The sequence below is a fragment of the Ammospiza caudacuta genome, chromosome 4, assembly GCF_027887145.1.
Source record: "Ammospiza caudacuta isolate bAmmCau1 chromosome 4, bAmmCau1.pri, whole genome shotgun sequence".
Lineage (NCBI taxonomy): Eukaryota > Metazoa > Chordata > Aves > Passeriformes > Passerellidae > Ammospiza > Ammospiza caudacuta.
In genome coordinates, this window is record NC_080596.1 from 54,840,197 (window position 1) to 54,894,805 (window position 54,609).

Below are 54,609 nucleotides of genomic sequence, written 5' to 3' on the forward strand. Positions count from 1 at the left end.
TGTCCCTCAGCCCAGCAGCACCGGGTATGGACATCCCCAACCCTTCGCAAGGCTGTTCAAGATCCAGATCAACAGCAGCCCCATTATATGGACCCCATTACAGTGATCATTGTTGCACCATGTGGCAGGTCTCAGCAGCTAATCTGACTAGCTGGAGCAGCTGTGGTGTAGATTTTCTCCTCAAATATGTACATTAAAATACATACTGTTTAGGCTGGAGATCCAAATGAGATGAAATTAATTGCTCTTCCCCAGGATTGAAAACCAGGATTGAAATCCCGTGACAGACAAGGCAACATCACAAAACCAGAACTATACAACGTAGCCTAAATTTTCCCATTGTTCCTCCATGAGCGAACATCTGTGTACCAGGTCCAGAAAATGTCTCCCATGCTGGGAGCAGCCACTCCATGTTGAGTCCCAGCCTCTGGGTGCTTCCCAAGTTCAGCAGCTGCCCTTTCCTCCTCAGGGAGCAGCAGTGTCACCTTATCAGCACTGTGCTCTGTTGCCAGCCCATTTCTTCTGCCCTCTGCTTGCAATTGTTAACTTCCTGAGAACAGGAAACTTCTGTTTAGCACAGGTGGAGCTTTAACTCTGAGGCACTCCTGAAAAGCCAAGGCACGGGAGTAGAGCGAGGTGTTGCAGATTGCTTTGGCCATTTCTTCCCCCTGTCTTTGTGTTTAAGCTCCCTTTACATTATTTTGTCAAGCAGTTTTAGTCTTTTTGTTATCATTTTGGAGTTTTAGCTGTCATTTGTCTGAGTGCTGTCTTATGCAAAAGATTTACTCGGAAATTTATGTACTCCCACAAATTAAGCATTCACTCAGCCCTCAGCAAGGCACGCCTAGGCTTGCCTGCAACCTCAGAACAATACAGAGAAAGGTTATCATGACTTACCTGCCACAAATTATCTATTAATAGCACCATTTATGTACCTTTTTTTTTTTTACCCTCCACGACACGCTTTCCCTAGATCACCCTCTTAGCAAGTTTTCGTTTTCTGGAGTGCTTTGTTTTCCCTGCGGAGAGCAGGGCAGGTAGAAGAGGAGCGACCTTTCCAGCCCGGCTCTGCCCCGTGGCCCCGGCGCTGCCTTGTGGCCCAGATGTTTGCCAGGAGGGTGGGACACACACGGGCTGCTCCCAGCCTGGTAAAACATTGACCAGGCGGGCGAGGCCCCGGGAGCGCAGCGCTGCCCGGGCAGGCAGCGAGAGCCCACGGCAGCCGTGCCCGCGGGAGCTCCGCAGCTTCTCCACAGGTACCTTTCCACTTTCATTTTCCCAGCCTTGAAAGGCAGCAGGGCAGTGGTGCTGGGTTATGGGGTTTGCCAAAGCTTGGAAGGAGTAAGAGGAGTTAGCCTCGCTATTTTGCGGTTTGCTTTTTTCAGCTGTAGTTGGCTGAACGGGGTCGCCTAGATAATGGGTTGATTAACTCACGCTTGATTAGTTTGGATTTTGTTGTGTCTTCAAATAAACAAAATCAGTGCATAATTGCATTTGAAAATGTCATTGCCTTCTAATAAAACCCAAACCTGACTTCTGCTCATCTTCTAACTGAAGAGTAGGAATAATAGTCAGAGATTTTAATGAAAATGTGTAATCCAATTATTGCAACGGGGATGTGGGCAGTGACTCATGCTGAAAAACACTTGCTGATTTTTGACTGAGCTTTGCAGAAATAGTCAAAGTGACTAATTTTTTAAAGATTATTTCCATGTTTGGAGCATGGAACGTGGACACTAGGCACAGAAAAAATGCCAGGATTTAAGTTCCTAGTATGCATATGCCACTCAGACAGGTTTAGATGAATGGATTCGAATAATTGTTTTAATTTTGCTCAGTGACTCAAAGTTTCTGCCAGGCAGTGGAAACTGACTCATTCATGCAGGAGCCATCCTCCATGGGTGCTTTGCTGATCTGGATGTACTTTTATAAAAGTACATATCGTGACTCCTCAGAAATTACTTTTTACACCCCAGGCAACTGTCAAATAATCCTGAAGACAGCTCAATGTGAAGTGAATGATGTGTTGACTGTATTCATGATTTATCATCAGTATGTTTTGTGTGCTAAACAAAATACAAGAGATTTAAAACAAAAATAACCTGTTGCTTCCAGTTTATCCATGTCTGGCCCTGGCTGTGCTTGCTTCATGTTTAGATCCTTCCTGATGTGACAGAGATTTTCTTGATGTGTTTGCTACCTGCGCTTGCACACTACATGATATTTATGCTCAGTACATGCTCTGTGGTGCAAAGTTGTAGTAGAGTGTGGTAATACATTTACTTTATTAAAAGTAGTCTAAGTATGGCTCCAACTCTTAGCAGTACTAAAACTCCTAGAGAAAAGTGCAAGGAAAGGTTGCTGGAGAACAAAGCAACTGGATTCCCACAAAAGGCTGCTTTAAAGGACTGAAATATGATTCAATAAAATTTTAGTAAAGGCTGCATCATAGTTTCAGTCTGCTGGTGAATTTGTAGACATAAAGCATGACTTTGATTAAAACCTGTGATTTTCATCTGTTTCACAGTGTTGTGGGATTCTTGCCCTCTCCTCCCAGGAACAATGTTTGACAGTAAATTTGGACTGTTGTAAAAGTTTCTTTTGCAGTAACAAAAAAAAAAAAAAACCAAAAATAAAAAAACAAAAAAAAACAAAAAAAAAAAAAAAAAAAAAAACAAAAAAAAAAAACAAAACAAAAAAAAAGTGGTAAAATCGTATCTGACAGTTCACAGACAAAACCTGCTCAGTGTTTAGGTCCTGTTTGAGACAACTTTCCAGATAAGGGAGCCATGACAATCTGTAAATTGTGAACAATTTAAATTGTTTCGGTAAATAGTAACATATCAATGAAGCAAACCGGTTTCATCCCCTGTGCTTGATTTTCAGCTGAGCTGTTTACAAAGTTTCAGTTGGCTGAACCTGTGTACATAGACTGAAAGGAGCAGGGCTGCACAGGGATCACGAGGACAATCTGCTCTGCAAAACCTTTTTCTGGACATACAAGGCAAAACAGACTGAGGCTAGAGTTTAGACTGGGCTAGTTATACAGTTGCTGCTTAAAAACAACTCTCTCTTCAGCCTTGAAGGCAGTTCCTGTGACACAGGCATTAATGCTAAACCTATATGAAATAAAATGTTCTGGATCTCACAAAGTTCACATAATGCTGCTATTTTAAATTTCTAATTTATATTTGAACCAGAAATTACCATGTTAAATGGGCATATTAAGTGGAAATGATCTCTTCAGATACTTTGGGAATGATGCTCCCAATGTCAGGGCCAGATATTCGAATGGCAAAAAAAGAAAACCTGCCTAAGAAAAACCTTCATGCAGCCAGGATTGCAGCATGGGCATTGCAAAACTCTGCTGTCTCCTCCCCGGAAAGTGTCAGCATTTCCCAGCTTGCCCATGCTTGCCAGGGCCCCACAGGGTGAGCAGTGCCCCTCTGGAGGCTGGGATAGCCTCAGTCCCTGCTCTCTGTGGGTGAGTGACAGGGCTGGCACTGGGAGGGTGCCAAGAGGAGCATCCAGGCCCTGTTTCCAGAGACCTCCTGCACCGGAGGCTCGTTCTGGTGGCTTGCATTTCCTTACTGCACTTGTTTGTGTAGCAGCTATCACACCTCTGGTGAGATTCCCCCTTACAAAGATGTTGATAACAAATCCCCTGGGTCAGATGGGTTACTTGTGTCTTGCTGTGTTGGACCTCTTTGTCTAAGAGCCTACCCCAAATGACAACTTTGTAGTTACCTTTTTTCCCCCTGACAGCTGTGTGGCAGCTGATTATGGCCACTGCAGATGCTTGGGGCGGGAGAGCAAGTGCTCTGCAGCCTCTGGCAGAAGACTCATTCCTTCTATAAAAAAAAAGCTTTTGGCTTTTCTTTCTAAATATTGGACAATCTTTTCTATAGAAGTCTACTTGTACATGACCCACACGACCAGAAAAAGCTCTGTGTGTCACTCTGGGAGCAATTTAAAACACTGACATTTCAGTAGTTTATTTCCTTAAGGCAGAAGTGTAAATCTTACTTGGGGACACTTTCTTTTATAGGAGTAAGAGTTTTCTGGGGGAAGCTATTTATTTTTTCAGAGCCAATTGAAGAAGCATATTTTGAGACAATAAGCTGACTCTCCTCTTTCTGTTGCAGTGAATGAAATTATCAGGTAAAATGAAAACATTAAAAGACAGTGATTAGAGACAAGCAAACTTACCTTTGCACATTTCTAGCTGAGCATAAGTACTAGTGATGCATTAAAACCTCAGCTTTTCAATTTTGCTAAAATAACACAAAGTTAACCCATGAATTACAGCTGAATGTGAAATACAAATTCCATAAAATGAAGTAACTTTAATTATTTTAATTACAAAAATTATTTTGTGCTGCATGCATGTATATGTGGTTCCCAATGGTGCCAAAGAGGAATGAGTGCTTAGATCTTGATTTAGTTTTTCCTTCTTTGCAATGTGTGCTTTCAGTGATATTTCTTTATGCAATTTTTGCTTCCTGCAATAACTTTCAGACCTTTTATTTCCTCCGAAGTCAGGAGTTGCGCAGATCAGAGTGCAGTACAGAGTTGATGATCAAGCATATCTGTCCAGATGAATGGCAGTTCTGCCTTCCCCTCCCTGGTGCTGGGCCACAATGTTTCCCTTTAATTCCAGCATTAAACAGCTGTCAGTATCAAACACCATTTGCTTGCACATTGGAAGGCAGAAGTAGAAGCAATAACAAATAATTGTGCATAGATGTTTTTTAATGGCTGAACTAAAGCAAGGCTTACCTCTCATAGCACAGTATTCTGACTCCCTGCAACTCCCAGGCTGTAAGGGTGAAAAGTAAAAAGACACTGAGCAAAAGTGCCATAGTGCCATTGAACCTTTGTATTTTGAAAGAAGCAGCTTTGAGAGGTCATCAGATTGTATCTCTTGCATCTAATGAGTATTTGGATTAAAAATTTAATGCATTGTTCAAACCAAATCTTTTTTGGTTTTGCGTGAAGAGTCAGCCCCTACAAGCTTCTCATCCCTCTTGAAGAACTACAGAAAACAGTCATTATTCCAGTCTTTCCTACCTCCTGTGAAGACACTATCAGACAAAATGCTGCTGTACTTTAGCAGCACTGTAGTTTTTAATGGTCTCCAGAAAAATTGCACATCTTGCTCTTCTTTCCTCTGGGAAGTCTCTGTTACCTCAACTGGAAACAGCCCCCACAACAGCCCTGAAACAAACTGTTAGCTGGGATCATGATAAGCTTTACCGAACAGAATACTTTCACATGAAAAATTTGGGATGCTTTAAAAGGAACATTGTTCAGTAAATATTCTGTAATGCACAGAAACAGCTTTTGCTACCCTCATTTATGGCACTCTTGTTCATGCTTCTCCAAGTCACAGCCACTCTATCATGAAGCTCTTCCTTGAATGATTCCCAGAAATGATCAAACCACACCTGTAATCAGCTCTGTATGGGCAGACAATTTTATAAACCTGAAACTAAGGACTTAACAATAGAAAATGTGAGGATAGGCTTCTTCAGGATGAATTTTGCAAGATTATTTGCTCCACTGATGTTAATCAACTGGAATAATAAATAAAATCTTGATTCTGCAAACCCTCCTCTATCTGGTGGCAGGTTTATACCTGTTAACTTTATCCTGGGGACCTACATTGCAATTACATCCCACATACTGAAGGGACTGTTCTCATGAGTAAGTCTGAAAGGGCAATGCATGCCTGGGTCATTATATGGACATAACCTCAGGGATAGCTCTGAATGGATTGCCAGGGACAAACAGGCTGCAGTACCAAAAAATTCGTAGGATGTGCCTATGGACCCCATTCTATAAATTCCTATATTTTCATCTACTCAACATTTTTATTACAATTTCTTGTCAATCAGTATAGAAGTGCAAAGCTTAGCTCTGCATCAGCAGTCAGGTGGGAATCTCTCAGCAGAGGGGACACTGTTTGAAATTGAGTAATGCTGACATTATCATACTACAGTGCCTGCAAAACCAATATCGTAGGGGAGAGTGGGAGATGATCGAGTACATCTATCCAAATGAGCACCACTGATCCAGAGATCTCTGTGGAAAGGACTTGATATGGTGGTGGGCCTGGGAACCCTGCTGCCCTTGGTTGAGAGAAGGCTGAAAGGCAGGAAAAGGGCTCTGGACACCTGTCCTGTATCAGGACAACATTGAGAAAAATTCCATGGAAGGGAGCAACGTCACAGAAACAAGCAGGGAGATGGTGGGAGAAGGGAGTGGGGGAGCAGTAAGATGGGCTGATGACCAGCTGCCTGTTTCAGGAATGTATCACACCCCATAGCAGAAAGGTGTCATTTGGCTGGAGATCCAGGACTAGAGTGCTGAGGAGCAATATAAAGGGCCTAAACAAGCCTGTCTTCTTGACAACAGGCAACAGGCTCCTCCTTTTCACAATCCAGAGATGAGGGGAATGGCCAGTACATCCACTGCAAATCTATTTTGACAGGCTCAACAGGCTACAGTCCTCTTCCTCAAAGCCCTAATGGGGTTTCACCCTGAACAAAAGTCAGACTCTCTTGATCCATTTTGTGTTGTGCAGTTGCTCCAATGAGGCTGAAGAAAATTTCTTTCTCATCAGCCACAGTGAAAACCACCACTATGATTCTGTACTACCACCATAATAAGAGATAGTCCACATTAAAGCTAGAGTCATGCACAGCTGTTGAATATGGTACTGTTCTATATGCTAAGTTTTTCACTCTAAGAGTACTGCATTTTGTGCTGCAGAATATTTTGATGTAAATGGGAAGTTAGTGTTGATGTTGGAAACAAATGCTATGACTTTCACTAACTGGAATATGTACATGTCTGCAACTGAGCATTTTTCAAAGTGACTGCTTTCTGCACAGGTGTAAAGGACATGTTTCAATGAAGAATGTGTTTCTTTTTAGTTCATCTTAAAAGTGGGAAATGGAAAGGTGAGCAGCCCTCTGTAAATAGAAAGAGGATATATAGAGAGATTTCTTTTAAACTTTGTGATGACACATCTTCCTAACAGAAGAGGGAAGGCATGGAAATTAAATCCGGTTAAGGCATTTAAATTTATGTTCATTCAACACTGTAGGCTCAGCTCTGCTCTTCATTTGCATTTAAAGAAGGAAGTTTCAATAAAGGAATTGTTGAATTACTTGGGAGTGTCTTTAGGGCAGTGTGAAAAGACAGTGAAACTCTTCTGTTCATTAACCACAGTGGTAGGAAGTTTACTGACTTATGGCTACACCTTGGGAGATGCAGAGAGGATCCACCCCCAACAGCACATATGTAGTTTTAGACACAGCATAATTGTGTTAATGTGATGAAACTGCTTGCACTTGCTTAGATATTTTACTGCATCAGGAGTCTAATTAGAGCTTTGTTTTGTGGAAAACTAAAGAACTAGGTTAAAAACAGGTCAAGAAGGAATTATTTCAAAAACACACATAATAATCATTCTTAGTCAAATTTTATAATTTCTGATGGACAATAGCAAAACTGATAAACTCATCCTTTCAAGAATTCTTCCCTCTCTTTCCTTATGGTGATGAGCAGCCTTCTTAAACTCCTACCGGATGAAGTGAAGGGACTCTGTGCTAGCACCACGTAACAGAACTTCATGGTGCAGATCTCCATTAGCCCTGGCTATGTAGGACACTCCAGTGACCTCCCTAGACTTTGTGTCCAGAGTCCAGGACTGCTCTCCTTGGCAAGTTATTAACTGGCACTTAATTTGATAACGGTGCTGAACTTTGAGGCATGATTGTTTTGTTCTTGAATATGCCATAAAGGTACATTAAACAGAAAGGTGGGGGCAGGGAGGAAGGGGGCAGGAAGGTTATTCTCAAGAGGACAGATTTTTACAGGTTTTATAGGAAGTAAATTTTTTGGAATAGAGTTGTGCTAAAATGCCAGGCTATGGAAGATAGGATCTGTGTCTCCTCTTTTTTTTTTTTTCCTGCTTGTCCAATCCAGTTCCAGGGATTTTGCTGTTTTGTTTAAACTCAGGTTTTCCAGAGTTGAAATTATGTAAATTATTTAATGTTAATATTATGTTTCTGTGAGTGAACTGCTAGCAATTTTAAAAAGAGTTATTCTATCTTGTGGATTAGTTTCTGTGTCAAGACAGCAGGCACTGGAAACCTCTCTGCTTTTTGTCCTTCAGGCTGTTAGCAAGCAAGATCTGTGAGTTTGTGTGAGGGGAGCACATGCAAGGACCTGACAAACAGATGTGCAAGCAATCCCTCTGCTTCTCCTCTTTAATCCCTCTGATCACCTTGACCCTGGAAGGCAGTTAATAATCAATATTCCTATATCTGCAGGTGGAGTTTTGGTATTAGAGATTACGGCAATTCCTGACAGAAAAGCGATTGCATATAGTTCAGCAATTGGCATTTGACCATTCCAGATCTAACTTTCTCCTGATCAAAAAAAAAAACAAAACCACACTGTTTTTTTCTAATTAAGCAACTTTACAAGTGTTAAATATTTTTAGCTGTGAGAGCAGCTTTTTGACATCTCAGATTAACATATTACATTGGTGGTTTTCTTACATGAAATAGATTTTCCTGTTTGCTTATAAAAATATCTGGGACTGGCAGTTTTTAGTCATATGGTTAATTCATAGTGTCTATAATTCTCCTGTCAGTTCTATCAGTAACAGATCAAAAGGGTCAAATATTTGGGTTTTGCTGGGGGCTTTTTGGAAAATTAATGTGGGACTGAGTAAAGAGGCTGGAAGGTGGTTTTTTATGGAAACCATCACCAGAACAAATGTACCCATCTGAATCATCTCTTCTGCTTTCAAATATGATTTATTTCTGATTCCTGAACATGCTCTATTTCTCATTTATTCTTCTTGGTGCTCATGTGAAAAAGAACAGACACAAACACCAGGAGGATGGGACCCTTTCCCCAGCCATAAAAACAAGGAAAGTTCAGAGGAAAGGACAGGAGAGCTGCAGCCCAGGCCACAGTCCCAGCTGTCTGGAGGGCATGGGCAGGGTGACTCCATGCCCTGGCCCATGACCAGATGGGTCCAGTGGAGAGGGAGCAGTTTTGCCTTGCTGAGGAGGACACAATGCACAACCATGATGGACATTGACTGGGCAGGTACTGAAGGGGGAAGCATTCAACCCTTTGCAGCTTCTCAGATTATTACACAGCAATTAAAATAGCTCCCCCCATGTAAAAGCATGCCATCAGATAACAGGACACTCTGACTCATTAAATGAACCCTTGCCAAGATTGTTTCTGGAGTGTTCCAGTTTCTTGCTTGGGTCATGATGTTGAATCATTGCTTGCACTCAAGTTCTATGAGCCAGCTGTCTGGTTGAATAGACCCATAAACACAGCTGTGCTGGCGGCTACCTTTTAACAGGTTTTCTCCAAGCTTTGGGCTTCACTTTTAAAAATAGCCTGTTTCTTTTGCACAGCCTCTCATCTTCAAAGCATGACCTCCTTGCTGAAATCTGGTTGTGAAATATGACTTTCCCATTCACCTGCTAGCAGTGAGATGCTTTCTGTGCAAGTTGGGTGTAATGGCACAGTATTTCATTCCTGTTTGGTGATTTAAGGCTGTCAGCACAGGCTGTGCCATGATGTGCCTCTCTATCCTCTGCTTGCCTGTCTCCTCCCAGGGGAAGATGCCATTTCCATTTGTGTGGGGTTTTTTTCACCACTTGCAGTGCAAATGCCTATGAGAGGGGGGCAGACATAGGAGTGTTTACAGCATCCTCTAATTGGTCCAATGCTAGATGCAAGTTTCTGCACATTTATAAATGAAATAACCTTTTAATTATAGGCCCACATTTCATACAACAACTCCACTTCTGAGAAACCAGAAGGAAAATAAATTTTGCCTCACCTGACCCCAGGGTAGGTTTTTCCTGGCAGGTTTCAGTAGAATCACAGAAAGTCATTTGGAGGTATGACACTAAACATGTGCAGCTTGCACCTCAGACTTCCAAATTTATTTTGCCTCCTAGATATTGTTTTTGTTTAGAGTAACTTTTGTAACCAACAGTTTTCACTTACATTTACTAACTATGCTGTGTTGTTCAAGGAAAATAAAAGTAGGTAGCAGACAGTTTATTAATTTAAATTTCTATCAATGTATTATTTGTGCCAGAAGCTGGGGGTGGCTTGCTAACCTCTCTGGAGCAGGCTGGCTCATCCATATAACAGGTATCCCACGTCTTCTCTAGTACATGTGATGGCCCTCCTAGTTCTAAGCATAGTTAGAATTTCTCATATGCTTTTTGTTTGCTGTCAGCTCCTGAAGTATAGCAGAGAGGTGTCATGAAACTGAAGATGTGCATTTGACCAGAGCTCAGGGTCACACAGGGTCACCTGGGAGTGCAACAATGCTCTTGGAAGATTCTGCTGCATGAGCCCAGGCAGCTATTCCTGGCACTAGCTGATCCATTGTCTGTCCCTGGAGCCACATTTAGGCTTTGGTCAGGAAGAATTGGCTGATTCTCTCTAAAAGAGGATCTAAGAGAGAGCAGAGGGGTCCATTGGCTGGGAAAGGACAGCACACATGTACCATGCCCTGCTGTCTCACAGGTCAAATGGAGGTGCAGCACAGGCAGTGGGCAAGTCCTTCCTTCACCAGGAATCTCCTCCTAGGAGTATAAGTGATCCTTGTTCAGAAGGGAGTTTCTGCAGCTCCTCCTCAAGATATGAAAGCTAAAGTCCAGGTGATGTGCTTATGTTATGGCCTGTTGAGACTGTACACAGTTTTGGTGCAGAGCATACATGATTAGAACCAAAAAATGTCCTTTTAAGAACTAAGTTTCTATTGAACTTTCATGTCCAGAACGTAATTTATGGGCCAAACCAAGAGAAAGAACTGCTGCAAAACAGGGCAGAGAACCTATCTGAGTTGTGAGATGCCAGCAGTAACTTCTCTCCCAGCTACAAAAGTTGGGGCGCTTGTGTGCCACTCTGCACTGAAATGCAATGTATTTCTTTTCCCCATGCCACATCTGCATCTGTTGGTTCCTTTTTCTGAGCTAAGAACTGACACTGAGTTTTTATAAAACATTGTGCTCGTAGCTTGACAGGCACTTAGAGAAACTCCTAACAGGTTTTGCTGCTATCATAAATTTGCCCTGCTTTCACACTGTTCCTTTTTTTCTTTGATAATCCCAGTCTAAACATATAATTATATTCACTCTGTCTGTGCAGCTGAGGAAGCACTGACTTCCCTGTTCTGATGAGAAACAAGAGCACTGTTGATATTGAACAGTGTGTTGTTTTGGTGCTTTTACTGCTTTTGAGTGTAAGGACATCAGAAACAAAGCCCTATAATGGGATAATAAATAAAATGTGTTTTCCCTCTGCTGAAATAAAGGCACAGAAGCATGCAGTACCTTAGCTGTCAGAGGTTTCCAAACCAACAGGCAGACAAGCAATGGGATTGTTCCCTTATACATCCTTATCAGAAGATATCCTCTGCTCTTCAGATTTCTACCTGTCCTCAGTGTTTCTTCCTTGTTTCATTATAAGCTCTTCTGGAATATGTTTCTTTAAGTCTAGATTAAATTAAAAATTATGCCTAATGAAATAAAGTACATCATAGTCTCAGAAAATTGATTTTTACTCAGGGTTAGAATGTTACTGTGTACTTTTTTCGATAAAGTTTCTGTGACCTGGGCAATATGTGAGTGATTCAAGTTTGTGTTTGAACAGAACTGGTTTTTTATATGTTGCTGTTTTAAGACATGAATAATTAAAGTCAGACCTCCCAAGCCCAGTATTTAGGCACCCATACAGTCTTCAAAGGCTCTTGAGCATGTTTAGTTTGTACTTATCTTGGCGTGTTTGACAGACAAGGACTGAAGGATTTAAAATCATTATAGCAGGCTGATCTATGACTAACACAACTTGCTAAGTCTGCTTTTCTACAATACCACTGTAGGATTATAGAGAAATTCCAGCTTTAGTCCAGGTTCCCAGCAATTCCCATCCTCCCAGCCTCTCCCCTGTCCTGCAGGCTGTGTGGCTGCTGAAGCCATGGGTGCCATCACCTGCACCTTGTACAGCCCTGCTGGCCACTGCCTCCCCATACAGCACTGGGGAAAAGCTCAGCTCTGACTGCTTCTCCCTCAGCTTCATACAAATGTAATCTCAGAGTTAGTCCTGGCTTTCCCAAGGCTGCATGAACTCCCTGAGACCTCTCCCCACCCATGAGTGGCTTGACTGCCCCTGGTGCAGAGATCCACAAGTGGGAATGAGGAGATGAAAGACTGGAAGACATGCCACAAGTTTGTAGGCTCTGCAGGGGCAGGGTGTGGGACCATTTTTAGGAAACCAGGATGGGAACACCACACATTCAGCAAAACCAGGAAGGGCATGCAAGTGTTAGGATGTGCAAACAGGGAAATTAACTCAGGCAATGACAATGACTCTATTATTGCCCGTTTGCACAGTTACAGCAGCAAACCTTGTTTGTCTTCTGTGCCGAAATGCACTCTCTCCCCTTCCAAATTTTAGAGTAGTTTCTATGTGTGTGTTTTCAGTGTCACAGCAGCTTTACTGCTAGAGCCAGAGTGGCTTTAGCCTTTTAACCATGAACTACAGCTGGACTTTGTTCACATTGACGTGCTAACCTTTGGCCAGCTGAAGTAGCAGAGAAGCTGGCTGCTCCCGGCGAAACACGATCACAGTGTACCCAGGGAGGAACCTTCTGTAAAATGCCCTTTAATCAGTTCCAGTCATTGTTAGGGATTGTAATGATTTAGGCTTCGTTGATAGTTTCAGTAAAAGAGCATCTGAAAGCACAAGGTCTGTCCTGCTGCTTCTCTGTGACCTCCAAAGTCCCTGGCTGAGGTCCTGAAGCAGTGGATGGCCGGGTGCTGGGGACACCCTGCTGACAGAGGCACCAGGTGTGTGACAGCTTAGCAGGACACAAACCTCCTTCTGGCAGCCAGCTGAGGAACAACCTGCAGGTTAGTCACCATAACCCATGGTAGTATTGTGGTTGTGATTGTATGGTATTTAGGTTAGTCACCATAACCCATGGCAGCATTGTCGTCATGGTTGTAGGTCCTGTGGGATTTAGAAGGGGTTCTGGCTGTGTCAAAGGGGAGCCTAGGCAGTGAGAGATGTTTCAGTCTCTTGGGAAGTAGTAGATGCCCTAAAATGCAATGTTCATTGAGGAGGGGTTATGGAAAAGCTTGTTTCAGGAATCTGTCTTCTTAGCTATAAAATGCAAGAGACTGTCTTATGCTTTAGATAGCAAAGTTGATCCTTTTGTGAAGCTGACTGTGCTCTGAGCATGACTGAGAATCCCTGTTAGAAACAGGCAGGCATTGTGGAGGCTCCTGTTCTTCCAGGTCACCAGTGCCACAGCATGTACAGTAACCCCCATGCTGTGCTCCCCAAGTGCTCTTTTAGTGTTGTTTCATCTTCTAAGTAACCTTTTCAACTGGATAAATTGTTCTTTTTTGGAGTAAATACACAAAGTCAAAATCTTATATTTTTTCCTCTCTGAAATGATGCAACACAGTAACTGCATAAAGACATTTCTTTTGTTGGCATCATCAAGGCAATTTTAATCCACTTAGATTTAATTTCTAGCAATAATTGGTCCCAAAAGAATTGAGAGTTTCCAAAGAAAAACAGTTTAAAGCCTCAGAATAACCTTACTATTCTTCAGTGGTCTTGTGGTACATCTTCAGAAAATAATTTTGCTTCACTTTTCGAAGGCCAGAGATTAGAACAAGACAAACTTCACCACCACCTGATAGCTTTATTTGCTTTTTCTGGAATGTGCTCTCTTTTACATACCACCAGTTTCATACCATGAAACATACGAGAAGTCAAGTTGAAGTCCTGATATGACATTGTTCATGTCAAGCATGATGATGTGGCACCAAGAGTGTATTGGTTTCATTCAAATAAATGTAATACATCAACAAAATTTCAACCACCTCTTCATATACCTCTAAATATAAACAGAACAAATATTTTTTCCTACAGATAGAAAATTCAGACCTCAGAAGTGACATGAAAGTCTGAGTATTTGGACAGATGACAACCTGGTGGTTGGCACATTAATCTATGTGCTAGATTGCAATATATTATCTATTCATATTCAGACATTCTGTGCTAATCTTATGGAATACTCACTGGTGAGGCAGCAGGAAGGGCAATGTCCTCATGCTTAAGTCTCTGCCTACCTCCTTTAGTTCTCTGAGGACAGCACACAGCCATGCAAAGGTCACATTTCAACCATTTTAGCTTGCATAGAGACAGTTGCAGCTCCTGGATATTTGGAAAAATTGTTACTTTGAAGATGTAACCTATAAATATTCCCACCAATTAAATGTGCTTCCTTTAGGAGTGAGTTTGTCTTGCTTATTTTTAGGAAGGACAAAGTCACTGACCTTTTAAAATTCCTGAGAAGATTTTTAATTTTTTTTCCAAAGAAATGGAGTATCTCTGCATATTGATTGCCATTTGTCACAAGCTGCAACTTCCAGCTTAACTGCAGATGCATCCTTGCAAACAACTCATATCTCAGGTGCATGGTGAGCATTATTTCTGCCCCACAGCAGAGCAGTTGATCACATGGGTTATATCTCTCCTAACTAATAAAACATGCTGGGGTGTGTTCCCTGAACCCAAAGACGGCACAGCAGACAACCTTTTAGATGAAGCCTTCTCCTTCCCCCCAGAACAAGGTGGCCTCAACCACAGGGTCTAGCTTGGGCAGTCCAAGTGTCTGCATCCATCCTGGAGCAGAGAAGAAATGTGAGAAACACAGCAGAGCTGAGAGTGCAGATACTGCACAAAACATTTCATTTTGTGGCTACAGCCCCTCATTTAACCAAAGTAAAAGTGTCTCCCTGTCTCGGGACCATTTCATGTACCTTCCAGATCTGACTTAAGTCTTACTGCCAGTTTGGAAACGTCCTCTTGAAAATACAAACCTTCTCCTAGAGATAGGAGGTATGGGACTTAGGTTCTTCCTGAATGAGATATATCTCCTGTTGTCAATGGCTCAAGAGTGGCAGATCCTGGGTCATTGTAGAGATATTTTCTTTGCTGAGAAAGGGAAAGAGCAACTTGGCTAGTGGATTTAATAATTACAGCCATTCAGACCATTCTTTTCATTCCTAACTATTTCAGCTATTATGGTCCTTGAAACCAGACACTTTTCCTGGTTTATCTTGTCAAATACCAATTGAGGTATGTCACCAGCACTCAAAGATTTTTCTTTGAGAAAGAAGCATTTTATAGCAGAATTGTAGTTCTGTAAAAAAATCACCTCACTGTGGTTATGGAGAGCTGCCCATTAACACAGCCTTTGAGCACTTTCAAGTTTAATTAGGCTGGCTGTACCCCACAGGGTGACCTGGGCAGCTCTGGCAGTCAGGGGATGATGCCTGAGGGTCCCACACCAGGTGCAGCTGCAGAGGTGAAAGTGCCCTTTTACTATTTAAGCATGTTTCATTAAGGTGAGCACGTTTACCACAAGGTTGCAAAGTTTCTGTCAAGAGTCGCTCATGTTCCCCTTCTCTTTGTGTGCCAAGCAGGTGGCTGGGGATAGATGTAGCTCTAGCACTTGCCTGCGCTGTAGATAACATTTGAGGCAAATCCATCCTGTTTCCTACTCTGCAGAAGCACACCTCAGACTGGCAACCCAGCTCAAGTCACCCCAAAGAGTGGCTCAGGAGCAGCATGCCTGCAGCTCGTTTCTGGTGCGATGCTGGCTGCAGAGAAGAAAGCTGAGCTGGAGAGAGGTTTGCAGCCCCAGTCCTGCCTGCCCTAGGGGAGGTCAGCAGTGGAGAGGAGCAGACAGGATGCACAGGCTGTCAGAGGAGGAGCCAGTGCTGGGCTGAGCTTAGGCAAGGCATGTGACAGCATGGGTAAATCTGTGCTGGACCACATGGCCAAAATCTGCCGTGGCATGGGTCAAGAGATGTGACCCCACTCTGGTCTCATGGCAGCACCCACCACTGATGGGTGACTGAGTCACAGCAAATCCCTTTCTTGTGAAGTCCCATCGCAGCCTGCTCAACACAGACTTCTCTGGTAAAGGTGCCTTTGCTGTGCACGCCCGTGCAGACTCTGCCAACATCACCAAAAGCTGCTTTTTCTAATCCTGATAGTAAACCAGTTTTCTGAAAAATGGAAGTTGTGGACATGTAATAAAATACAATATTAGAGATGCTGGAGTTAATGGATATTTTAAATTCCCCAGCAGATCATTCAGTCTCCTGTAGTCTAAACTTTTCCTCCATGTTACTGGGAGGCAGAAAAATAAATTTGCCTTCCTAAAGGAAACTCTATCAGTCTCCTTATTGGATAACCTCTTTTTACACACAATTTCCATGTGATTTTTATTGCTTAATTTTCAATAAGACATTAGGAATGAAAATAGAAAAGCTCATGCCCTGACCAAAGATGATGCCTGTTGGCTGGAGGAAGAGTTTTTCCCTTAATATCCTTATATTCTACTGTGAGCTGTAAAAAAGCAGAACAATTCTTAGAAGAGACTGTGTGTGCTAACCACACTCATTTTCATACCCTGATTCTGAAAGCTCCTGTAAATCTATGTTTGGAGGTCTTTATTCTCCTTCTTGTGAACATGTATCACATAACCCTGTGGTTTTCTTTGCAAAAAGCCCTGCAAGGAACCAGCAAGAATATTGTTTGCCAGTAACTTTTTAATTATCAAAATTGGTTGGTACACGGTTGGCTTGTGCTGGTTGGACATCCCTGCTAGCCACAGGAGGTGGCCATTGGGTACCTTTTGGTGACCTATTGAGCTCACGCTGCTGTGCTGCCCCTCCTTCCTTGGTTCCTCCAGGACCTTCAGCCCCTCAATAAAATTCCCCAGCTGCATAAAGACTAATAAAGAGTTGCACTTTACTATTCTACCTTCTGGTCTCCCTGGATTATTCAGTGAGCTCCTTGGTGTTACAGAAAGGCTGTCATTTACCTCACTGTGGAATCTCATTGGCCTCCTCAGAGGAGGAGCTGTGCTCTGAAACTTGATTCAGCAGGTTTTAAAAGAAACCCTTCCCCTGTTTTCCCATGAATTTGCTCAATGCTGGTGACTTGATAAATGCATTAAGCCAGCAGTGCTGGCAGAGGGACAGGTCCCACCCTGTTTTACCCCTCTGCCAGCACAGGTGCTCAGGTGGTGTGGGTGGGTGGTGGTGCAGCTGCACAAACCCTTGTGGCAGCCCCGGCAGAGGCTGCAGTAAGGATGGAGATGGACCCTGTGCAGACAGCACCAGTTTAGCTGTGGTGTGAAAGAGTGGTCTGGTGCAGCCACATCAGCCTAGCAAGGGCAAACCTTTTTCCTATGGAGTGTTTTATTTACCCTAGGACTGAAAGGCAATTATTGTATTAACCTCCCTTGTAGATATGTCTATGCAGAACCCACCCTGTACTTATTTGAATGGAAAGCAAACATGCCACAGAAATGTAATGACTATGGCTATATAAAAACAAAAAACCTACTTTGTGTTTTGCCAGTTTCCTCCTGTTTTGTGTGCTAATTAAAAAGCTATTACACTCTGTGGGTTTATTTAGTATCTGTCTTCTATTTTTGAACCTAAAGCCTGCTTTCAAGTTTAAATGAAAGCACAAAATTCTACATGGGGAAACTGAGCCTGACTGTTGCAGCAATCCTCTGTGCTGACTTTCATTGCAGAATGACAATAAAATAAATTTTTGCTAGAAAAAGAACAAAACCTTTGCCTAGTGACCAGAAAGATTATCAGAGCAAATCCTACTGCCCATGAGCTAGAAAAGCCCAAGACTAAAAAACAAAATGGGAAAGCACAAGGTGTCCTTGGCCAAATTTCCCTCTGTTGGTACTCCACCTTCAGGGCTGTGACTTTGTCATCTCCATAGTGGGATAAGGCATGTGGCTGCTGGGAGCAGATGGGAGTCCATCTTTCAAAGGGTAATTCTCTGTGATGTGGCAAGGTAAGGGTTAAAACATTGACATAGGTTATGCATAGAAGCAGCTTGGGTGTGAGAGAACTTGGAAAGCTGTGCCTGTTACAGACTTTATGTTCTCTGAAGGATCTTCCCAGATTTTGGTCTGCAATAGGTTAGGGAAGTCAGGAAATGACAAAATCTGCTGTATTAACTCACATTGTATAAGAACGCGTGTAAAATAACATGTTATTAATTTACATAAAGTGATGTTGTCCCTTTAAACATTCAAATAGGCAATAAAATTGTTCTATAAACATGTGGGAACCTGTTTCGCCAAATACAGAGTGGCTTTGTTAAAGAGAGAAGGAAATTATAGAAAAGGAAAAGGCTGTTTGTTACATTATGAGATCCCAATTTTTGTAGCTGTATTGTGACTGATTCTGGGTTTATGTGTGAATATAGTGATCAAGACTTTCTGAGACTGAGATTAGAGACCTTGCCAGTCACTCTTACATTCATGTGTCCTTTCAGTGAAATATTTCACTCGGTACATTCCCTTCTCTTCCTACTGCAGTCTCTCAGCAGTTTTTGAAGAGCAAATAAAATCATAAAGGCCAACCCACTGCTCACTCCTTACTCTCCCTTCTTTTTTCACTTGCTCATATGTCTGCACTGTTACATAATGCTAAATTTCCATAACGAAATATCTCCTCAAAACCTATTTACTACCATAATCATCAAAACCACTCACTCTTATCTGGACAATGACATCCAGACATTGTAAGCCTATGCTCAGCCTCTGGATCTCCCAAAGCATTTGGGTTTGATCTTTCTAAAAATCTCAGAGGCAGATTCAATGCTTCATTAGACAACATCACACTGAGGAGCCCAGTGCACTCCATCTGTAAAGGCCAGTTTATGTGTGTACTTGCAGAAGAGAGACAGCTGAGGGGAGCACACCAACTTGTTGGAAGTCTTTTCTGCATCAGGGAGAAGATCCCCATTCACAGGCATTACCATATTCCAATGAATATCATTTTTTTTCCTTTACATTTCTTTTCTATCACTGTGTTCAGGAGAATAATTATTTAGGAAAAATCTTTCACCTTCAATCCCTCTACAGGAAAGAATAAAAGGCAATGGAAGGTTTAAGGGAAACATGGGCATGGACTGGTCTGGACAGTTTTCGTTTCACATCTCTTAGGATTTAGCCCCTGCTTCACTGTCAATAATTAAAATGACAAAACAACTAAATATATATGTTATTATTGTAACAGTGGGTGGGTTTTGTTCATTGTAGGCAGCTGTACATTAGGAAAGAAGTGCTTATATTTTTAGCCCAGAGCAGTGGATGCTGTATGAAGAGAGGAGCATGTGGTGTACATACAATCCATTCTCCTGCTGCTTGCATGGCTCTGCCCTTAACACTTTCCACTGTTCCTTACGTGCCATCATAAAGAGGTACATGAAGAGTTGTGCAATCACTGTGAACACAGTGGTTTTGAAGTCAAAGGAAACCAGGTGTCTAATGTCAGGGAAAGCTGGGAGACACACTGCAGAGTTCTGCCCTAACTTCTGAGGTTTCTTATAAAAGCACAGCCTGCAGGAAAAGCTAGTACATTTTTAAATTCTGCCACTGGGAATGGCAACACCTCAGAATACCCTGCAGTAGATGATCTGTTGATGATCATTGCTTTAAACAATAACGGGAAAATAACTTGGAAACTAACAACAGGATGCAGCTAAAAGTGAACATATGAAATGAAAGCCATGGGTTTGAGAGGCCTCCCTACATGATCCTAATTGACACAGCCTTGAACAGCCTTCTGAAAATGAGCCCATCAGCTCACTAGCATCAGTGCTTTCTCACTTACATCAGAGGACTCTTCTCTGGGCATTCAAGTACACATACAATTGTAGCTGATAGAATTCACTTGACAATATTTTTAGCTGTAAGTTTGATTTTTTTTCCAACAGAAAAATATGAAGTAAGAGAATGATACTGAATTTTAAAAATAAATTAATTTGGAGTTTTGCAAATTCATAACTGCTGATTCACTTTTATTCACTTTCCTGTGGAGATCAGTGGCATTAAGGCATGGATCTTATTTTGGCAGAATCTCCTAGATTTTTTGCCCCAGTTTTGACACTGATTTTTTCCATAGTCTTGGGTAAACCATTTAAATTTCCATGCTGCAGCTTCCCTGCCTGCAGGGCAGTACCTGCTTCTCTGCAGCTCTTACAGCTTAACATTTGCAGGGATGAATTCTGAAGATGAAAGACTTGCACAGTAGACTTGGGCTGCCAGCACTCTGGGACCAGGATCCAGGCTCCAGGTGTGTTTGTACAGTGCCTAACACACCACAGCCCAGCACAGTGGATAAACAAGAATAAAAATCCAGAACAGAGTGATTGTAATCACCCATTGGTTTGCAGTGTAAGTAGAACAGTTCTCCTTCCTGTTTGCTTTCAGAAACCACCACAAAGATGCTTCTTTTGCCAGTCTTTGCCACCCTCCACATTCTTCTAACTTGGAGCCGTCCAGTATTAGAGTGCTTATCTCTACACCCCACTGACTCCCTTACCCCTCTTCCCTATTGACCAGCCTCTGACTTGGCAATTTGAGGTTATTTCTTAAGTTTTACATGCCCAGACTAAAGGACTCAGAGGACAAGAATAAATTATTATGTAGGACCATCTCAAACAAACCGATTCCGCAGAATATACTTGTATTTATGATTTGTCACTGAGAGCTTAAGACACTTTTCCTTGCACATGTGGATGACCTGAGGTTGTTGCTTGTGTGCTTTGGATGGAGGTTTGGATCAGGCTTTCTTTTCAGGGTAGGAAAAAACAGTAAAAAAGCAGAGAAAGAAGAAAGAAATGGTTATGCCTGTAAAAAACACCTGGGAAAGGACTAAAGACTGTAGTTGTTTTGCTACTGCAATATGCTGTTTGCTTCCCACCTTCTCCAGGCTGTCTCCTTTCCCAGAAATGAGCCATCTCCCAAGGTTTGCCCTGCTCCCTCTTCTCCCGCCGGCTGGCTGTGCACACTGCTTGCCAACTGGGCAAATCTATCATCCAGAGAGTGTTTGGGAGCAGTTCCTCCTCTTGGCTGCTCGAGAAGGTGTGTTGTTTGCTTTGCCTAAGTGCTCCCAGGGCCTAATGCTCCGTTGTTATGTACAGACCATTTCTACTGTCATGAATCATGTTTTACCACCCCTGTGCTTTTACTTCTGCACCAGGTGCTTTTTTTCCTTTTGAGCAAACACGTTGGAGTTTCCGTGTTTACTGCTGACACAGTGTATGTCGGGTACACAGCACAGGCTGAGTTATTCCTACCGTCCCACCGCCGACATGTTCAGTAAATCTGCTTCTGACTGCAGGAGCTGCAGACCCTTTGTTTTTCCTACAACCAAAGGTAAATTGATTCAGCGCACCCTGAAATAATTTTACCAGACATACATGAAGAAAAAGAAATATTTCACTGAAAAAGCCTCATGCAGTCAAGCAAAATATGCCCTTTTCTTATCTTATCTGTCGTGAGTAACCCAAGCTATTTGCACAACGCCTTGTGCTAGGAAGGAGTTGTTTGTACATGTTTCACTCCTTTTTTTCCAAGTTTTGAATTTTGAATGAAATCTTTCTCTTCAAACTCTTTTTACCTGTGAAAATGTTACAATTTCTCATTCCTATGCTTCCCTGAAGGTTGGACCCAGCCCTCCCCCCAAAGATCCCGTCATTGCAGATAGTTTTCTATTAATCTTCAAACCACTTCGGAGAGCTCGCCGCGTCTGGCAGCACTAACATCCCCTCTCCCTCCCGTCCCACCCACTTAGCCTCAGCCTAAGAGCCCTTAACAAATGACTCCCAAGGAATTTAAATGGCTAACGCTCGCTGGCCAATAAAGAGATGCATAAACTCTATAACCAGGTTGCACAGCTCTTGCCATTAGGAAGAAAGGTTGCTCGGGCAAAGGCGCGAGTCCCCTTAACCTGTTGCACTTCGATCGCAGGAGCGGAGAGGTAAGGGAAATCTTGTTTGCTCTGCAGGGCTTTTCATCTGGCTTTCATTTATCAGGGGGTTGAGACCAAAACTATGTCATCATCAAGGTTTGGGTTCAGGGGTTTGCCATCCTTTAGAGGGTCCTAAGGGGTTGTTTGAGAATTAAGCAACTGCTTGTGAGACTGAGCTGTGAGATCAACATGTGAATATCTAAAAGAATTTGCATAGCAAATACCAAAAAAAAAGTCAGAACAATGAACACTAAGCCATGGATATTTTAGACAGAAGAAAACAAAATCATGGTTCTGAGATATCTTTTCTGCTATCTTAAATTAAGGAAGCAAAAGGTAGCCAATTGCAACTGCTTGACATTGTGTTTTCAGTCAGTCTGTCTCTGCCATTGTCTGTGCTGCCTGGTATTTTGTTCTGCTTTTTCAAGAGCTTGACATAAAAAATAAAGCTTTAAAAGTGGATTATCAGGTTTTGGTGAAGAATTTGGGGTTTGTAGATTGAAGGTGGCTAGGAAGGTTTAAGTAAACAGGGTATATCTGCAAGTATTATTAATACAAATGAATCTTTATAGCTCAATGTGCATACTGAAAATTTGAAAGCATTACAGAAAGTCAGCTTTGATATTCATATTCTACTTAAGCAGCATGTGAGATGTGTAAGACTTGTATGTGACATTGGACACATGACGCTAATCTGTTCACCCTTATTTATTTCATTATTAATTTATTGCTTTATTGGGGTCAGTGCTGATAACAATAGCGAAGTTTGAACTTAAACCAGGAAAAGAATAAATGCAATTGCTGAAAGTAAGGTTCAATTAAAGCCAATGACAAAAATGTCAGTTTACATGTGGACCAGATGCAGCAGCTGTGCATGATGTTGTCCTGTCCTGAGCTAGGTGGGATTGAAACCATGATTCACAATGTATCTGTAAAGCACCCCCACTGCCCCTGCACATCCAGGCTTGCCATGGGGGAAGCCTGTGCTCAGAACCTTTGAGGGATGTCACGGCAAATGCTGTGCCCTGCAGTGCTCCATGGCCTGGCAGACTGGGTTGCAGAAAGGACATCCTTTTCAGTGTTATCTCTGAAGGCCTTCACACCCAATGCAGTCTGCAGTTGGTGCTAGCTGATGGTGTTGCACCAAAGACCCTGCCAGTGTGTGTAAGAGTTGAGAGAGGTTTCTAATTAAATTAACATGGTTAATCCAATGGGACATCGAAACGTGCCCTCCTTGTTTGTCAAGGCAAGGCCACATGACTGTCTGTCAGGAACTTGTTGTAATGTTGTTGGTCTGATTATTTTTCCATGGGTTCTCATACAGATTTGCACTGTATAATCAAGTTTAGCTAATATGTTGCATAAAAATAAAATTAACAAAGATTTTGCTAGTCTTTTTAATGATTTCCATTCAATTCTGCATTTTACCTCCAGTCTTTGCTGAAAAAAAATTATTGAATCAAACGATCCTTGTCTTCTTTCTTCAGCTTCTAATTAAAAGAGAAATAATCTCACTTAAGGTCAGCAAAAGGTTAATTTCAAATAATATGTGTCTCAAACCCCAGTCCTTTTTTGGAGTGAACAGAAATTTCATTTCAAAACCATAGATATTTCCAAGTGAGCTGCAATTTCAGTAGACTTAAATTGTCTTGAATTAACCCAGCACGGGAGAGTTGTCCTCTGAGAGATTTCCTGCCTTGGTTAAACATTTTTTTAAATTTATAATATTAACACTGGGCACGGGTAACAAGTGCTGAAAATCTCTTCCTTGTACTTGTAAATCTTGTTTCTCAATTCTCCAACCCAACGTTCAAAGGTCTATACAAACTCCTTAGCTCAGAGGTCAGGTACAAATTGCTGCACTTTGCAGCTCCTTTCTGCCGATATGACAGAATTTCACAGGACGGACGATTGCCTTCCAGCCCCCACTCCTGTGCACAGGCAGTTAAAATGGTGATAGGCACAAGTCAGCCATTGGTACCACCGTTTAATTAATAACTAACTGGGTTTTAGCAGTGCAAGGTGCATATTATAAAAAGGGTCAAATGTCAGTGCACAAAGGAAAAAAAAAAAAGGACGAAATCCCAGCCACTGACTAAGCCAAATGCTTTGAGTTTAATGTACTTTCAGCAGTGAACATTCACATATTCACATCCCAACTGTGGTTTGCCTTATGTTGATTTTCATTTCGGTGACCTGAGGGGGAGGGAACATGTTGAGCCACTTTCAGCTTTTCCTGGAATCTTTGCCTCCTGCTGAAAGCAGGGCTGCAGGTTGGGCCCCTGTTGTTGCAGATCTCACGTGGTATACACAGAGCTTAGAGTGTTGCAATGAAAGTAGTGCCTGGGATTAGGGTAAACTCAAAATTCTGAGGCTATTTTTATTGTAGTAAATTTGATAAGCAAGTAGACTTTATATGAACAGGCAGAATGTGTTATGTTTCACTCTGAAATCTCCAGGAGAGTTAGAGGAAAAAGTTTGATCAGAAAAGCTGCAGATGATGAAATTTTTAAGATACTATTGATAGCACTGCAGAGTGGAACATACTAATGTAATATTTAGGTAGACAGACAGATAGATACTATGTTATAAATTCCTTTACCACAGAGTTCAGCAAAGATTTTGACAGACATTTTCAATTATTGAACTAAATCACTGTGTTCATATATAAGATTTTTCTTCAGAAGAACAAAAAGCGAAATAAGTGAATGTGTTATCTTTCCCATGTAATGATTAACAGATGAGTCTAGTTGTGGTTTTGTTTTTCAGTTGCAGAACATTGCTTCTCCTGTCCTTCTTATGGCAAAAGCTTGCAAGCTTCGAGTCGATCCTGAATGAAACTTTCTCCCTTTCCAAGCAGAATGCTTTCTAATGCAGATAGTTAATGAGGAGGACACACTAACCCGTATCAGCATTTCTGCAGAGATCAGTGCAGAATTTCATTTTTGTAAAGAAATGCTGCAAAAAGTTTCCCATCAAGTACAGCTTATCCAGAATAGGAAAGAGTACACTGAAATTTATATATCACGCATTTTCCTGTCTGATCATGGTAATGATGGACTTTATTGACTAGATTGAAATATGGGAATTTGGGGAGAAGGGGATGGTTGTGCTGTTCCCTGATTTAGACCACTGATAAAATGATTACACAAACCATGTCTCATCTTCTCAGCCTTCCTCAACATGTGGCTTCAAAACATTGCAGGGTAATAACTTCAGCCTCAGACAGTAACAACTCCTATCAAAATAGGGGAGAGTTATGAATTAGTGTCAAATGGAGTGGGTAAAAGATGGAGCTGGGGCAAACAGGATAACACAGGGGTTACACAACTTGTTGGACAAAGTTCTGAATGACTTGCAGAAAAGTGCATTATAAAATAAGGGGGGACTAGGTTTTGCTTACCCAAACTTATTACTCATATCTCATTGAATATAATTTTTGCAGTTTTTAAGCAGGGGTCAGGTCATTGAGGGACCTTCCTCCTGGGAATGTTCACTGCTAGGCATGGATAGCGCTTACATAAAATGCAAGTGGATCACACACAAGATTAAATACACCGTAGAAAGATGCAGAGAGAGTTGGTAACAGGATAGGCAGGATGTTTGCACAACAGAAGGTGCCTTTATTTTGTATGGGAATCATAATTTTAGCTCCATTTTTTAAATTGTACATAAATTTCTGTGAGGCCAGATTAATACACCATGGGAACTGATATAACAAGGTTAGGGGAATTAGATCCTTAATTGTTATTTTTCTAATGATAAAGGTGAAAATAAGAAGTTTAACCTTCAAATCCTAGTTTGAAGCTGTAGCCAATTGTTGACTGTACAAATTCCTTGTTGAATTATCTGATTAGCATTCAAGTTTTAACTTTGGAAATTCCAGGATATTAATTTACAGAATAATTTCAGGTGTTTTCCTACTAAAAAGAAGCAAGAAGTAAAAGAACAGATTTCTAGTAATTTTGTTACAATTTTTAAAGCCAAATACATTGCTTTTGATTGGTGCCTGGAGAATATAACCTGTCTCTGCAAGACCTTTAAAACAGGATTTTCTGTAGTGCTCATCCCTATCTTAAATATATCCCTCTTGCAGCCATTAGAGTCTTGTAACTGATGTCAGGGGAGTCATGCTACGTGTGAGTACTGTCAGAATATCACACTTTATTTTCTGTTTCTTTCTTTGAACCTCATACAATCAGAAGTCACAGTCAACAGATTTTGGTGAGTTTTAAATGGAACAAACAATTTTAAACATGTTTAGCCACTTAAGACAAATTTAAGCAACTAAAAACCATGCACAGGCCCTCCCTGCAGTAAATCCACCCTGACGACTGCTCTTCAGGCCTTGAGCATTAACTTGCCCCATACAAAGTGAACATAACTAACTGACCACAATAAAACTGAACTTTAAGCATGAAATACAAACTCTTGCAATCAATCAGAGCTCTGTTGATAGGCTCTAGATTAGAATGCTAATTGTCACCATAGTAGAAGTGGGAATTTCGTAAAATCATAGAACCTTTGAGTTGGAAAAGACCTCTAAGATGGTTGAAATCAACCATTAGCTGAACACTGCAAAGCCCACCACTAAACCAGGTCCCTAAGTGCCACATCTGCGTATCTTTTACATACCTCTGGAGTTGGTATTTAAGCACTTCCCTGAGCAGCCTGTTCCAATGCTTACAGCCCTTTCAATGAAGAAATCTTTCCTTCCCTGGTGCAACTTGCGGCTGTTTCCTTTTGTCCTAATTTCAGCAGCTAGCCTCAGGATTTAATAGTCTGGTTTATCCTACCTCTCAGGCATTGTTGTTCTCTATATTTAAGCATAATACTTCTAGTGGGCAGAGAGCCTCTGCTTGTGCATGTTCTTGTCTGAACATTCGTGGGAAATACGTGGTGCAGCAAATGTTGCTCCGTGCACATCTCATTGTGTTTGTGCAGCACCTGAGCCAAAACGTTCCTGACCCTGGCTGGAGAGGGACAAGTTCAATGACCCAGTTGAGGCATGCAGATGATGATGATGAGAATAAGCAGTCCTTTAGCAGGGCTGGCAGGAGGATAAATTGCACAGCAGACAGACATGTCATTGTCAATGATCTCTGAGGTTACTTTCTTCCAAGCCGTTCATCACAAGCTACTCATCAAGCCTCTCGCCAGCCGTTGTTCCTGCCCTTCAGGTCTGCTGACTCAGTTCACCACTTTTTCCACTGAGTTTTGCCAAAATGATACAGATTGTGAAAATTCACCTTTTCAAAATGTTTCACCTAGCCTGCAACAACTTCTTCACCCAGTTCAGCTGCAGGTAAAGATGTGTCTGACGTACTGCAGACATTGTCATGGCCTGTTGGCCATGGTATGGCCTGTTGGCTCAGGTATGGCTTTTTTGTAAAAGGGTGAAGGCATCATCCATCCCATCCAACCTTTGCTTTCCTGCCTAAAAGACCTTCAGAAAAGGGCCTTGGCCAAAAAGCTGTACTGAAATGCTGCGCTCTGTTGCACTGACCCAAATTTCACAAATTTCAGCTTTGGACACCTGAATTTCATTAATGGCAGAAAGTAGGAAACCAAGTGTGATCCAGTTCCTGTTGATCCCCACTGGCCCCAGATCCTGCAGCTGGGCATGCCATGGGTCAGCTTTGGCAAAAAAGACATCTGCTTTGTTCAGCTCATTTTTGAAATTAATGAGGAGGAAAAGAGTGACAGTCTTGTCAAGAAAGAGCAAAGTGAGGTATAATGATACTGTAATCATCTTTAAGCAGGGAGGTAACTTGCACAGGACACTTGAAGCAATGCACAAGTCACTACCTTATTTAGAATTGATGAGGCTGTTGAATTTTTCTGTTCAGCCAATAGATCTCTAAACAGGCAAACTGTTTTCAGCAGGAGCATTTCTGGTCTTAGTAAGCTGTTGGTTTTGTATGCATTTTATGAATATAAAGTTGTCATGGGAATAGAGTCAGGATTTGAAAATAAAGAACTTTAATGACAGCCATGCTTTTAGAGCTGCTCCCTATCATCATCATCATCAGGATCAACATTTTCCCTCATTATTTCAAGTAAAATACCAGGAAGGTCACATTTAAGCCAGTAGCTGTTATTTTCCTCTGTCAACTGGGTGTATTTGAAATTTCAGCAACTGTCTTTCCCTCTGTGGTTTAAAATGCAAAGCTGTGGCAGTTTCTTGAAGGAAGCAGTAGCTGTGCAGAGTCCATGAGGACACACCCTGTCAGCTCAGTGGGAGTTTGTGCAGTACAGGGTCTGCAGGTGGGGCACAGGTGTCCCCATGCCTCCCCTAGACAGTTATCACAGAGACAGCACATCTCCCTGGTCTCTCCTGTTGCCTGTGGTGATGCTGGCACCTGTCCCCAGGCTTTGGGACTGCCAGCAGTTGTGTCACCCACAGATGATGCCACTAAACCCATGTAACACAAAACTGGGGGGGGGTGAATTAAGTCCAGACATAAACAACCTCATTTTCTAGGATCAGGTGAGTGAGGTGGACACACAGTTACTGCCACAAGGACACTGGCTGTGTCCCTGTGTTTGTAAAAGCCTGTTTGACCACACTAGGATCAACAGAGGAGAACGTGTCTGCCTAACTTCACAGGGCACTGCCCAGTGCTGGACTAACCCAGGGATAAGTTCCTTTGTGGACTTTGGGCATTGCTTTCCTGATGGGGCCCCAAGCTGCCTTTGCCCTGGGACAAGGGACATCACCATCTGGCCCTGCATTGTTGTTGATCAAGGTGTGGTATTTCTACTTAATAAAATACCTACCTCAGTTAATCAGCCTGCCTACAGTATGCTTTAGGTCAGTCACTACCAACGCAGTAAGCTTGCCATTTAATATTCTGGGATGTGGGATGTAAGTGCCTTTAAAGAGAAGGTAATTCATGTTTAGGGCAACACTTATTTACAGTCTTCCTACTGGCAGCAGAGGAGTTTCTCAAGCAAGGTGAAGTGAAATTTGAATGGTTTCAGTGCAACATGTATGTCTGCTAGTTCACCTGTGCAAGAAGTCCTTGGAACAGAGGACTCATGCCTCACTCCTGAGAGGCTGGTAAGCCTCACTCCTGGTAGGCTGGCAGATGTTAGCGTCCATCTAACAACATCTGGTGTGAACAATCAAGCAGGATTTACCTTTTTCTAAAAAGAAGCCAAGGACTTGTCTCAGTCCTGATAGTGAGTCATTTAAAACTTTGCTGTCTCCAAAACACAACCTTTCTTGTTAAAAATGTATGTACCTGTCTCTCTTTTTTTGAATCTATGTTATCAAGATCAGATGTGCCTTCCTCCTCAGAGTCTAGAAACCAAGCACTTATATTTCACAAGACACTGTATTTTAATGGAGATTAAATTTTTGCCTTTTCTAGCACTAATCTCACTTATTGGGTGCTGGAAATCAGTTTGTCTTTATTAAGGCCACTAGACCCATATTACCAGCCCGTGCCTTGTGTAGACCCACAACACAGGGTAGCAGGTTTTCATGATCAGTTTACTGTTGACTTAAAAAATGCACAAGCAGGTTTGAACACTTTGGAAGCTGGTATTTTCAAAAACTGTTTTCTTGAGAGGGATTGCATTTTAGTCTGAAAAGGGTTAAATTGTGTTGGTAGCCCATTTTTAAAGGCAGTAGCAGCAGAAGAGAAAAGCACTCAGACCAGACAGGCTGTGCATTTTCTCATCAAGCTACAGGTGATCAGTGATGATAAATGTTCTGGTAACATTTATCAAGGTGTTGATTATATGAACTTAGTCAAGGTGTTGATTGTGTAGCACGACAATGAATGAACAAGTTGTTAAGTGTGTATTTAGTTACAAAAAATTAGGGCTATATGGGCATTATAACTTTCTTAGGTAGGACTTACTTATGAAACCCAGCTCTATGTAGCTGCACAGGAAAAAAAACCCAAACCACATTTGATCATGAATCTTGATTCACAACAAATTACATAGGGATAAATGCATTTTAGGTTCATAAGGAATTTTTAATGATGCACTATCACAAATGGTGTGTGGCAGTGTCTGCAGCAAAGGTGGCCAGCAGCACTTAGAAGCAGCTTCAGGTACAACTTGGAATATGAGAAATCATCTTGCTGGTGCAATGCAAAATGCTGGAGAACATGCAATCACCTGCATGGCCATTGAATTACCAACTGGTTTCTGGGGCTCAGGGGAGATTGTTTCAACTCCCCTCACAAACCCAGTAGCCATCTGCAGCTTTCCAGACTATAGCCCCAGACACAGAGCCCTGCAGATAACAGAGATATGGAGACCTATTTTGTGAGTTGACCTGAAACAGGTGGTTTGAATGGAATTGGTAATTTTTAAACTTAGCCAAACTTGGGGTGATAAGTACTTGACTTGCCAACAGGTGGCTCATGTAAAGGTAATGATTATTTCCCACCAAAGTGTTTGTATAACCAGCTGTGCTTTTATTCCAAGAAAGGTGAAGTTACACTTCTAGGACCAAACTATCAAGTGAAAAATGAAGATGTTTTACTCTATCTTAAGTTCTTAATTATTTCAAATAATTCCCAGGAATAAAATTAAAATGTGTGTTAAAGGGTGTCTGTTAAATAACTGTTAAAGGGTGATGTTTGAATCTGAGAGAAATGTGTATCAACAGTTCAAGAAGCTATTCATGACAGATCTGGCTTCAAAGGAATCATGTTTAGTAAAGTGTTGCCTGAGCATCAGCATCACTTTTATTGCTCTCCACTTTCTTTATCTTCTCCTCTGCTCTCCATATTCTTAAATTAAAATGGCTCAGAAGCATCAGCATGCAACACTCATAGCCAAAATCACGTGCAGGATCAGGTATTACCACAGACCAAAGCTCAGAGGTCTGGTTTCTTAATCCCAAATACATTTAAGAGTTGAACCAGGCTCAACAGTGTTTGCCCTGGCTTGTGCAGAGGCACCTCTGGGTATAGACCAGCACAGCTCTGGACAGCTCAGGAGCTTTACTGAAAACAATCTGAGGTGCTGAAGTTACTAGGATTTTAATAGATTTTGTGAACCATACAAATCAGACTTTGGTGCCTAAAATTTGTGCTGATATTTTTGTGAACTTGGGCTTGCTGCACTAATGAAAAATCTTCCTTGGTGGTCACCAATGCAATTATGGGACAGAGAGAAACCTATGTCTCACTGAATAAGAAAACTGTATAGAATAAATAAATCTCTCTGAAGCTTCATCCTTTTTTATTTAAAATAAAAAATAATCCTGTCAAACCTATATATTGGGAACATTTCTTACAGCGGTTTGCAGTGTCCTACAAGGGTGAGTGTATTTTGACAGTTCCATCAACAGACTGGTGATGAATGCAAGTCATGACAAATAAATCAGTGAAGGAAAGACTGATGGAGTTGTAGAACACCATGGGAAGGAGCCAATAGTGTAACATTCAATAGGTGGGATCTATTCGAAATGCAGTTGGGATAGGGCTGAATGCAAGGTTGTGGCATTCAGAGTAGTAAACACAAGTCATGCCTGCTACATGGGACATAACCAGAGCACGTGGTGCTTCTATAGAGGATTTGAGGTTAGAATTGAAAAAACTCTCCCCAACTACATGTGACTTGCCAGTGAGAAGGTGTGAAGAAGCAGGGTTTGGCAAGACAGACGTGGGGAGAAGAAAGAGGGATGATCCTCATCCCTGTATATAGCAAATGTGAAAGAGGCTGAAGCTCTAGAGAACTGTCAAAAGACCAAAACCCAGTAATTTTGGGTGCAAGTGACTAATTGTGAGCTTAGCCTGCAAGTTCTATTCGAAAGACAGACTTGTGTTGTGATTCAGTGACTTAAATATCACTAGAAGGCATAAGCAGAGGTCTTGAAAGACTGCTTAGTCTATCTAATCCTGTCTGGAAACAAAAGCCAGAGAAATTCTCGTGAGAAATATTGCACACTTACTTGTATGAGGGAGTGGTTAGCAAACAAGCCATACAGGGATGTGTGGTCCACAGCTCTCTGATTACTTACAGCCAAGGTCCTTGTGGAAAATACAATTTACTGAGATAAATGCTATAGCACCTAATGTGCAAATAACACTAAAATGTAATGGTCCATATCATATACAATCACTTGTATTAAATTGTCTGGTGGACCACTGCAGTTTTAAAAGTCGATGAACTAACTACTCTCAGAGTCCAAGGTGTCTTATTTAATTGTGCTCAGAAAGAAAGTTCCCTGTCTTGCAGTTTTGGTTGTTAGCATGGTCATTTCCTGTATGTCTTCACTTCCTGCTCTCTGCCTCTGTTCAAATGCAGAATAAGGTTTCTGTGATTTACCTTCCTCTTGCAGGCTTGCAGTGCCATGCTTGGTTTAAAGCACAGCCTCTCATAAAGGAGTGATTCTCTTCAGCTTTTGTCAAGTCCTGCTGTAATAATGGAAGAGACAAACACCTCAGACATTGTAACACACGCAGTAGGCAACTCAGAAACTTGTCAGATCACTCTTTGCACAAAAAGAACACAAATTGTCCCCCACCCCCACTGCTAAAGTGTATTTTCTATTTCCTACTTGACAGTTACTGCAGAGGTCTAGAGGAGCAAGGGGTTTGTTATCAAATGGAAGCTGTCTGGTGCTTCTCATGCATTTGCCACCTTTCACCATGGAATATGGCACCTGGTGCTTGTGCTATTCAGCAGTAAATGGATTAACTGATGAGTGACTGAGAGGGAAGAGAAGGCTCTGTAGGGTACCTCTGTCTTCCTGTCAGTATCTTTTCTCTCCCAATTCTGTGCAATCTCCTTCTTACCATTTCAAAGATGTCTTGAGATTTTGAGGTACTTGATGGCATCCATTCATGTGCCTTTGGTGTCCTGTGACAGCAGCTCTTGATGCCTGGGATGTGTGAGCAGGTGATCCTCGACCATTCCCTCAAAGAGGAGCTTTGCCTGTGTCCAGGATGCGCTGTTCCTGCAGTAACATTCTTCAGGCTGGTGTGACTTCTTACTCTGTTTTTCTGCAGTCTTAGTCCCAGTTTGAAAAAAAAACTTGCAGAACAACCACAGGAAAATAAAAGAGAGGTGAAATTCTCATGGTAGCTAATAGCTTTTAACGAGTGTCCTCCTTCTTCATTTGGCCAGGTTTTATCACGCTGTGAATGAGTTTGACACCATGACCGCTGAGGATTCCACTGCAAGGATGAGCAATGATTCCACTAATGTGGCCACCACAAAAGTGCCCGAAGGCGTTGCCGGTGCCCCCAACGAGGCGGCTCTGCTGGCCCTCATGGCCCGCACTGGGTACAGCATGATCCAGGAGAACGGGCAGCGCAAGTACGGAGGGCCTCCTCCCGGCTGGGAGGGCCTGCACCCGCCGCGGGGCTGCGAAGTCTTCGTGGGCAAAATCCCCCGCGACGTCTACGAGGATGAGCTGGTCCCCGTGTTCGAGTCTGTGGGCCGCATCTACGAGATGCGCCTAATGATGGACTTCGATGGGAAGAACCGTGGCTACGCCTTCGTGATGTACACCCAGAAGCATGAGGCGAAGCGCGCCGTCAGGGAGCTGAACAACTACGAAATCCGCCCCGGCAGGCTGCTGGGGGTCTGCTGCAGCGTGGATAACTGCCGGCTCTTCATCGGAGGCATTCCCAAGATGAAGAAGAGAGAGGAGATCCTGGAAGAGATTGCCAAGGTGACAGAAGGCGTGCTGGATGTCATCGTGTATGCCAGCGCCGCAGACAAGATGAAGAACAGAGGCTTTGCCTTTGTGGAGTATGAAAGCCATCGAGCAGCAGCCATGGCCAGGAGAAAACTCATGCCAGGAAGGATCCAGCTGTGGGGACATCAAATTGCTGTTGACTGGGCAGAACCAGAGATAGATGTGGATGAAGATGTCATGGAGACTGTTAAAATCTTATATGTGAGGAATTTAATGATTGAGACCACAGAGGACACCATTAAAAAGGTGTTCGGTCAGTTTAACCCTGGCTGTGTAGAGAGAGTGAAAAAAATCCGTGATTACGCCTTTGTGCACTTTACAACCAGGGAAGATGCCATTCATGCCATGAACAACCTCAATGGTGTTGAACTAGAGGGCTCGTGCCTGGAGGTTACCTTGGCCAAGCCTGTAGACAAGGAGCAGTACACTCGCTACCAGAAAGCAGCAAAAGGAGGGGCTGCAGCAACCTCCGAAGTAACGCAGCAACCTAACTATGTTTACTCTTGTGATCCATATACACTGGCATACTATGGATATCCATACAATGCCTTGATCGGGCCCAACAGAGATTACTTTGTGAAAGGTTAGTAAGCACAATTAGGAGATGTGATGGGCAGCTTTGATCTTAGGCTGATGCCAGAGGTCTGCCTCAGCCAAAGGACAGCTAGTACTACGCAATTTTTCTTAATACTCTTGTATAGGCCTTTTTGTCATATTTCTGTTGGGTCTTACTTTAGTTTATGACTACATAAAATGTATATATCTATAAATAATTGCAAATGTGCAAGATAGTATGAGAGAGATATCAAATATGGGGTTAAGAGCAGGTAAAAACCAAGCATGAGATGGCGAACAGATGGATCTGGGTTTTATGAGCAACGTATTAAGTCTGAGCAAGTCTAAGGATTCCATTGTCTGATGTCTCCTTTCAAAGAGCTGCATCCTACGGCAGAGTGCTCTGGAGGCGTGGGTATGGTGACCTATCCAAAAGGAAGGAGTGAGGGAAAGCCTTAGTTAGGAGCTCTCTAGGTGTCATTTACCTTCCACATTAAAATAACAGTAATGTTCCTTCATAAAGTCATTTGAGAACTACAAGCAGAAGGAATCACATGAGTGAAAAAAAAATTATTTTATTATATATACCTTAATTAGTTATCTGTTATAGTCATTAAAAATTAACCAAAAATCACTTATTCTTAAAAAAAAACCTAACAGCTATAACTGGTATTATAATTACAATTATCCTGTACTTACAGGAATTAGAGTTTCCTGACATTTGATGTGTATTTCCATAGAAGAAGCAATTTAGCATAAATATATTCTTAAAGCTCCCACATAAACCGAGAAGTATTTTTAACCGTAATCGTTCAAGAATTTCAGCTTCTTCTCAATTTCCAGGTTTGTACTTGCAATGAACTATGGCAGAGTTGAGTAACAGACTAAATATTCAATTAGGTCATCATAAAGTAAATCTATACTGCAGTGTTCAAAGTACTGTCAGAACAGATGTGTAGTCACTAAGATGAATAAAGGCAATATTATTGGAAATGGGTTATATACACCTAATAAAATAGCAGAGAAAACAATTCAACAATGTAAGTGAAAATATATGCAGTCATGGGACAAAGTTGATTAAAGGGCAGGTGTGATGCTGTGCCATCTTGGCAGAGTCCCATTGCAGCCGGTTGACAAGTTTGGTCTTCTCTGGAGGACATCTGAAAGCAGAAGCTCTTCCTAATGCATAGAAATCAGCCAGAGGATCCTCTCACTCTCTACTGACTGCATTGAACCTGTAACACTCACTACAAGAGTTCCATCAATATAAATGAGCAGTTAATATATGCTCACAAACATCAAAAGCTAAACAAGCATAGGCTTACTGGATACTTCTTAGGCACCTCTGTTTCCCTAAGCAGGGTCACTAAGACTCAACCATGCTGACTTAAGCAGCCACATTTCTGAGTGCAAGCCTCCAGGTTTCAGCCTGGGGTCACTCGTGCTCCCCACAGGGCTGTCACTGTCCATTACTCACCATCTTCTGTGTTGTTATCATAAGCAGGCAGCATACGAGGCAGAGGGCGAGGCGCAGCTGGCAACAGAGCTCCGGGTCCCAGGGGCTCCTACCTGGGGGGATACTCCGCCGGCCGTGGAATCTACAGCAGGTACCATGAAGGCAAAGGAAAGCAGCAAGAGAAAGGATTCGAACTGGTTCCCAACTTGGAGTTACCTGCAGTCAATCCAGTGGCCATTAAGCCTGGTGCAGGTTAGTATGTGTAATGAGGGGAGTAAAGCAGGGGTGGTGGGCAGGCCCCCACTCCAAGCCCTGTCTCAGGCATGTGAGAACCCCTCCAGGGCCAGTCCACAACTGCAACTGCAGCAATGGGGGTGGCTCCAGGGCTGGGGCTCAGTGCTCCCTTGTGCTGAGTGCCTCCTGGCCCTGGCCAGACTTTCTTCACACAAGAGGCACACAGCAGGATAGGGGACACAGATATCTGGGAGTTCTTCAGACCAAAGTAAAAAGGACTAGAGCAACTCCCACTCCTCCTCTCCCCTTTTGCATTTGTTTAGGAGGAAGCAGACTTTCCTCTCCTTCTAGTCCTGGAAACCAGAACATGGTGACTAAGATCAATCTCTCTTTTAAGGTCTTCAATGCTAGTTTCACCCTGGGAGATGCCTATCCTAGATTTCCAGCCAGGCTGGAGCCCTGCCCTGTTTAGTCCATCTTGCTCCAGTGGTATGAGGCTGAGAAAAGGATCTGGGGCTTTCCCATTGCAGGAAAGTCCCTGGGTGAGGCAAGCTCCTCCATCTCCATCAGTGGCATGGGGAAGGAGCAAGGCAGGGAGCCCTCAGGTCCATCTTTGCAGCTGTGCAGTGCCTACAGGAGTGCTCTCATCTCTGCTGGGCTCTGATGGGCCAGTCCAAGGGCTGGGACAGGGATTGCCTCCTTCCGCTGCTTTGCCAGCTGAGTGCCCAGCCCTTGTCATTCCCAAGTGAACAAGAGGAAATCTGAAGCTCTGCAATTCCTCAAGATCCTGTTTGGAAAGATTTTTATTTGGAAAAGTAGCCTAAGGAAGAAGGTCCATGAAGGGGATGGGGACCCCATCCTAAAGTCCTGATGTCTTCTCCTTCATTTTTCTTTCCAAGTAAACTGTAAATGGCAAGATTGCTTAATAATAGAGCTACTGTGGTTTCCCAAAACATATTTCATTTATGTCAGTGAAAATTACAGCTTGCATCTAATGAAGTCTGTGAAGAGTTCCTCATAACAACTGGATGAGGTAATATCAGAAGTCTAGAGACAAAGGAAGGCTGTTAAGATTAGAGTTGGAGAAAGATCAGACTTCCTGAGAAAACTACCCACCCGCCACCAGAAAATATTACTGCTACGTGTGTTTGCAAAGATACTTTAGGAATTCCAGGTATTACTAAAGGATGCTTGAAAAGTGAGCTTGGAAATGCATGCATGTTAGTGGTGTCTATATTTCATTTGACTGCCAAACAAAAGCTTGAAGCTCAAGCCAAAGTGTTTCTACACTTGAAGCATGTTAAAATTCAGGGTTTTTTATCAGACCTTCCCCTGTTTTATGGTTTCAGCACAGCCTCTGAGCACAGCAGCACCTGGTCTGTTTTCCCCAGTCACATCAGCTGATCTAATAAGAGGTACCTCACACAAGAGTTACCTCTGTTATTAAGAGGGTATGACTTTGAAAGCACATTACCAGAGCAGAGGAGTAGAAATGTACTGACTGCAAAGTTTCCTGCCTACTGTTTAGACCAACCTTAAAGCTCATTTCTCTGCAAATAGTTGGAATACTCCTGGGAGGTCACCCCAGTACCCCAGATACCTGCTATGGTTTTTCTGCCAGAAGTTATTGCATGTGAGAATGGAGCACGTGAGCTCTTCGCCTTGGTGAGAAATTATCCAGGATATTTAAACCAGAGACAAAACCGGTTTGACCTGACCAGGTGGACTCTGTGTAAAAGGAGAACTGGAAAACCTCATGTGTTGGGGGTCTCTGCTTGAGGAAACAGTGATAGTCCACTGGTGGAGAGCACATTTCTGCCTGAAAGATATCTGAGCAGCTTCCTTGTTGCAGTCTCCAGCATCAGAGCAAAAGCAGTGCTTTCTGTCACCTCCTTCCACCAGGCATAACTGCACACTTTAACATTGCAAAGTTCCATTGCACAGAAATAAACCTGTGTACATAGGGTTCATTTCTGGCTTAGTGGCTGCACCTCCCATAAATGCCAATGCCATCTCTTAGTCCATCATCTATTATTTATGGATTTCTTTGTTTTCCTTGTGAATAGCCTTACTGCTAAAAAGCTAACAAGCTGAATGCTGAAGTGTGCAATATGAGGCAATGATGGAAATCACAGCACCATAGAATGGTTTCCATTGGAAGGGACTTTAAAGATCATCTAATCCAATGTCCCTGTCATGGGCAGACATGTCTTAAACTAGATCAGGTTGCTCAAAGACCCATCCAACCTGAACTTTAACACTTCCAATAATGAACCACACAAAACTTCTCTGGACAACCAGTCCAGTGTCTCGTCACCTTCATAATAGAGTATTTCTTTCTTATGCCCAACCCTTTTTCAGTTTAACCCTGTTACCCCTTGTCCTATCACTACAGGCCTTACCATAAAGTCTTTCTTGTAGGACCCCTTTAAGTACTGAAAAACTCCAGCAGAGGTCTTTATCCCGAAGACATCTTTTCTCCAGGCTAAACAACCCCAACTCTTCCAGTTTGACTTAACAGCAGAGGTGCTCCCTCTTGTTTAACATCTTCTGAACCTGCTCCAACAGGTTCACTTCCTTCTTATATTGGGGGCTCCAGAACTGGACACAGCACTCCAGTAGCAAACAGATGGGATAAAACATATTTAGCCAAGGTAGTCCTGGGAAATGCTGGTAACAGAGCTGATATTTTCACAGGGTTGGCCACAGGATGGCATGTAAAGCAGACCCATTGCTGCCTGTAACTTCTGCAGTAGAAACCACAACTTTCTGTCCTGGAGCAGCTCTTCCTATGGCAGCTACATATTCCTTGATGTCAAGAGCTGGAGCAGGGACTCACTGGGACATTACACACTCTTACTGCCTGTGATCAGGCCACTCTTAGCCAGAGAGAAGGACAGCAGTGGTCAGAAGGGGTTGTGTAAATCTGGGTCACAGCTCCCACTCCCCAGGAGGACTGGCCCTAGGATACTCATGGCAGGAGCATGGGGGAAAATGCTGGACCAAGCAGCACTGAGCCTGTCACTGTGCATCAGCTATGGTGCTCCCATGCATGGGAGGGAAGAGATGCCCCAGGTCCCCTGCCTGCACAAAAGGCTACCTGCCCTGATGAGAGCAGCACAGGATCACAGCTGGAGAGTTGGCACAGCTGCGGGGGAGAGTCTTTGACAGGAGGTCCTGGAAACTCTTTCCCAGTGTATCTGATATGTCTGGTCTCTCCTAGTGGCCATCCCTGCCATTGGTGCCCAGTACTCCATGTTTCAGGCCGCACCACCAGCCAAGATGATGGAAGATGGCAAAATCCACACTGTTGAGCACATCATCAACCCCATAGCTGTCCAGCAGGACCCAGCTAGTGCAGCAGCTGCCGCAGCGGCCGCAGCCGCAGCTGTAATACCAGCTGTGTCAACACCTCCTCCCTTCCAGGTGAGCTCAGCACAGAAATCCCGCTTCCCATGCATCCTGCTGTGCATACCCAGGGTGGGGGGAAAGCCTGTTCTCTTGCCCTGCTCCATTCAGGACAGGCTCTTGAGGGTGTCACAGTGCCCAAGAGCCCTGAAGTCCATCTCACCTGTCAGACATCTGCGCATTGGGCTGTTGCTTTCCCCGCTGTGGGGGACCCAAACCGTGAGGGGGGAGCAGCCTCCCCTGGCAGCATAAACTCTCAATCAACAGGGCACGCACTGCCTACCCTCTCCATCACCCCCTTCCCTTCTGGGGCTTTGCCATTCATGGAAGTGGGGTGTCACAACAAAGCGCATTTTGCGAGGTCTGTTCCCTTTCCCTGCAGGGCCGCCCCATCACGCCGGTGTACACCATGACTCCCGGCGTGCAGCGCATCCCTGCCGCCGGCATTTACGGGACAAGTTACGTGCCCTTCGCGGCGCCCGCGGCGGCCACGGCCACAATAGCCACGCTACAGAAGAACGCGGCCGCCGCCGCCGCCGCCTACGGGGGCTACGCCGGCTACATCCCGCCGGCATTCCCGGCCGCCACCATCCAGGTGCCCATCCACGACGTCTACCCCACGTACTGACACTGTCGGCGGAGGAGGGTGCTGGGGAAACACACACTGAAGGAACACTTTACTATTTATGAAGAAAGAACTGTCCGCGAAAGAGTAAACATTTGGGCTTGGTAAAACAATGCAGAAAGTGAAGAATGTCATAGAAAAACGTGTTTGAAATATTTTCTATGCTTGAAGTTTTCACTAACTTTTTTAGGCTATTTTTAAAAATTTAACATGCCTGTATTCATACATTTCCAAAGGACCTCGGTGCATCCAGCCCACCACTGACATGCATTTATATGCACTGCAGTAGGGTTGCATAGGGTCTTTTTTTTTTTTTTTAGCAGTTATATTTTCAATATATTTGTGGTATGAAGGTTTTTTTTTTAGTAATTTCTGCACTCCAGAGATGTCTATTTTGTAGTGCCTTTAATAATATATCAGCTATATATTAAAAAGCACACCTGAGCAGCTAGGGAAAGTTTTAACAATATATTTTGAAGAGTATATTCAATATTTAAATACATACCTTAGTGTTTTGTTTTGTTTTTTGTTTTTTTAAGAAGAAAACAACAAGTATCTTATTTAAAAATTATACTGGAAAGTGCAATTTGAAAAATGTGCAAGACCTCTGCATTTTTTGCTGGCATTAATACAATCTGCTCATTCTCATTTGAAATCACAAGTAACTAATATTGCCTGTTTGGAAGAAAGAGAAAAGAAAAAAGCCTCCTCACACATACCTCTTCACAGTGTGATTTGCAGGCTTGTTTTCAGCTAAAGAAAGGCTCCAGGTTTTCCTTAGCAACTGGATTTTCTATTTATTGAAGCTACTTGTAGTTGCAGCACGTACAGAAACGAGTAGCTGGCTTTTCACGCGAGGTGTCTTGACTTAGATCTTCATCCAGTATAAAGCCAAGGCTTTTTCTCAATGCTCTTCATTTTATTCTTTGAAGTATATGTTGTAGTGACTGAGAACACTTTGTGTTGCTGTTAGCAAGAGTAGCCACACTCTCGCCAAGAGGATGTGCAGCATTACTTACTCGTTGCTCCATCATGCTCCATGAGAAATTCCAAAGGTACTAGGGGTGGTAGTGATACTGGAATTAGTGAAACAGGGCTAGCCTCCCTCCCAGCCTCCCTTCCACTCTTAATTCCCCTTCTCCACAACTGGAGTTGTACATGCACATCAGGGGTGGGAGTGATTAGACCCAATGATTTTAAGACATTGAGCTTGTAAATATCTTTTAATATTCATTTTAAAGTCATTTTATGTTGCAAATTTACATGGTATGTGGTTTGCCACAAAACAAAAACCTTTTATTGCAATGTTATAAAAAAGTTTGTTTTATTAAGAAGTAAATATATTCTTGCAGTGTTTTGTGGCCTGTTTAAAGGTTTTTATTTAGTAGTACAGTGAATGTAAAATAGAGTAAAATGGTAAAAAATATCTTGCCCTTTGTATGAAGTGCATCAGCTCTACAAACACAAGTCCGATGACAAAAGGTGAGAAGCAGGGAGTCAGTAAACAATGTTCTTTTACTTTTTGAGGTATAAGTACATACCAAAGGAGTTTCACATTGGCCATATTTTGACAACTGAACCACTTCCAGACCATATTGAGCTCAGTTAAGTGACCTTTTTAATACACTGCTTTTGCTTGCCTCAAAATTGAGAAGTTGTATTTTAGGTGCTCTTGCTCAGACAATCTGAGCTGCCCTTGACCCTGCCAACCCATTAGTAAAAGCACTGTGAGGTTACCCATTAGGTTGGACTCTGCTCCTCCACGCCCCTTCCCAGGAAACTTTTATTGTCTGTACCTGCACACCTGAAAGCACAGCCAGACCTCAGCCCCAAGGTCCTGCCCTTGTGCAGGGTGAGAGAGGAGGAGATCTGGGCAAAGCCCAAGGGCCAAGCCCCCAGCCAGAGTCCAGCACTACCTCCTCCAGTCTAAGGTCTTGCATGGCTCAACACTGAATGCCAGCGTGGGTCCCTGGGCCGTGCACAAACAGCCCTGGGGCCAGCACAGGCACTCCAGTGGTCTGGGCTCGGCTGGCCCTTCCAGCCCCACACCATGGCTGACCCCCAGAGGAGAGAGGAAGGGTGAGGGCTCCCTTGCCACTGATCCTCTCCCTGCCAACTGGACAAGGGGCCTGCTGCTCACAGAGATGGCAGGAAGAGAAAGGAGCCAATGAGGGAAAACCGTGAGGTGTCCCCAGCCAGCAGTGGGTGCTGCCCATGCCTGGGTAGCAGCAGGCAGCACCCAGGGATGGAGGCAAGACCCAGGCATGCAGGCAGCCAGGTCATGCTGAGGCTTCTGCCCGTGCCTGTCTTGACATTTACTTCTAAAACATTTCATGTACACTACTACGGAGGTAAGTCTAATAACTTGAAATGTGAACATCTTTAGGTTAAGAACAAACTATTCTAAGAAAAAAAGTATATATATTTAAAAATAAAACAAAACTAGTGTGCCTTATTCTCAAAAGAGCTGATATTTTAGATATTTTATTGTATCTCTCTTCTCTTTATTGTCAGAAGCCTCTGAGTTTATTTAGTTCTTGCTCCATTTATGGTACATTTCTAGGATGTAGTGAATAAAGCATTCTTTAAAAACAGAGACTGTTACTTCATTGCAACCTCCCACTCTGGCAAGGCTGTGCTCCCCTCCAAGCTGGGAAGAGGGTTTTAGGGCAGGAGGGAAGCAGGGCACTGCAGCCAGCATCCCTGCAGGCTCCTGCAGGGAGGGGAGATGAACTGTCCCACTGACTCCTCTGTCCCACCACCTGCAGAGGACAGTGACCTTCCCAGCGTGCTCAGTGGGCATCTCTCCATTCTTCCAGCATCCTCTGAACAACCAAAATCTCTTCTTGTATGCAGTTTAGAGTCAGTGCCTAGATGTGGATGGAGCTGCAGCTAATATCTCTCTGTGCTTTCCATCCACCCCATGCACAAATTCCTATATTTCCTTGTATATCCTCACTGCCAAGCAGGAGCACTGGGAATTGGTTCATCCTTTTCATTTCAGCATGCTCCATGCTTCAAACACACAGAAAGCTAAGCTGCACCTCATCTGCAGTGTTCTAGACTCCCTGGCTGTTTCCTTAGTGTAAATATACCTGGAGAAAATTTGCTGCAAATACCAAGTCTGTGGAGAAGTCTGAGGCACTAGTCCTGGCTAACCAGAGAGGTCCCAGTTGCTGGAAGATATCAAATCTGACAACTATCTACAAGAAGGAGTGGAAGGAGAAACCTTCCAAAGGGAATATCAGGAGTGACCCACTTAGTTGGTGAGGCAAAGGCTGTGGAAGTTGTCTAACCTTATTTTAGTAAAGCCTTTGACACAGTCTCTCACAATATTCTCCTGGAGAAATTGGCTTCCCATGGCATGAGGGAGCACACCGTTCACTAGGTAAAAAACTGACTGACTGGCCAAGCCCAGAGTTACACCCATGGATGGAGTTACATCCAGCTGACAGCCAGCCAAGAGCAGTGTTCTCCGGGACTCAGTACTGGGGCCAGTCCTGTTAAATGTCCTTGCTGATGACCTGAACAAAGAGACTGAGTGCCCATCAGTCAGTACACAGGTGACACCAAGTCAGGTGGGAGTGTTGATCTGCTGGAGGGCCAAAGGCTCTGCAGAAGGACCTGCACAGGCTGAATCCATGGGCCAAGGCCAGCACTATGAAGTTCAACAAGGCCCCTGCCAGGTCCTGCACTGGGGTCACAGCAAGCCCAGGCAGTGCTGCAGGCTGGGGCAGAGTGGCTGGAAAGCTGCCCAGAGGAAAAGGAGCTGGGAGTGCTGGTCCACAGGTAGCTGACCATGAGCCAGTGAGTGCCCAGGTGGCCAAGGAGCCAATGGCACCCTGGCCTGTGTCAGCAACAGCGTGGCCAGCAGGACCAGGGCAGTGATTGTTCCCCCGGTACCCAACACTGACACATCTCAAATCCTGCATCCAGTTCTGCACCCCTCACCACAGGAAGCTCATTGAAGGGCTGGGGGGTGTCCAGAGAAGGGCAACTGAGCTGGGGAAGGGTCTGGAGCACAAGGCTTATGGGGAGCACCTGAGGGAGCTGGGGATGTTTAACCTGACGAAAAGGAGGCTCAGGGGAGACCTGATCACTCTCTACAACTGCCCAAAAGGAGATTGTAACCAGGTGGGCGTTGTTCTCTTCCTCCAAGTAACAAGTGACAGGGCAGGGTGAAATGGCCTGAAGATGTGCCAGGTGAGATTTAGATTGGACATTAGGAAAAACTTCTTCACTGAAAGGGTGGTTAAGCATTGGAAAGGCTGCCCAAGGAAGTGGCGGAATCACCATTCCCTGGAAGTGTTAACAGTATATGGATGTGGCACCTGGGGACATGGTTTATTAGTGATCATAGCAGTGCTAGGTTAGCGGGACTTGATGATTTCAAAGGTATTTTCCAGCCTCAATGATTCAATAATTCACTTGGATGAGAAAGAAACCACCAGCAAACCCCGGTCCTTTATAGTTTAAACATGAGGCATGACCTTCACAAAAAGCAATATTTTCCAAATGAGATGAACTCTGCCACACTGAAATGTTTCTGCTCTTTCCTTTTTCCCTTTACCCAAACTACCCAAGAAAATTAATCTACACAACTTTTTCTAAACATACACTTTACAAGATTATTTCTTTATTTTTTTAGACTGCTGGTTTCTGTCTTCAGTTTTGTAAGATCTTAATTAATTATTAACTCGTCGTAAGGTTGAAATATGCAAGTCATTCTCAGGATATTAACATAAACAATGCCAGAGAAATGCAATTGTGCTTTCAGGATGACCTTGCTGCCTTGGGAATGTCAGGAGCTCTGCTGAGGCCTTGGGCACTGTGACAACTCAGAATGCTAGGATCAAGGTGATCCCATTCCCTTTTTGAATGTCTTTCTTCATGGTCTTGAAGAACAGATATGCTCTTCCCTGGCTGGTATCATCCTAAAAACCATGCTAAAAACCAGCTTTGGCTTTCTTCAGGAAACACCATCCAGTAGCACAACTGTGACACAACTATTACACGAGCAGATTTAGAAGAAATCCAAGTGCGTCACTCTGATACGGCAACATCTCATCTATAAAAACACTCAGAGTACATGTAAAATGCATTTTTCATACATACCAAAAGGTAGATGCAGTACTTCATCTCCTTCTCTGTGGCTGGGGTTACAACCCTAACCCTTCTGGTCTGAATGAGTCCTGAGCACTTACAGGACTCTCTGCTCCCTGGATGCCAATCAGCCACAAAACTGGCCCATCATGCTGACCTGTAAAATAAATAAACCCAGGACCTACATTGTAACAAGAGAAAATACCTCTGCTGTGCATCTAAAAGCCAGTAATATTCAGGTTTTATGCTCCAGTGTGTCAATTAAATGCTGAATCACACTTGACTGAGTTTTAGAGCCAAGTCCTGCCTGGCAGCAAAATGGTCAGGATGGTGTTGCAGGGAGAAGCTGCAAGCTAGGGAGTAAAAAAAAAAGTAGTTTTGTGGCACCAAGTCCCTCCCTTTTGGCACAAAGACAGACTGTGCCATGCAATTATGATTGTTCAAAGAGGAAAGAGAAAACGGTAAGTTTCAGAAATTTGGAACTGTAGGAGTACTTCCACATGAAACATTTTCTGTCAAGCTGATGAATTAGATCAGATTTTTTTTTTTTCCCTCCAGCCAGAAGACAAGAACTGGAGTGCACTTGGTTGCTAATCAAAGAAGACAGAAGTTCGGTCTCACAGTCCTGATTCAGGCAAAACTGTAAATCCTGCATGTGGGAGATGACCAGTCAAGGACTGCCTGCACCAAAAAATTTTACAGGGAAAAATGCTCAGGCATGCTCAGCTTTGTCCCACAGGTACCACATGCCTGTGGCTTCCCAACATAGTGTCAGATGTCTTTGTCTAGGCTGTGTCAGTTGTCAGACATCTCCACCTAACAGTTTGTGAAAGTTAAAACTCTGCTCCATAGTGGGCCCTGGGGCTTCACCTCCTCTGACCAGGGCTCCCCACAGCCACCTTTCCCCAGGGCATCTGGAGACACACCATCACTAACCTGGTGCTCACCCTGACTGTTCCTGTGCTTCTGCACAGAGCTGGTTTGTGGGGTGGTGACTGCCCTGGAGGAAGCTGGGTCACTTTTCATGTTTTGGCTGACACCATCATACTTCTACTGTGAAGAAAAATATGCTTGTGTTCTTTTTTTTTTCACCTCTTTCCAAACACACACACATAATTTCTGCCAGCCAGGTTGCACTTTGAGCCCATCCTTGCATGTTTTTGCAATGTCACAGAAGCTCATCATTGGCTCAGCCACTGCCTGCAATCTGTGCACTGGTGGGAAGCAGGAAGCCACAGGTAAGCCCAAAGATCTTCATGAAGCATGAAATAAACCCCTGCAAACAGCCTACACAACCCACAGAAGTGACCTAGTGACCTCAAGCTAACCAGCAGAGAGAAAAATGCACTTAAGTCAGTCAGAGGCAAAACGGCCTACCCTTAAAGCAGGTCCTTTGTTCCAAATCTTTGAAGCAATAACTACAATAAGCAATTCTCACTCCTGTAACAAATCCATAGGTTATGGACCAAGGTGTCTTACAGTCACTGCAAAGGGCATGTAATGACAAGGGATTACTTATTAAAGTTGTTATGCATGCGTTGGCTGTGCATAGGGCATCCTTAACTCCTTGAGCCTTTGACATTTCAGGTGCTGTCCCTTGCAGGAGGCTTTCTGGCCATGTGGATAAGCCAAGAATTCCCTTAAAGCTTGGCTTCACTCCAGTAGATGGACCCTTGGCTCATCAGCCTTTGTGCAGGACACGGAGGGACACAATGCTAGTCAGCAGCTGCAATGCAGGCATCCAGGCAGCAATGGGACAGCTAAGGAGAGCTTGGCAGAGCACTGAAGCACCAAAGCTGCTTCCACCATAGCACACATAAGCTGCTGCTCATGGAAAAACAAGTCATAGAAGTCTGCTGTAATTTGTAGCTGGGAAGAAAAATCAAGTTTTGTATGGCACTGTACTGTCTCTGAGTCCCAAACTCCTCCACACCCATGACCCTTAGGAGCCAAATTCCCAAATGCTGATTCAAACCCCCAATCTCCTCAGCGTTCTGCCAGGCAGGTGTTCACCAGGTTCAGCCAGCTCGCCTTTGCCTGAGCCCCTGCCTGGGTCTGTAGACACCCCAAAAACACAGGGACCTGCACTGCTCTTTCCACAAAAGGCTACATGAGGGTCTCACTTCACATTTCTGGGCCCACTCCTTGCAGCTCATTGGGGCTTTGAGACACTCTTAGATGCAGTGACTTCATTACACACTTTGGCTTCTATGAGTTTTTTTCAGTCTGCTCCTTTTGGATTTGGGACTAGGACAACAACAAGGTCTAAAAGGATTAGATTTAAGGACAATAAATTATATTTTAAATTTACACTAAAAAAAAAATCTGCCTCCTGAGAAAATGAACTTCCTTGTCTTTCTGTGACATCTTTGTGAGTGATAGGAGGGGAGGGAGAACACGGAAATGTACAACACTTGGCACTGGCTACACCTCAAACTAGTATTTCAACATTTTACAATCAACTTTGGCCATGTGACCTACGTGGAAAGATAAACTGAGATATTTAATCCTATTTTTCTTGTCTTTTTTTTTTTCAACAGAAGGAAGTGAATTTCATGAGGTTGTTGTTAAATTACTATAAATTATTTGCCCACAAGAGAGAAAAAATATATTACAGAATTGGTTAACATAGGTAAGGCTGGGACTGGGCATCTGTTCGTGACCAAATACTCTTTCTTACCTTGAAAACTCTTAGTGAGCTTCACTATTTCTCCCTGGCTGTGGCATTTAGGGACATGTCAGCTCGTCACAGGTGAGGATTGCCCACCATTTCCTTTTGCACCCAGAGTATGAATAACAACTTCCCAAAAGCCAATTATGTTTTGAGATAGAGCAGCAGCAATTACTATAACTTCTGCTTCATCTCCAGAATATCATGAACTGTTGAAATGACAGCTGGGTGTTTGGGGAGCTGCACACTCTGCTATACTGTGACAGGGAAATCCAGTTCAGACCAACCAGAGGCACAGGTCTGCCACCACCCTGGATCAGGAGCATGCTCCAAGAATGTGTGGAGATGCCAGGGTATGCTCAGCAACTCCTTCCTAATGGAGCATCACCAGGGACCAGCATGAAGGGACCAGGGCAGTCTTGGCCCCTGAGACACACAGTAGGTGAGGTTATGAGTCCTTGGCAAGGCAATGTTTAGTCAGCATTGTCAGCTGAGATGAGGACACAGGCTGGGGAAAGCTTAATGGGGACAGAAGATGTTGAAGAAACTCTGCAGACTGTGCCCATGGCTTGCCCTGGTGCAGTCCAGAGGGTGTGCTCTGATTTTCCTGTTAGCACAAAGAACAGACCTCAAATGACTGAGGGGTGCAATTGCAGCTGTCAGAGTGCTGGGCACTGGAGATTGTCTTCTTCAGCTCCTAGGGTGGTGTGATTTCTGAGAACTGTGGCTTTTCACTTTTGGTGGTTTTTGTTTGGCTTCACTCTCACATGCTAACACATGCCAACATCTTCTTTAGGACAACCTTAGTCTCATCATATTATTTAAACAGCTTTTTGTTGAAGTCCGCTCAATCCATAGAAATGTTGGCCCAAGTGTGACAACAGCTAAAGATGAAATGTACCTTTGCAAAGGCACTGCTGCAACCTCCTGTGACCTGCCAGCTGGACACCCATACAGGCTGAGCAGGGCTTTCCATCTCAGGGGTTATGAGAGAATGACATGCAGGTTTCCAGATGGAGCTGGCTCAGCTTTGACCAGCCCAGAGCAGTGGTGGGTGAGCCCCACAGCCCAGGTACCTGTGACCAGCCCGGGGAATGGCTGCTGCCAGCCCCAGCCTGGCTGCCCCAGCTCCCACCGGCTGCAGGACCCAAGGGGAGGAGCGAAGGCTTGTGTTTAACCAGGCTCAGCTCCCTGATGCCGTGTGCCATGTCCCCACAGGAGCCACTGCAGGAGGCAGAGGGCTGAGCTGTGCAGCCCAAGGGGGTTCTGCAGGATCAGCCCAGCATCTGCTCCCGTCTCAGCCTGCCTGCATCCACAGGGCAATGCTGAGGGCACAGCAGCAGCAGCAGCACACCAAGCAATGCCCTGGCAGGTAAGCATGGCACAGCAGAGCAGTGTGAAAGCCCCACCTTTGGCACAGAAAACATCTTGTACATAAAATTGGGCAACGCCGCAATGCACTGTGACTCTGCCTGTCAGGCTGCTTCTGGTGCTCAGCCCAATATTTTCTGCTACGAGCCTTTTTTATGAACTGGCAGCTCTCCTGCTCCCATTTATTCTTGTGAGTAGGTTTATTGCTAGGATAATTCTTGGGCCCAACACAGCCCCCATTCCCCGACAACTTACTCCACCAGAATTCTCTCATCTCTTCTGCTGTCTCGCCCGCTGCTTGCACAATGGCATTACACATCTCCCCAGGGCTTAGGAGGGGCCACAGCAGCAGCAGCAGCCACAAGTGAGAAGGATTGAGCACCAATAACTTTTCACACGTGGGCGCTGCCCAGAGGCTGCTGCTCCCCTTGCTCCTGCCATGGTGTCAGCATCCGAGCGATGGCGGCGCTCACACACGCCGCGACCACCGCTCACCTCCGAGAGGTTGGATTTTCATGTGTGCAGACAGGGAAAGCTGTGGGGAGACCTGGCCTGGCTGCTGTGATCCACAGAGACTACATGGCCTGTAATAGGGAACAGACAAAAATATTAATGAAAAGCAAAGGATGAGCTGGCCTCCTCTGTGGGTCTGGTTTGACTGGCATATCAGACTGCACCTGCGCACAGCTACATGCTTCTCATCTTACCACAACCATGGAAAATTCCTACCAAGAAGCATTTCAGGATTTGACTTTGGCAGAACTTAGGAACACCCTGGAACAGATTGTATAAGATAAGGGATCACATGTAACAGTCTTATATACACATAACTCGATGACTTTGTGTATTTCATGACAAGTCTTTAAGAAGAGATTACTAAGACATCCTAGCACCATATGTTATGCTGGGGAAAAAAGAGAACATGCCTGCCGAAAAGATGTTTCAGAACAGCTTTCTGATACCTCAATTCTAAATTTAAAAGCATTGTTATAAATTTATAAATTTAAAATCATTATTGTAAATTAATCTTGACAGGCTTTCTTAGAGTTTTTCTGGTTTCCCATTGTCAATTCCAGTCTTACCAGTAGAGTCCTTTTTTTTAAAATTAGTTGTTACCTGGCTATTTCTTAATTGGCCAAACAATAAGCCCCAAAATGAGTAGAGGGGGTGGAAGTATAGTCATCATCCGACAAAATTCTGTCTATGTGCTCTTCCAGAATGCTTTTCCTTGCAGTCTGACATTACAACCTTGGTGTAATGAGCAGGACAATGTCACAGGGTTGGACAGGGCTTAGAGGTCTCAGGTCTTGTCCCCTGTAAGTTTTCTGCTGTTGTTGAGTTTGATGGGAAAGCAGCACAAAAGAGCCAGCACAAGAGTGCCCATGGAAACACACACCTCCCAAAACAAAAGATGAAAGCTGCTCTTTTAATGAAATCAGAAAGGGGAAGCAAAAAAGTGAGGGCAGAGTGGAAAAACCTGCAAGAGGTCAACAATGAAAACAAAGGGCAGCTTTATGAAGCAATTTCACTCCAGAAATGGCAGAGCCGGCTAAGGAGCTGCTACCCAGTGTTTTTAATATAGAAATTCAATGTAATTAGGGCTTTGCTTGATCCAAGAAGATAATGGCAACCCAAAATATAAGATATAATAGTGATGAACCTTAAGAAGGCGTAGAAGAGAGAAAATAGACAAGGAATAAGGCTCTTCTTCTCAAAAAGCAGAGGAATGCTAAGGAAAATGGAGGTGATTCTCTACATTTTACTTTTTCACTTTGATCAGAAGGAACAAAAGCTTTTGATGACCCTTATAGGATCTATTGATCAAAGACAAAAAAATGAGTCCAAATGAGCTAATATCTGATTGAAGAGTAAATATAGCAGATCACAATTTTCTAGTAAGAAAGCAACTTTTGGACATCTAGCAGATGGCATAAGAGGCTCAAACTGATGAAAGCTAGAAATAGATATATTTAAATTGACATGAAAGTCTCAATAACAAGGATAAGCTGATACAGGAACTATGATACAAATGATAAAGCTGGGCAAATCATTGTGAAATTTCTGCCAAAAAGCTGTTCAGAGGCATCCACTTGAGCTGCATCCCAATCAGGACAGACACATTGAGTGAGCAGTGCTGCACTGGACAGCCGCAGCACCGGCCCCCGCGCTGCAGCCCTGACCCATCACTTCTGCTCCCATGGGCTCGAGCTGCCAACACCTCCCCACTCGGTGAAGAGCTCCCCTGGCAGCTTGCTAGATGACAGCTTGCTAACAGGCTGTTGCCAAAGCAACTGCTCGTGTGAAATTCTGATTTTTGGTTGGACATTGCCATTATAAGGAGCCTCATGCAATGGCTGTTCTGGTCCAGCGTACTATGGGGGGTCTCTGCCAGAACAGAGACAACTGTGACTGCCTTGAACTCCTACTTCTACATTTGCTGAGCCCAAACTGCAAAGCAGTTTGAATTTACTCAACTTGCTTGCTACTGAAAGGAATGCTAAGAGAGAAGATTGTTTTTCAGAATAGCCCAAGATGAATAGGGGAGAAGAAGCAGGAGTGATGGATTTGCTTCCACACCTTTTACAACACAGGAGGAAATATATTAACTCCCCAGGAAGGTATTTCCATCTCTTTAGCAGCTGCACAGTTAGAATTTATGGGCATTTGTGCTGAGTCTGATGCAGGATCCATTTATCCCAAGATTTAGTGTCCACCACTGTCAGAAGTCAATAACCAGAGAAGAGAAGGAACAGAACAATTTTATCTACAGTTCCCCAGCATCCCTTCTACCTCCAGGCAGTTCCAGCTCGGGGGATTTCTGCAGATGAATGTGTTTTCTGTTTATTTAGCAACTGTCAACACATAAGTACTCTCCCTCTCAAATAAAACAGATGGAAGCTCAACCAGACATTGTTCCTTTTCATTTTGCATAGGTACTTAGTACACTCCCTCTACCTTCTGTCATTACTTCCATTTAAACTATACATGACTTTCCTGGGCCTGAAACATAGAAGGAGAATAATGTTTCATTTTGGGAAGGTGGGAAGGGACATTCACCTTTGGAGACTGTGGTAGTTACTCTGACATGCTTACCCATCCCGCAGCATTTCCTCTGCAGTTCTGAAGATTTAGCCCTCATTCTGTCTTGGCTTTTGAGGCACTAAACTCGGTTTAGAGGAATGTGCCCTTGAAAATCTCATCTTGAGCATTTCTGAACATGTTGGTATTTGCTATCACTGATTTTAAGGAAGGAGTTATGGATGAAAGAGCTACTTTCCACAAGGCAATTCAAATTGAGAAAGAGCAGACAGTCCACAAGAGCAAATAAAGCTTACAACAGCCCCAATATTGCAGAAAGCAATTTGTGTTGGCAGGCAGGTGGCAACTTCAGTGCCAGGGGCTGCCATAGGTGCTCAGGCTGTTCAGATCATGCCCAAACACTCTTCTGGTGAGGGAGATAGCCTGACATCTGGCAGAAATGCAGCAGATGTCATGGACAGACTGGGCAGAGTACTGCTAATGTATCAACTATGTCCAGTGCACAAGGACCAACAAAGTCTGGCTCCAACTGGGAATCTCACGTATCCAAGATCAAGGAAATGCTGCAAATGATTTCCAAGCTGGGAAATGATAGAGCAGAGGAACTGTGAAGTTGGGCTTTGGAAAAATGAAGTGCAGTGACTAAGTAAAAAAGGAGGCGACATGAGGATTGGATGTTCTGGAAAGAGAAGGCAATTGCATCTTAAGAATATTTTTGGATGTTGCCTTTAGATCTTGATTGGAGGGCCTTTTTTTCCTAAAACTGCCCTTACTTTCACTACAGTGAAGAGCCAGAAAAGCTGCTTCAAAAGTACATTTAATTATTGTATTCATAAATTCTGTGCAAAAACATAATCCAGCAAAGACCCTATAAACAGCTGAAGTCAGCTTTTCCCCAGTACAAGAGGACACAGATGTTATAGGGTATGTTTCTTCTCCAAATGCTCTGCAAAACCCCCAAAGGCTTGGACTTGCATGGAGAAGAGCAGCCAGGGGTGGTCAGGCAGCTGCAGCACTCTGGCCCCAGCCCCTCTGCCTGAGCTGGGGTCCAGCACTGGGAGCTGGAGGAGCAAGAGAGCTGTAGAGGGACTTTGCACAAGGGCTTGTAGTGACTGGAAAGGGGGAAATGGCTTTGGACTGAGAAAGGGTTAATTTAAATTAGGTGTTAGGAAGAAATTCTTCCCTATGAGGGTGGTGAGGCACAGAAACAAGTTGCCCAGAGAAATTGTGAATGACCCATCCCTGGAAATGTTCAAGGCCCGGCTGGATAGGGACTTGAGCAGCTTGGTCTAGTGGGAGGTACCTCTACCTGTGGCAGGGGCTTAGAAGTAGATGATCCTTTCCAACCCAAACCGTTCTATAATTCTATAAATGCAATTATTATATTTTGCCTTGTGATTTATATAGCCACATGTGTACTATATTGCTTATTTTAAAAATTATAATCTATATTTCAGAGGTACCACAATGGCTTTGCTGCAATTGCCTTGGAGGTGATCTTGGTAGGAAGGGCAATGCTGCAATGCTGGTCCATAGGAACACCAGAGTGCAGCAAGGAGGTATTTGAGAAGTCCCTGGGTTGATTACCTCTGCAGGTAGTGGCCTTCTCTGCTGCAGTGGCTCTGGGGAGCTTGCTAAGCTTCAGAAAGTGTCAGCACATCACAATCAGCTATACTCCAACAGCTCCAAAGAGCTGCAACGCCAGCTTTGCAATGCTGTACCCAGTGAATAAGCACAGTAAGAACCACCCCAGCAAAGGAAGGCAGGAGGGGACAGCCTGCAGAAGGGACAGGGGCATTTGCTTTTACACACCCTCCCCAGCAGCTCACATCAAGGGCTATTCTGCATGACCTGGTATTAACTCAGCTGTCCCCACCCTGCTGGACTCTGGCTGTCAGGAGCAGCAGGAGAGGGCATTCCAGTGAAGGGAGCAAGGACTAACCAGGAGTGCTGGATGTAAGGAATAGCCAGAGACCAGCTTTCTATGACAACATCCTGGTACTACACTGCTCTTGGTTCCCTCAAATAGGAATAGGTTAATTTAGGGCACCAGATCCCCTCTTGGCACTCAAGCATAACTTTGGAAAGTGCATCTTATGCTCAGAAGCACACACTTTCATGGGTGAGTTTTCTGCAGGGGATAGAGTGAATGTTGAGTGCTAGTTTATGTGCCTTTAGAGACCAAAACACTCTTGTTTTATTCTCAGGCTTTTTTCCAGCTTTATTCTCAGGCTTTTCCAGCTCAGAGATGTCCCTAGCAAAGGCAGAAAGTTTAGAGGGAAAGCAAAATCAGCAGCATGCCTTCCAGTCTTATGAAGCAGAGGAAGGCATCTATGCAACACCCAGTTCAGGATCAGGTTTATGTTTGACCAACATAAACTCTTTCTACCATCTGATTGTGCTCCAGTAAAATAAGAGGTTCCTAACCCAGCTCTGAGATATGATGCAAAAATTTTATGGAAGTGAACTACAAAGGCAAAAGAGTTTTTCTTTATGATGAAATTTCAGAAGAGTAATTAATTTAAT

The 54,609-nt window shown here is 43.6% G+C and overlaps 1 protein-coding gene across 2 annotated transcripts; it reads left to right on the plus strand.

Annotated features, from left to right (window-relative positions):
* The first annotated feature begins 1,111 nt into the window (after positions 1-1,111).
* RBM47 (RNA binding motif protein 47) lies at positions 1,112-40,151 on the plus strand. 2 transcript variants are annotated; one of them, XM_058803288.1, is made up of 5 exons: positions 1,112-1,256; positions 33,045-34,204; positions 35,678-35,884; positions 39,090-39,292; positions 39,657-40,151. In XM_058803288.1, the coding sequence occupies exons 2-5, from the start codon at positions 33,076-33,078 to the stop codon at positions 39,900-39,902; spliced, it is 1,785 nt and encodes a 594-aa protein (XP_058659271.1). In that variant the 5' UTR covers positions 1,112-1,256; positions 33,045-33,075; the 3' UTR covers positions 39,903-40,151. The 2 variants fall into 2 exon arrangements, with proteins under 2 accessions (XP_058659271.1, XP_058659272.1); XM_058803289.1 differs by having other exon boundaries at positions 35,681-35,884.
* The last annotated feature ends 14,458 nt before the right edge of the window (positions 40,152-54,609 follow it).

What these genes read in the sequence shown, in the direction of transcription:
- RBM47 (XM_058803288.1), top strand. Translation starts at nt 33,076, where the DNA reads ATGACCGCTGAGGATTCCACTGCAAGGATGAGCAATGATTCCACTAAT. An exon ending in GGCCATTAAGCCTGGTGCAG is followed by an intron (nt 35,885 to 39,089) that starts GTTAGTATGTGT and finishes GGTCTCTCCTAG; the next exon opens with TGGCCATCCCTGCCATTGGT. An exon ending in CAACACCTCCTCCCTTCCAG is followed by an intron (nt 39,293 to 39,656) that starts GTGAGCTCAGCA and finishes CTTTCCCTGCAG; the next exon opens with GGCCGCCCCATCACGCCGGT.